Source organism: Barbus barbus, assembly GCF_936440315.1.
Source record: "Barbus barbus genome assembly, chromosome: 41".
Taxonomy (NCBI): domain Eukaryota; kingdom Metazoa; phylum Chordata; class Actinopteri; order Cypriniformes; family Cyprinidae; genus Barbus; species Barbus barbus.
Window position 1 is genome coordinate 22,550,000 of NC_136719.1, and position 67,201 is coordinate 22,617,200.

At 36.8% G+C, this 67,201-nt stretch overlaps 3 protein-coding genes across 3 annotated transcripts; all 3 read right to left on the reverse strand.

Moving 5' to 3' along the window:
* Nucleotides 1-6,283: 6,283 nt before the first annotated feature.
* LOC306860173 (uncharacterized protein) lies at nt 6,284-12,081 on the reverse strand. Its single transcript, XM_079401737.1, has 6 exons — nt 11,604-12,081; nt 10,182-10,417; nt 9,052-9,465; nt 8,875-8,948; nt 7,861-8,728; nt 6,284-7,390 (listed from the first exon to the last, which is right to left on the reverse strand). The coding sequence occupies exons 2-6, from the start codon at nt 10,323-10,325 to the stop codon at nt 7,184-7,186; spliced, it is 1,707 nt and encodes a 568-aa protein (XP_079257863.1). The 5' UTR covers nt 10,326-10,417; nt 11,604-12,081; the 3' UTR covers nt 6,284-7,183.
* A 1,732-nt stretch (nt 12,082-13,813) lies between these two features.
* On the reverse strand, nt 13,814-18,947 carry LOC306860170 (microtubule cross-linking factor 3-like; the record flags this gene model as incomplete). Its single annotated transcript, XM_079401733.1, has 6 exons — nt 13,814-13,924; nt 14,723-15,955; nt 16,486-16,551; nt 16,647-16,805; nt 17,056-17,280; nt 18,279-18,947. The coding sequence occupies 6 exons, from the start codon at nt 18,945-18,947 to the stop codon at nt 13,814-13,816; spliced, it is 2,463 nt and encodes an 820-aa protein (XP_079257859.1).
* Nucleotides 18,948-24,002: 5,055 nt separating this feature from the next.
* On the reverse strand, nt 24,003-35,186 carry LOC306860176 (very long chain fatty acid elongase 4-like). The gene is made up of 7 exons (XM_079401740.1): nt 34,932-35,186; nt 30,957-31,047; nt 30,674-30,861; nt 29,632-29,712; nt 28,794-28,965; nt 26,813-26,940; nt 24,003-25,483 (listed from the first exon to the last, which is right to left on the reverse strand). Exons 2-7 carry the CDS (start codon nt 31,021-31,023, stop codon nt 25,217-25,219), a joined length of 903 nt encoding a protein of 300 aa, XP_079257866.1. The 5' UTR covers nt 31,024-31,047; nt 34,932-35,186; the 3' UTR covers nt 24,003-25,216.
* Between the last annotated feature and the right edge of the window lie 32,015 nt (nt 35,187-67,201).

Here is a 67,201-nt window from a genome sequence, read left to right on the forward strand (position 1 = left end):
TTATGTGCAATGCCATGCAACCCTTGCTTACCTTCTAAAGCTGAGTTCATATGACTATTTTATTGTGAAACTAAATGTTATATGGGTTCAAAACAAGTCAAGCTCTATCGATAGCATGTGAAACTCACTTCAGACCATCCCCCAGATTATATAAACAACATTTTTTGCTCACCAAGGTTGTATGTATTTGATCAAAAATACAAATAAAACGGTAATATTGTGAAATATTAAATATATTTTCTATTTTAATATATTTAAAATGCATTCCTGTGATGAAAGCTGAATTTTCAGCATCATTACTCCAATCTTCAATGTCACATGATCCTTCAGAAATCATTCTAATGTGCAGCATTTATTTTAAAGGGAAATATTTGGAAACAAATGTCACTTTTGCCCCATTTAATGCATCCTTGCTGAATTTTTTTTAAAGCTTAGTTTGTTTTTGTTTTTTCTTTGGAAATGAGTCAAATTTGACGCTACTAATTTCTTGCCCTCTGTTTTTTCATTCAAAGTCAGTGCATTTTCTTTCTCTCAGTTCTCTTCAAAAATAACTTGCCTCCTTCTGGAATGAGTTCTAAATAGGATCAAAGGCAAATGATGAGTTTCACCTGCAATTTGGTACTGATGTTGATATAAATGGTAGCAGCGATTTGCATAAAATATGGAAAGCCACTACTTGTCAATAGCAGAAAGTATTGATAGAAATGGCACCAATTTAACTCTAATTTAGAGAATTTCACATGCAAAATTTTATCTTCTGTAGTAGCATCCTACATGCAACAGATGCTGTCATAAAAGCTTGTTTTGAACCAATTTTTTTTTTTTTTTTACATTTTTAGATCCTTATTAAAAAGTAATGATCATGAATGACTTCAAATGGCATGACTCATTAATGCATTCTAGTTTGGCCCAATATGCAAGGAACATGCAGAACATTGTCAGATAGTAATGGAGATAACTGCCTTCAAGATTCCCTTCCTTACTCCCTAAGTCATGCACAATTGGCCCAGCTAACTGTCCGTCTCTCGTTAGTCTCCCAAATGCTCCCATTCCGGCCTGTCATCCTCTTGTGTCCCACAGACCTCATGTGGAGGTCTCAAAATGGACCGTCTACCCCAAGCTGTCAGTCAAACACAAACTATTTCTATTAGATACAAGGACAGTAGGCCTTTGTGTCTAAGTCTAGTTGTAGTTTGCTCTTGATATACTTCTTAGAACTCGCCTGCCGTGTTTGACACAATTGTGTGTCCATCTTGTATGTGGTCCAATGGTCTGTCCTTTCCACTGTATAAAGACTTGTGGATGAGTATCTCCTTTCAAATGGATGTTTTGGGACCTTTCTCTATTTTAGAAAACGGGACAGATATTCCCATGATTCCTCAAGGCCTGGTATATCAGTCACAAGCAGTTGTCAATATCAACACCTTATGCTAAGTGTGTGGAAGACTCAAAGGTCATGAGGTGTCCATGGTGCTTATCTTTGCAAGTAAGTCATAATCAGTGTTGTCACTTGATCTTTTTCCACCCTCTCTCTGAATCTTAGAATTAAATGGGTGATAATTGCTACTTTTATGCAATTTCTCTTACTACAAAAGCAAGAACAGTACAACAATTTGGTGAACTTATTCCCACATCGAACAGCTTTTTCTTAAGGACAGAAATTATAGTGTCTGTTCTACCTCCTACGTATTAATCAGCCCTGAATGGGCAGACCAAGTGGATGGTCATGTTCTGATGTCACAATGATAAAGAATTCAGATGTTCTTGTAGACAGGTTTTTATGAAATACTTTTTTATGAAATGTAACTATTTTACAATGTGCCGATTTCGTATGAATTTGTATGATGGGAATCATATAAACTACAATTTTTAGAAGAAAATGAGCATGAAAGTTCAACCCTAAACATAACTGTCACTGTGGTGTAAACCGGTCATATGAAAACAAATTTAATTGGCCAGCAATTTGCCAAAACATAAAAGATCTGATTTGGCATGAGATTGCATTTATTGTTGGGGTCATGAACTGCCTTTTTTAAAATTATTATTTTGTACTGTTCTCTGAGGTCCCTGTAATGTTATCAAGATTTTAACATCAAAAAACATAATTTAGAAGTAATAGGTTATATTCTGCCCTGTTTTTGCCCTGTTTTTATGTTTTAATAGGGGTGGCAGATTGTACACTCGGAAGTATTTTGGTTTCTCAGTTCATGACCCCTTAACTTTTTATTTATTTTTTTTTATTTCCTTTAATTGTACTCATTTAATTAAAAAAATAATAATTTCATGATCTTTCACAATAAGACCAAGAAAGTGAATTCAGACATCAAATTAAACTTCATGTTGACTGTTTTTTAATACAAATTAACCACCAATTTGCCAAAACCTGTGTTTTTTTGTTTGTTTTTAATACATGATTAATTTCATGTTTAAATTTACTTTAATTTTACTTTTTTATAGTAGTAGTAGTAGTAGTAATAAAAATAATCATTTTTAAACTGTAAGTGATAATTACTTTTTTTAGTAATATTTTTTGGCATCTCAAAGGTAAAATTTGACTACAAGAATACAAATGAGATTTTGATGATCACAATGAAAATAAATAATGAATTACTGACTTATTAAATGTACCTATTCAGTAAAAATGGTCTTCCATTTTCCTTAACATTAACATGATCTCTCTCTATCACACAGACACACTTTCTGTTTCACTCTCTGTTGTGTCTCTCGATTTTATTGGATGTCTATTTCAGTACTGAGGAGGGATATATGCCTGCTGTGTGTGTGAGTGTGAGCATACAGTATGTGTGTGACCTTAAACTACAGGTCAGAGAGGGGCAGGGTATCAACGTGAGGTGCACACGTGCCCATGCCACAGTCTCGATATGCCCAGCCTGCACTAGCCATTCACTTCATTCTGTCGTTTAGCCCACACACATAAAGCCCTCGACATGTTATTATCAACCATTATAACAATTAATGACCCTCTGGAGCCTTGTGGCTCTAATTGGCATTTGCCAACAGCAACTGTGACTATCATGTGTCTTGGGATTGGGAATTACAACCAGCAGATCTCAGATCAGTTAAAGTAAAATATTTTTGATCTCATAGCATTATTTCTATTCTTATATATACTACATGTTCAATGTTTACGGAATTAAATTTCACTGGGTTTAATGAACTAAATCCATACTTTACATGAATGTCACTGCATTAAATAACAGTTAAACCAAGTATTTGAAATATAGTTGTTTAACAAATTGTGATCATGCACATGACTGACTTCTCCCAGGGATTTTTTCCCTTAGTGAGCTCAAGAGTTTTGCCTCTACACTGGATTGATCAGAGTTTACTACAGTAAAAGCGACAGGTCAGTAATCTGAGGCATGGATCTGGAAATTATTGACTCGGGGTGTTTTTGGTGCTCTACTATGTGCTCTTGACATTCAGTCTTGGGATTGTGTTACATAACAGAGCTCTTTCATGCAAGTATATAATATTTAACCCTGGACCAAATGATTGAGTTTGTGGGCAAAGGAAAGTGCCTTTAATTCCTGGCTAATATGTAGTTTGCTTTTAAGTTGTATAAGTGCTGTTTAAGAGTATGAACAGTCTTGATTCTAATGCTAATGACTTTAAAGGGTGTTATGGGGCAATAGAGTCACCTTACAATATCAGTCGCTGTTTGATTCAAATCAAGTGGAGGTGAGTTGTTGTAAATATTCATAAAATTCTCTTAACATGCTTGCTCCATCTTGATGGAAGATCAAGCAGTTTGGAGAATTGATAGATGAATGCTTATGCCCCTTGTGACAACAGTGAGAACGCAATATGTACTATAAATTGTTTTTCAGGATGCAACAACTTGAAATCAAACTTGCATAGCTAGAAGCATTTGAGTTTGCTAACTTGGGAATATTATGTTTTGGGCCTCTCTTGTATCTAATCATTATTAACTTATGAAAGTATAATACCTCTCTTTCTCTTATGTAATGTGCTGCAGCAGGAGACACATGGCAAAACATCTTAAGTGCTCCTTACTGGTTGTCTTTCATCTCTGACATCACAGGTGTGTTACTGGGCAACTCTTACACGTTCAAGCGGTTCCCCATACACTTCTGCAACAGCAGATGACACTGGCTGAGATGATCTGAGATCAGTGTTCACTTAGAGAGTTTTATATAGCCAAGTTGTCGGAGTTCTGCTGTCCAGGATTAGACTTCAGTAATTCAGCAATTCCAGAGAGACGTATTTATGACGTCATTGAGAATGCCCAGCTGCCCATTTAATCATTTAGGCATTTATCATTCAAGTCATCAATGCTAAAGCATCACTGTTGCTATTACTTCAGTACACAGCTTGCCCCGGAATATCGTAAGGCCTTGGCTCTTTGGTCTGCAAGTAACTAGCCTTAGCAAATGAAGTAATTCCTTTCCATCCACCTTGTAAACACCGTATCATCATAGCTGGGAGTTTTGTTTGGGTAAGCACCACTCACACAAACTTCAGGTTTTCAAGGACCCAAGGGGGGTGGTTAATGGGGTTAAGGCTCAGGGTTGGTAACCAGAAGGCTGCTGGTTTGAATCCCACAAGTGAGCAATGAGCACTCACTATAGGCACTTAACCCCAGGTTACTCCAATAATGAATGAATGAATGATGCATTTATATAGCGCTTTATTGTGTATAGCTGTACACCCAAAGCGCTTTACAATCATGTGGGGGGGTCTCTCCTCAACCACCACCAGTGTGCAGCATCCACTTGGATGATGCGACAGCAGCCACAGTACAACGGCGCCAGTGCGCTCACCACACACCAGCTACAGGTCGAGAGGAGAGAGAGTTATAGAGCCAATCAAGTGGATGGAGATTATTAGGAGGCCATGATAGACAAGGGCCAGTAGAGGGAATTTGACCAGGACACCGGGGTTACATCCCTACTCTTTACGAGAAGTGCCATGGGATTTTTAATGACCACAGAGAGTCAGGACCTCAGTTTAACGTCTCATCCGAAAGACGGTGCTTTTTGACAGTATAGTGTCCCCGTCACTATACCAGGGTGTTAGGACCCACACAGACCACAGGGTGAGCACCCCTGCTGGCCTCACTAACACCTCTTCCAACAGCAACCAAGTTTTCACCGGAGGTCTCCCATCCAGGTACTGACCAGGCTCAACCCTGCTTAGCTTCAGTGGGCAACCGGTCTTGGGCTGCAGGGTGATATGGCTGTGGCGATACATGGATTTAATAATAATAAATCCATGTGGTGTGCTATAAAGACCTCACATGAAAGTTGTAAACATCTATCTATATCTAAATACCTCATTAAGATGCTGTTCCGTGCTTCCAGCGAGGTGTTATAGCGCAGGAAAGCCTTTATTACTCATTTACAGATTCAGAGTGAGACAGAGAGAGAGAGATGCCCCCTGAACATCACACTCCTCCCCCCTCAGCCCTCCACTGACACGTCTAAGATTTCTGGCACCAAAACAACGTCACGCTTCCTATTTCAGGCACAGGTGCAACATTTCAGCAGCGGGTCGAGTAACTGTGAGAACAGGACTGAGAGAGATAGTAAGGCATGGTAAGAGCAGGTTACATTAGGACTCTGAATGAGGAATAGGATGCTTCCTGATAGCTTTTAGTAACGTAGGGCAAGAGCAATGTTAATACTGCTTAACAAGGAGCTAATTAAAGAGAGGCCTTTTTACTATGTTGGCATGAAGCATCTTATACTTTTGCTTTTGTTTTGTTTTTTTAGTGAAAGGAGAAGTGATGTAAGAAATTGTAAAATGTTTTACCCCACTGTTGTCACATTTTCAGGAACCTATACTATACTAAACTATACTTTTATATTTCTGAGGAACTGATAGGATATTATAGGTGGTTGCTAGGTTGTTGCTATGTGGTTAAAAGAGTTATCAATACATTGGTATTTAGTTGCTTACTGGCCAAAATCAAAAGAACCCACTCTTAAAATCTGCATGAACCAGAAGTTGCTGCTCACTTTTAGTATGGTAACGTATTTCCAACTGAAACGGAATATTTAATAGCAGAATATTAATAGAGGGATACTGAACTATTAGCAAACTAACAGTTGAAGGGGCGTGGTTTATGACTGTCTTGGCCCTTGATGACTCCGGTTGATCCATAAGTCAATAGGTTTGTTGTCTGTTTTGTTGTCCACCAGATGAAAATTAGTTTGTCAGATTGCAAAGAAAAGTTAACAGCACAGTGAGCAGAAGTATTAGTGCTAACATTAGCAATCACCATTAAAAACAATACACTAACTCGTCAAAGCACTTGCGTTTATTATCTAGAGGAAAAAAAACACAAAAAGCATCACGTTTTTGTAAGGGTCATTTCACAACAATAAATAAACATTCCAAAAGCATTTCTTCATTATAATATGGTCAAAAGATATACTTTACTTTTCACAGATGTTAAACTTAAAGAATAATTCACTTCATTTGGCTTTTTTTTTTTTTACAAGGCTGGAGAATGCAGACATGTTCCCGCAAAAAGGTGCCATGCACCGAGTAGTTACAGCTCACGTCAGGCGCAGTCAAATAAGGCTTATAAAACAATATTATGAGCCTGTTATGACCTTTTCATGTCAATATTATGAAGCACTAATGCAGTACTGAAATGGACTTTATGACAGAACGTCAAAATGTTTGCACACACCTTTACAGATTATGCATAATAGATAAGGCTCAATAACTCGTTGCCATGTATGTTTAAATACATGTTATGCCTGTTGCATACACGCTTATATGGTTACATAAAAAGCCCTAGATGGCACCGCAAGAACTGCACTGTACACAAAGCACTCGGGAAAATCGAAAAAACTAAATAAAAGTATGCAGAATTTAATGAGAACGACAAAAAAGAAATGAAGAGAAATGGCAATGAAGGGTTCATATAGGCACAGAAGTTCACCAGGTCAAAAAATGTCCACTGAAGTTTCTTTCCAAAGCACTTCAAACAGCACAGAGTTAAATGAAAGCGGTATCCTTTTGGAATTATTTAAGGAAAATACCATAGGCCATCCTAGTGAGCTGCAATAAGGTACTTTGATGTAGTGGTGGGCGTAATATGTACAAAAAAAGTAGATTGTGTTCTACAAAAGGTCAAAGTTTTGTCTTTGCCATTGGGTGAAAATGTCCTTTGAAGGTTGCATCCTGGTCACATGATGACAGTTTCTGTGTGCCGGGAATATGAATTCAAGAATTGTTTGGCTTTCAGGCCAGGGCTTGGTGGGCAGGATGTGTGGGCGATTTTGCTTGGGAGAGTATGCTTAGCCCATCTGGATGGACAACGTTGATTGGCTGGTCGAGCAGGACGAGAAAAATGGCTACTGCTGGGCGCAGGAGATGACTCACGCTTGGAGACCTGGAGAGGAAAAAGTTTTAATGTAAGTATCTTTCTGGATAAATAATCAATACTTGGATTCATTTACTTGTATTTTATGTTCAAATATGTTATGACATTTATTTGACAGGTTAGAAGAAACAGAAAGCAAAGTAGCGTTAAGGGAGAGATGGGAGAATGGGATCGGGAGCACCACAGCTCCTATGCATTAAAAGAAAGATTCCTAATTCTTTGTCCTGGAGAACCACTTTTCTGCAAAATTTAGATCCAATTTTAATTAAATGTGCTTGAATTAACTAATCAAGGTCTTTGGGTTTACCTAAAAACCAGATGTGTTAGAGCACACTTGGAAATAAACTCTTCATGAAAGTGGCTTTCCAGAATCAGGAATGAGGAACACTTGCCAAGACCATGGGCACAATGATTCAGACAAAAATAAATACTGCACTGACATTTTGTATGTGTGATTATCAAATGTGTACCCTCTTCACCTGCTTGTTGTCCAGTTGCTGGGTGAATGTGGCAATCTGGCTTCTGTTGTTCTCTATTTCCATCATTTCCAGAAGTTGCTCCAAGTTGTCATTTCCCAGTCTCATCATGTCAACATCAAGTCCTCTGTGTACCTTACTGAAATTGTGAGATCTTGCTCCCAGAATCCTTTCCACCATCTGGTAGTCAGAAAATAGGTCCTCACTCTGGAAGCCCGCTTTTGGGGATTTAGACAGTGAAGCCACCTTGTGATACCCCGAGTTAAGGTGAGACTCTGTTGGGCTTAAGTTATAGGCCAAGCCATGCTGTTCAAGAACACAACCTGCCTTCCCACTGTCTTTGTCTCCATTGAGGAGCTGTCTAGAAGGACCAGCTGCCCAAGACTCCTGGCTGGGCTCCAGATCTGCTACCATTGCGTCACAGTCTGCAAGGCATTTCTGGACAGGTACACGTGAGGATGCCCATCTGGCATCAGACTTGCTCTGGCAAATGGGAGTGCTGGTGTGCCTCGTAGGTTCAGTGGAGACAACGGTGGTCACAAGACCATCCTCTATCAGGGTTTTCCCCTCGTTCTCCTGCAACATGGCACCAAACTTACGCAATACTGATGGGCTGCCAGATTTCCTGTCGAGCAAGAGGCATTTCCTGTCAGGTTGTTGTAATGACTCAAGGTAATTGGAGCGATGGGTTACAGGAGAAGGATCTCTCTGTCTGATTGCCAGTTTGGAAGCTGAATTTTTAGGGGGAAGGTTGTTTGATGAAACCGGGTCTTTCCAGCTAACGTGGTGGGCTTGGGAGTCATCCCAATTTGATTTCTTGTTATTTTTGTTCTCAGCCTCAATCTCATCCAGAACCACATACGAGGCAGTCCTAATGTAAAAAAACAAATCAACCAAGTAGTCACAAGACGAAATTGGGCAAACACTAAGCGTTGGTCTATAACCAGCAAGAAACAGGCATGATAATAGGACAACAATAGGAATGAGTCTGATAGGTTGAGATCGAAAACGTTTTACCTGTTTGCTGCCGGGCTGGTCTTCGTGCTGTCTTGATAACTGTGCGTAACTGGATATACCTTAGGGTTCTGAATCTAAAAAAGAGGGGCAATTAAGGCATAAAGTGTAAAGACAAATCCTTGAGGTGTAAGAGTCCAGTTTAAGGAGAGATTTATCAATAGTGAAAGAGGTACTCACTCTGTTTGGAACTCCGAAATTCCCTGCGTTCCTTCTAAAATGCGGGCCCGGATGAAGGTATCCATTGAGTATGTCTAGGGTGGCATCTTTCCTTTCAAGATCATGACAACTGGCAGGGTAATGGCTGCCATTGCTCAGGGAATTAAGCATGTAATTGTTGGAGCCATTACAGTATTCACTGGGGTGGTGAAACCCAAAGCTTTGCATAACTGAAGGATCTGCTCTTATTTTACTGCATTGATGAATTGGGAGGCTGTTGTGTGGGTGACCACGGGGTTCATGATAACCATTGGCCTGGTGGCTATACTGGGAGTTGACAAGAAGCAAAGTAATGTCCAGGTTTTTATTGTTTGTGTTGTTGTTGTTTGAGCTGCTCTCGCTGGCTTCTCTTCTTGCTTTGACCTCATTATACAGCTGAAATACAGTCACAATGTTAGAAGCAAACTCAGAATTCATAAAGTATAAAAAAATTTTACCCACCTACATGAAAGCAAATGTTTTAAATCCACAAGTCAGCGAATACATCTGGCATAATGTACTGCATAGACTAGTTATGCAACCTGTGCATAAGTAAACAGCTTAGGGTTTCTTCTTTAGAATGAGAGGGAAGTCAGTGTGAGGAAGGGCTTGCATCCACAAAGGTTAATTAATCTACTAATAACAACATGTTTGGATGGCCAGTTTCAGCATGGATGCATTAACTTCCTGTGTTTCGGTATGAGAGAGCCTATTTGCGAATGTCATAAGTAGCCTGTAACCCCTATCCCTTTGGGTTTAATAAGCTTGTTAACATCTGTTACATTCATGGTGTTGGGGGGAGAAACACCTATTATTATATCCAAGAGATGCAGCCAACTTAGGCAACAGGGGGTCAAGATCCTTTCAGCCAATCACAATTATTGTTCGTGCCCACTATCACAACATCAACAACTCTATGGCTCTAGTACAGGCAGGATAGCAGTGCCGGTGGATCTTTTGGAATGGTTTATAGTCAAATCCAAGCACTATATTTTTGAAGTTCATTTATATTTGTTAATAAGGACCTCTCTCTCTCTAGATATGGAGATGGTTTGATGGATACGGATTCTGCCACACTGACTGGTGTCACCTCAGTTGAAAATTTGTCTCACCTCTTCAATCTTCCTCTGCATGTCCTGTAGCTGGTCTTCCCATTCCTGCATCTCGGAGTCAAAACTGTCAAGCAGGTCAGCTCTGTCTCCACCCCATACACAACTCCCAGGCTCCGGCCCACAGTGCAATTCCAATGCAGCCATTCTTCTGCGTATGTGTGTCTGTGCTCAGAAACCTATGCTGCAATTCCTGAAAGGTCACTGGAGTGACCACATTGGCAACGCCACCAATACCTCTATGAAGACAAAAGAGATATTCATTATTGAGAAATAGCCTATTCATTCTTTACAGTACTCTTAAGTAATCAGAGTATCTTGTAGTAGTTGGTATCTCAAGTAAATTAAGTGACTGTAAAAAATTATAACGTCTACAATGGCTTCCTTTACAGTTTAAGGGTGTTACGAATGTGAACATAAGTGAAGTCTTCCTGATTGTACTGCATTCAAGGAGACGTAAGGAAGGAAACAAAATCTCAGCTATTTGCTCTGGACACCTGCTTTAAAGCTTTGACTCATTTCTATATACATTCCCTGTCCTTCAAACCAGCCCTTAACTGTCAAAATTGTCAGCACGTTCTTTAGACACCAACTTCATTAGACATGCTCAAGTTACCTAAAGGGACTTCAGGGATTCTGAAGTCAGTTTTATAACATACACAGTGTCCCTGGAGTAAACTGATCTCTCCTGATCAAAGGCACAATAGTAAAAAGTAACTGGTCGCCCCTTGCAAAACCTACACCTACAACCAGTCTAGATCTTTGACTACAAGGTTACACTACTTCTTTCGGGTTAGGGATGAGGTCAAAGTTCCAAGCAAGTGTAGAACCTTTTACCCACTTGGATGAGCTCAGAATAGTTGCATCCTTTCCGTGGTAACGTCACTAAGTTTTTCTGTAACGAAGCTTTGATGTACGGCAGGTATTAGGGATGGAATTTTCTTCCGTCAAGGAACATGACACCCAGTTTAACTCACAAAATTTCCAGAATGTACCTCCGTATGACGTTAGAATGGAAGGATATTTATACTCTCTGTAATTGTGTTATAAAACTAAAAAGATATAGTAAGAGCACCTTTTAATGATTGATACACACTTACTCTCTATAGGTAAAAGTAGATGATCACAATAGTAGTAAATTTAAGTGAATTTACTGACAGTTCCGTAATTATTTACATATTAAGTACAAACTGTTTGTTAGTATTCCTTAAGCAAGTATATGTCTTTACATATGTAAATACAGTAATTTACTTTTGTTACTTTATTTTTAGTGTAAAATGTGACCAGTGAGGCTAAAAAGGTTCTTAAAATTATATATCCAACATTTTCATTACAGTTGTAAGTAGTAACAATTTAATACGTTAAAAAGGTTTAAAAATGGAGGTTTATGTTCTGTACTTGTCTACAAGCTTTCTTAATACTTACCGGTTAAATCTTATTATTGGCTCCTCCAGTTACTCCCTCTCATGAGTTTTTGATGAATTGAAACAGACGCTCCAGAATATGAGTAGAGTACGAGTAACCTGTTCAAGTACAGGTTTGTTGCTTAAATCAAGATCACGCTCGTTTCAGTACCGCCACCCCTTTGACAGCTCCTGTACTCAAACAGGACGTAACTGTGCAAAGACCTTGAAGGCTCGCTTCCAACGGCGTGACGTAAAAATCCTGCGTATTGGATCTTAAATGTTTCCTCTGTCCGGTACTACGGTCCTGTCCGAAGCTCAGGGGTAAACAACTGTAGTCCTGAGGGGGCCCCGGGGCTTTATAGTGACTCGAAGTATTTACCCCTGCGACGTCAGACCTGCCAGGTGTCTGGTGTCATAATGTCAGATTTATTCCGGCATTTGTGGTCTCCGTGCAAGAGACTGTCGTCACCGACATTCTAAGTTAAAATTACAAAGGCAGAGGGAGAGTGTTTACATGGCTATTTTAAAATGCCCAGTTCTACCCCACCTCTGTGAAACTGTCTTGTTGCTAGTCTGCTTTTAGGACTTGGCAGATTGTGGTCTTGTGACTCCTATTTCAGTTGTGTTTTAGACTTCTACTAATGCCCACAGGCAACTGGGCTATTTGTGACTCTCAAAACACTCTGTTAATTTTATTTTTGAGATACCATTGGACAGAATTAGCAGATACTAAGTGTGCTGTCCACGGTTCTTAATGGGCGCCTCACGCTTGTATTTATTTGACACATGTGGCTGTTGAACAATAAGCAGCCAGCCGACAGTTCAGCCCTAATATTGGCCGCTGACTTAAATAGTTTCCAGGCACAATAATGGAGAACAAGGAAAACAACAAAGCAAAAGCCTCTGAGAATGGAGACACAGTAAAACTGGCAAATTTGAATACAGAGTTGTATCTTTGATGGTTTTTGCTAATGAGTTTACTTTCAGCTGGCAGGAAATTGAGAAGAAATGACTTCCAATTCCCAAAAAGAGACTTACTCTAGAAAAAAAAAAGATGTGGTGTTGTTTTCCAAGTGTAATTTTCTTGTCAATCACCTAGACCCATCTACACCAAAACAAAACAAATGTATTTGTGCTCCAAATAAATTGTGAACCCAACACTTCCACAGATCTTGTTTTTGCAATTATTTTAATCTATTTACAGCTTAAATTAATTATTTTACTCAGGAATTACTGCCGACAACTTGAAGCCTCAGGTGCTTCAACTGAGACTAAAACTGGAGATGCCAACGAGCTAAATAAACTCATAAAGAAAACAAGCTCTGATTTCCAAATTGCTGATCCATGATATGCTTGCAGGAATGAGAAGCATGTTCAGCAGTAGACCGATCCTGCTCTGGTGCAACAGAGTGTGCAGCAGAAGGTAATTTGTGCATACTGTCATCGTGTACACAGGCACTTTATGTGAACTTAGACCCCCATTCACCCACCCCATCGAAGCCACAGCTGTTTTTTAGCATATCACAAATCTTTTTGTGTAATTTCTTCAGATTATTGTGCAATCAATCAATCTATGCAAAACAGTTGTTCTTGTCGCACATTTATGGATGATTCCTGACATCTCCAGTCAAATATAAAGCCTGTTAGTTATTCTCCATCCATACACGCGTATGCATATTCTTTCTGGCCTCTCTGAGTACACAGTTATATACCATATTCTTACTCACCATTGCATGCTTCTGATAGGAAATCATTCCAGCTGATGAACAATATCATAGAGTGCAGGGGCAGGCATTCTGGGTAATGTTGTAACGTGTCCCTTGGTAGTAAACTACAGTTCCATATTTCATTGCATGCCTTTGGTGGCAAAGCAGGCGTCAGTGTGCCTGATAGCCATAGTCCTCAATGAAATAAATGTCTTCTGGATAATGTAGTTTTCCAGTGGCTCAGTGTTTTGCTATGATGTATGATAGTCTTTATTTGCAAAAAAAAAAAACTCTTGTCTTGATGGTGTACCTTCCAATGGCAGCCATATATGTGCGATTTGGATAAAACATTCTCCAGCTTTTCGGAAATTAAGGTTTTGCAGACTTCTGTGCTTAAACGTGCTGTCTGTGCTTGGAAAGTGACCATCCTGTGATTCTTCAACCATGGTGAACATACACAACATTGACAAACAAACAAACAAAACAAAGGGCGAGACTATGCTAATGAATGGAAGAATGGTGATCACAGTACAAAAAAGAGGGTAAAAAGAAATACAAGTTTAAAAATGGTGGCATAGGAGAGCGAGGAGAACAACACTAGAATGAGGATGAATAAAATGATGGGCTGAAACATCTGGGTGAATAACCAACAGGATTAACGAACATGCATTAAAAAACAGGGGTGCGTGGGAAGACAGAATCAGAGAGAAAGAGAGAAAGGTTAAGATATTATAGCCATTAACATTTTCTGTTTGCATAGTTTAAAAATCTTGGCAAATATAAAATATGCTGTATTTTGTTAAATGTTAAAAGCCGTCAGGAGATGAATTATGTAGTGCTTTCTTGTTCTTCCCTATTAAACTCATTCCCTTTAAAGGAATAGTTCACCTCAGAATGGACATTTCTGTAATTCCCTGTGATTCTCTTTCTTTACATGGAATTTAAATAAAAGTGTGACTTTGCACTATTCGGCTTCTGTAACCACACAATACCTTTGCTTGATGCACAGACCAAAATATAAATTATTATTCACTGAATTGTACCAATTCTGCTGCAGTAGTATTATAATTATTTATACACTATTCTAGTACTTATTAGAATTTTGAATTAGCATTTATTTTTATATTTTCAGTTTTCATTTTAATTTGATGTGCTATTTAATTGTATGTGCTATTGTCATGTTTATTAGCTTAGGTGTGGCTAAGAGGCTTTAGAAAACTTAGAATAGAGTCCATTGTATGGACTACTTATATGGTGCTTTTTTTGCTCTTTTAGGAACTTGAAAGCCACTGGTCACTGTTCCACAGAAAAGAAAGAGAATCAAGGGTGAGTAAATAACAGAAATTAGATTTTTGGGTGAACTATTCTTTTACGGTGTGTCAAACATTCTTGTTGTGCTTCACATAGACACACAGACTCTTGCCAGACTCACAGATAATGGCTCTTCTGAATCTCTTTCCTCAGGTTTTGGGACTTCAAGTCGGTCTATAAACCCCTGAAGCTCCTTCCTGAAGGCTTTCATTTGAGCGTTGATGCGGTAGAGTAGCTCATGCTCCCTGATCCGCCCACCATCGTCATCATCTTCCATACGACCAAAAAGATCCCCGTTAGCTACGAACACCCGTGCCTCGGCAATGATGGTACTGGTGTCAGCTATGAGGCGGTCAATTGTTCGCCCCAATCGCTCCGCTTCGGCACGGATGTCAATCATCTGTTGCCTGTCCCGTATGGAGCGTGAGAGGAGCCGGGCAGATTCAGGAGAATAAAGAGAACGAGTTGGCGTGAGGCACCGAGCATTGCGAACTTCCTCCGAGTCGCTTTCACCTCCGACAGGACCTTCACGTTTGCGATGGGGAGGAAGGCGAGAGGAAGCCGAGTCATCATCACTACCTCTACGCCCTCCGATTCCAGGACCGCTGTCGCTCTCTGCGTCACTGTCCCGTGGCGTGATGGCTAGGTGAGATGCTAGATCATACCGTTGCATGTTGGAAAGCAGCACACGGTTCTCATACTGCAGCTGCATCACTTTCCCACTCAGTTCATTGATCTGTTTCCTCGCTGCCTTCAGCTCCTCCTGCAAGGCCTCGACTTTGGAGCTATCTCCCGTTCCATTGGCAGCAGCCGTTGCATTACCACCCGAGGTGTGCCTTGTACCCTCTTTAAAGCGCAGTTTGTTCAGCTCACATGTCACTCTCTTATTATGTTCCTCTACATCAGCCAGGTTCCTCCTTAGAAGTTCTGCCTCGTCCTCCACCAACTGCAGTTGCTGCCTAAGCTCTGACAGCTCCGACCCCTGTTCCCGCCCCATTCCTCCTTCTGCTCCAGACAAGCCCCCATTAGATGACTCTTCCCCTCGAAGATCATCCAACTCTGCCCTCAAGCCACGGTTCTCCACCTCTAATTCGACTATTTTACGTCCCAGAATGTTGGCCTCTTCTTCCACCAAACGCAAGCGGAGTTTAAGCTCGGATTCCCTTGTAGTGGGAGGGCCACCAGCTTCACCCTTTGGATGAGGGCTATCCAGATCCCCATAGAAGGAACGATACTTCTGAAGCTCTTGTTCCAAACGGTCCTTTTCCTTGTCAATCTTGGCCATTTTCTTTCTCATTAAGGTAGCCTCCTCTTTAATGAAGGCCAGCTGGCATTTCAGGTCCTCATTGTCCTCCTGTGGACAAAAGTGTTGCATTAAATTCCTGGCACATTAGCAAGAATTTTGGCATGTTTTCGTGGAGAAAAAGACCCATTCTCAGTGGTTTTACAATGTAAATGAGGTGTCATTCATACAAGTCACGTTTAAACCAAACGTTTAAACCAAACCAAACTTTCTGTTGGTGGACAAGACTTAATTGTGTGACCAACTTAAGCATGAGAAAATTTAGTCACATTTGCATGAAAAAATGGCATGTATTTCTTTTGAAATGACTGGATTTTGCCTGTGAAATTTTCGTTCTTCTTTTGGAGGCAAAAAGAAGTTCGAAGAGGCTGAGCGACGGTATACTGTTTTCGAACACCCCCGTGCTGCTGGAGGCGTGGTGTAGATTAATGTAAACGTGTTGCGACGTTCGCACGTATGCCCTAAACACAACAACGATGCAAAGATGGTGTATCTAGGTCTTTTATTAAACTAGATAAATTATTACACGTTTTTATATTCATTTGACCCCATACCAGTTCATGTAAATGTTTTATGCTTACCTCTGTAGGAGTCTGAGTCTTCCTCTCAGGCTTTTGTGCATCTTTGCTTCCTCTTCGTTTCTGAGACTGGACACAACCAATTTATATGAACGCTACGCTATAAAGATGTATAGTATTCAGAATTATTTAGATTCTGTAGTGATTTGTGTTTGCATTCATACCTCTTTGGCTTTGTCCAGCTCATTTTGGAGAGCCTGTTTTGTGACTTCCACCTCAATTAGTTTCTGTCTTAATCGCTCATTTTCTTCTTCTGTCTTTGTTCTTTTCTCCTCCACGTTCTCCAGCTCATGGTGGAGTCTTACAGACACATCCTTGGCAACCTGTCAGAATGCGGTGGTGTGGCTTAGTGGTTAAAGATCAGCTGATTCACAAAGTATCACTATGCTCTTGAGAAAAACACTTAACCTTAGGTTGCACCAGGGACACTGTCTTGGTAATAAGTGCAATGTTGCTTTGGATAGAAGCATCAGCTAAATGACAAGTTAGTAATTAGATATAAATGGTGCAAGTACTTGGGGATGGGTAATTAATCATAGACCTTCTCTGCTTTCCTTCAGCATTGGTACTTGCCTTCAAATCTTGCTCTAAGCTCCTCAGGAGGTCCTCGTCAATTTCTCCGGTTTGTGCATAGCGAAGTCGTTTGCGTTCAGCCTTGCGGAGTCTATATTGAAGGATGCGACAGTTCTTATTTGCGCGCTCGAGTTCGCGCCGCATATCTTGTAACTGACAAGTGTCCTCCTCATAAAAGGTGTCACGCATCTCCTCCATCTCTGTCCGCATCTCTTCAATCTCATTCTGTGAAAACCAGAGTTTGCACATTAATAAAGAAATTGAGAGAAACCCTAATTTTCCATCTTTCTATATATGCAAATTAGATCTCAGCATTTACATTATTTGAATAAACTGCACAAATGACATGCTTAATGAGTCCTTGGCAAACTGTTACTTGAACATGCTAATTAGTGATGGTGTATTTTGCATATACCAAGGCTGTTTTCATAACTGTAGTTTGCTTTGTTCTGAAACCGGGGGTGAATTGTTACAGTTTTGCAGTTCTCTCATGGTTCTGTTCACTTTCTGAAGACAACATTTTTAAAATCGTTCAGAATTTGCTAACACAAGTCACTTGAGTAAATGGACCCATCATTGGTCATAATGTTTATGTGCTGTTTATGTTCAAGGTTCATGATCAGTGTTATTTCAAGATGGATGAATAAAATCTCTGCAGGCGTATTGCTTTTATTTATATTTTTTGTTAATCACCGATATTTTAATTTATCAGGTTGAGTGGGAACCAAGATTGTGTTTGGATATTGCCATACACTTGTTGAGCAGAGGAGTCATTAAAAGGGATTTTTAGAGGAAGAGACATGTTTTGATTATGATTTGACATGCTGACCCACAGAATTTAGGTATACTCATTAATATCTTATGCATTATTTATCAATTTTGCTAATGCTTATCAACATATGTATTGCTTATCAATTTAATATGGAAAACTACATTTGTGCAATTATGCTTTTGCATTGTGCATAGTCCAAGAATTGTGTATTGTGCACATTCTTTTCCCAATTTATGTACTTGTCATGTATGTGTTGATTGTGTCTGGCACCTCTGAAACAATTAATGCAAACTATCTATCTATCTATCTATCTATCTATCTATCTATCTATCTATCTATCTATCTATCATCTTTTCATCCATCCATCCACCCTCCCAGCAATTCCATTCATCCATCTTTTTTTAACATGATGCATTTCATCGTCATAATTTCTCAAGCATAGCAAACAAACCCTAAGGTCTTCGTTTTCATCCTCCAGTCTCTGGATCTCGTCCTGCAGGGCTTCATTCTGCTGTGTCACGGGCTCGTCGGCCCCGCTCGCGGCCTGTGCGGCCGGTACCGGTCCCGGTTGCGTCTCGCCTGATGCTTTGCGCTGCATCCTGCTGCTTTTCTTCAAGCGCTTGTTGATGTGATACTGGATGAGTTCTGAATGCAGACAGCCCCCGCCCCAGAAGGCCGGCCCGCAGCACACGTACTCTCCTCCCGCGGCGACCTCACTCTGCCTCTCTCTCCCCCTCACACCTCCACCGGAAGAGCCGCCGGCCTGCTCCGAACACGAGTCTCTGTGGACGCACGATAAACGCAGCGCGCGGCTCGTGTCCGGTGATGGAGCGCGATCAATCCGCTCCTCGGTTTCCCAAACCACCTCAGCTTCAGCACCACGAACAGCTGCCGCGCCTCGCACCCTCCCGACACGCGCTCCTTGAGCCGCCTGCTCTCCCTCGCGTCCTTTAATGCCTTTTCCAACGAGCTTCGACGCGGCGGATGATGAGGAGCGGCTGCCGCTGGGTTTTGAGGCCGGTTTGGCGGGGGTTTGTCCGGGAGATGGTCGCCTCCTCCCTTCGGTAGTGTCCGCTGATGGTGGAAAATCCGCAGCGCCACTTGCGGCAGAACTCATCATGTCATGCAACAGAACTCCAACAACACTTTAACGAATTGTATGCAATTTTATAAGAGGGGAAAAAGGAAATACTGGATTAAACTGTATTGCTATTGTGCAAAGTACAAGTACAGACAATTATATACAATCGAAGGGTTCGGATGTAAAAGCCTATAGATAGCGCCGTCTGAAATTTGTTCAGCTATTTAACTTAAATGGCAATAAAAAGAACCTATTCATTGTCATTAAAGTGAAATTACAGAACCTGATAAAAATGCTCATTTTAGAAGAAAATTTCAAGCGGCACGCATCTGAACTCTTCAATTATTTTCATATATAATTTATGCATTTATTTAAAAACAATCAGTATTCAAACGAATTAAAGATCAGCAATTTTCTGAGAAAAATGTGAATTTGTATCGTTTAAAGAATGATGATGAATATGGAACATTAATTTTAGACATAAGTAGCTGCATGTGTTTGTCAGTAAAGTGTATTGACAGGCTACAGTATCTTCCTTCACAGTAGCTACTAAAATGTTTTGAGCATTTTCCTGTTTTTGCAAGGTTATAGCCTGTCCAAATAAACATATATTATCATGAATGCTTCTTGGAGCAGTCCTAATTTGAGTTATTCTTCAAGAACATTAAATATCGCGATGTTTTCTTACCTGTTTATGAACTGTGCTCATTTATTTCCTGTGTCAGCTCAAGGGTACCAGGCACTGCTTAGGCACGCGAGACACAGACGTTTAATATTCATGAGGTGACGTAATGAACAGATCTAAGGAAGTGTGTTTAAATACTCGAAGTACCATAACAATGTTCTTAAAGTGCTATATATATATATATATATATATTTTTTTTTTTTTTTTACAGGTCTGTGTATACAGTCGTGTTCCCTTTAAAACCTGAGAGGGAGGAAGACTGAATGCTGCTGAAGTTTGCTGCTTCACAGATAAGCTGGTGGAAATGCAGAATCATTCCTCCACACACTATTATCAGAGGTGTAAAATACTTGAGTAATTTTACTTGATTACTTAAGTATTATTTTGGGGGATTTTTACTTTATTCACGTACAATTTAAACTGACTACTTGTACTTTTACTTGATTACATTTCTGAAGAAAAAACTGTACTTTTTACTCCTTACTATTTTATTACAACTTAAAAAGTGCATTACATTTTTATTTTATCTTATGCACATTAAATATGGTAAATGGAAGCTCAAACGTGCATGCTTGATGAGAACCAATGATTATTGTTTTCACGCATCAAACACACATTTCTACTTCAGTTATGACTTTCATCAGGTAAATGTCTGGCTACAAAAGTTCACCATCAAATCTGAGGAAGCATATTGAGGTAGCAAAGCTGCGTTTCCCCCCAAAAAGGGTTTATTCATTATTCTTTCTGTTTTGATAGGGCCATTAGCTGTGTAATATATTAGCTGAATGCACAAGATTGAGTGCAAATAAAATCAGTGATGAAAATTGAAATATAATTAATATTTTTGTGGGAATTATTATTTTTTTAATTAAATGTTACAAATCTCCAAAAAAGTGTTTAAATGAACATTGCATATTTACTTAATTGTAATTCATGTTTAGTGACGTTCTTACCAGGTAGTGGATAAGTTGTATTAATAATATTGAGTAGGAATTTGGACTCTATAATTACATGATTTGCTCTATAATTACATGATTTAAAATATTTGTAATTTCCATTGTTTCACTTAAGAAGACACTGATTCATTAACAGTGGTTGTATGAGTTGCTGTCATATGCACTTTGTGTAGTTTTTGAAGTGTCATTTTTGGACGTCCCGAACTTGATATACGAAAAAAGATTTAGTTTGTGTTCATCTGATAAATGAAAGTCATATATATATATAAAATTTAACTAACTGCATGATTTTTACTGTACCACCAATAACCTACTCCTAAATATAATGTAGAAACTTAAATCTGTTTGTGCACCCAACAGTCCATTAGTCAGACTACACTAGAAAATATTTTATGTACCTCTGCAGTGAATCTTGTGAACTTTATCATTATTATTGCAAATGTGATTACACTATAATCTTAGGACACTACAAATATATTTAGATCATGCACACTTTTTTTAAGTTAGTTTTCTACTTTCTCAGTTTTTCAGGGCTAGTTTAGTTAACTAGAACCAGAGTCTTAACGCCTCTGACTAGAACTAAAATCAAAAACCAAATGTTGTTACTTGAAATGACATTTGAGTGAAATAAAATAAAACTCAAACTCAGTTTATTTCAGCAAGGCAACATTTTCATTTAGTTTAACATGATGTATTAAAATAACTAAAAATGAATACAAAGCACATTTAAACATTTAAAAAATATAAAATATAATGTTCGTGTTCAAAAATATAAAAATGTTTTTTTATCAAATCTATTAAAAAATATAGTATTTCAGTGAAACTAAAATAACAGTCTTGGTCTGTATTTAAACTTGGTCTTTCAAATAATAAAAACCATCACTTTGATAAGATGCTCTAAATTATACGAAATTGTAACCATAGATGTTATAATGAATCACAAAGTGTATCTCAGGTCAGTCTGTAATACTGCCTGTGAACACTAGAGTGCTCTGTCTGTGTACTACAACTGGAAATAATCTGATTAATAGAAGAAATTACTTATCCTATTACATCAAAATAAGATATGGAGGTCTCAGCTGAGTTATTTAGATGTTAATTATCCAATATCTATCCATCCTTCTGCATGCTATTTAGTTCCTGCAACTCAAAAGTTTCTCCTATGAATAGTAGACGATTCAGATTTAGTACACCATTTAAAAGTACAACAGTGTTGAATTTGCATTATTCTGTACAAACACAGCCCATGATAGGTGGCTTTTTGTATGGATACAGAGAATAGCTAATTATCTCAGGGAGAGTTTAGGGAATATATTATCAGAGGAGCAGGTTGAGAGAAAGGTGAAACCACTTTCTGTTAATAGGGCCAGTGGAAATCTCTGGCCTGTTTACAATCCTCTTACTGACGAACATCCTTGATCAGACACAGGGAGAGAGAGAGAGAAATTGTAGAATGGGTTTGGAGAGCAAGAGTTTGAATATGGTAGCTAGTATGAGTAAACAATTTTCTTTAAAGGTACTAGATTAACTAGTATAGTTTAGTCTAAGTAACATAGTTTCAGTTTGGCTATGCCATGTCAAAATAAGAATCACTTACTCACAGTACCTTACCAGAATTTACACATTTTTATTTTTTTTTAAGTTTCGGAATCAAACAGTTTAGACCGTCCTATTAAAGTTAACAGTTAAAATAATACAGCAATAATGCTTTAGATCAAAGACTGCACATTATGCTAACATATGAAAAATCTTTATGACCACATCTGTGGCTTTTTACACTTTTAAATATTAAATTACGTAGCTAATAAAAAAAAAGTGTAATATAATTTGATTGGTTTGTTTGTAGCTGGACAAAAAATATCATTTTAAGGATATAGGCCACAAAGGCCTTAGCACTTTATACAAATGAGACATTTTAAAGAGTAAAAGGTATGATGGTTTGTCCTTGGAAATGTCATTAAGAGAGCTAGTTTTCGATTTTACTAGTCAAATATAAAATTTCCAAAAACATTACATTTTCTCCATTTAGAGCCTTAACTTTTCTTTCTTGCATAATGGACATTTATTTTCTTATTTGGCATACTATATAAAACATTTCTCGCTTATTGTGGATATTGCTATTGTCATGTGCAAAGTCATATTTATTGCATCCATGTGGTCTATTTAATAGTTTTATTTTGATACCAGTGTAAGTTTCCCCCACTGTGACCTGAATAACACTACAAACTCTCACGTGGATATAAGCTCTTTTACATTGAAAGCCAATTTACAGCCTGATTAGTCCAGATCTATCTGCCCAACCCCCCTGGGAGCTCCATTGCGGACGGAGGACACATAATTAAAGGTCCAGAAAGGAGAAAGATGGAGGCAGAAGGTCTGTGAACTGCTGAAATAAGTGGTCAGACATATTACTGTCATCCTTTTCTCATATTAAAGTCCATTATGAACTATGTCATGGATGGTTGCTAGAGAAGAGCTAAGGTGTTGTGTTTAGGGTGTCGCTATGTGATTGCTAGGTGTTCTGGGTGGTTTCTTATTGGCTGAAGTAATTCCAATCACTTAGAAAGAGGACAGAGCATCTTTCCTAAAAACTGCTGGATTTGAGGTGTCATTGATGCCTGTAGCAAAAGTCTAAAGACCAAAGAACAATAACTATATTAGCATCCACACAAACTCACAATAACATCTGTTGATCAGGAGCATGCGCTGCAGTTTTGTCGCCTGTTCTTCAAAATACTTCAGTTCATTAATATTGGAATGATTCTGATTGGCTGTCAATGTTTTTATTGGTTTTTATTTGGTTTGATTTTTATCAGCTGGAAAAAACTTCATTCTGAAATCAAATGATATTGTTAGTCTGTGTCATTATCATTATAGAATTAAAGTAATTATTATAACATTACAGTTATCGTTATAGTTATCATCCTTGCTGTCAGTCACCATAATATTTCAATTTAAGTATGAAGTACAGTTGCAGTATGAAAACCCATTTCCTCCATGGAAAAATAAAAAAATTAAAATTAAATTGCAATTTTATCTTGCAATCTTGATTTTGGGATTTTTTTTTTTTTTGAGGAGGGGGGGGAATCAAAATTGTGAGATAAACTCAGAATTGTGCGATTCAAACTCACAATTGCAAGAAAAAAAAACTGAATTAAAAAGTCATGGCAGAAACACACACAAAAAAAAAAAAGAAGCGTGAGCTATAAACACAGAATTCAGGGAAAAAGTTAGAATTGTTGTGATGCAAACTTGTAATTGCAAAAAATTCTGAGTTGTCTCACAATTCTGACATTTTTCCTCAGAATTGACTTTTTTATATTGTTTTATTCCATGGCCGAAACAGGCTTTTGCAGTAATGCTTGAATTAGCAAAGCAAAAGAAAAAAGAGAGAAAGTAATTTGTAACTAATTAGCAAATTCATACATGAAAGAGTGAGGGAAGACATAAAATGAGGTTGACATCCTGTTTATTTAATTCAGTTCTGTATAAACGGAGAGTTGTTAACTAGAGGAACGTTGACATTTGTAAGAATCTGTTGTACACAATGTACAGATCACAAACACAGCTTCCTGTGTGAATTTAAGAGTGTCATACAGAAAATATATCGCCGTTTTCAAACATCTTTTGCCTACCTTCTTTTTTTTCCAATCGTACTGTAATATAACTTGCAAAAACATAATAAAAAGCTACATGCACAAAGCAATCGATTGGAGTACACATACCTGAACAGACATTAAGGACACGTGTGTGTGTGTGTGTGTGTGTGTGTGTGTGTGTGTGTGTGTCTAATTTTACATGTGGAACTACCTGAGCATAAAGCCTCATGGCTCACCATCATTACTGCACGCAAATCTCAGGAACTTGTTTTGCACAGGAAATTAAATGAGAATAATGACATTATCTAATGCAAGAGTATAAACCCACCAAATGTACACAGATTTTCTTTGGTAGAACTGTGTTGCCATTTCAGTAATCGCCTATTTATAATATTGTTCACCTGAGCCCTTATACACCACTGTTTCACTACAAATCAAACAGACAATAATAATAGCTATACAAAATAGAAAGGGATTATCCTCACGTTTTACGGAAGTGATTCAGACTTGCATCTTGAATGACTCTTTCTCCATATCATTTGTTGTTAAAGGGCTCAGTCTCTCAGGATTTAACAGTGTGAAGAAAGCTGGCTGCCATCGAGACCAGAGGAAGGATGTGAAGCGTCCAGCTGAACCATTTACGTAAGAATCTTTCATCAGCTGTTTATACTAAATGAAAACATTCAAGAGAATTAGCGTTCTGTTTATGTGAAAAAGCATGTGATTTTGTGGGAGGAAAAAAAAATGTTCAGAACTGACTATTCCCCCCAAATGATAACTAAACGCCTCAAAGTAGTTTGCTATTTCCATCCGGTAAACCAAATTGGACATTGTGTATTATAAAACTTTCACAAGTAGCCTAAACAACTCGAAGGAGATGATTGAGGAAGTGATGTCACACAGGATTGGTTGCGTTGGAAATGTCCCTAGTTTGAAATACAATCAGCAAAGTTAACAAAAAAAAGACCAATTTTGTTTTCACAATTACCAAACAGTCTGTAGCAGTTGAGACATGGGTATTTTTGAAGCCCATGAGACCCAGTGTTTCACTTCCTGTCTTGTTTCTTTTTAATCATGCTTTCCTTTTCCTTTCTTCTGTTCCTTTCCATTTTCCGTGACCTCCGATGTCTTGCTGGTGCCATTGGAGATGCCGTTCACAGCAGGTTTGGCTGACTTGAGGCGTGGCAGGCGGCGGTATGTCTGGTAGTAGAAATTGGCAAACAGGATGATGAACGTAACGGCGTAGCCAATCAGAGCCCACTGCATCCAGGCCGGGAATGGGCAGCCCGTGTAGAGAGAATGAGTGGCGTGGCCAATGGTGACGTGGAACTGGATCTAAAAACACAAGCAAAGCGGTTTGTAGCAGAAATCCACAACTTCTTTGATTGCTTAAAGTAGTCTAGAAGAATTTAAAGATCAGATAACGTCACAAAATGACAATTTTGCTCACAAAGATGCTGTTTTACCTACACTCTAAAACATGAGTATAGGTAAACTGGATTGGGTTACTGCCCAGAAGGTTGGGTTAAAAATTGAACCCAACTGTTGGTTAAAAACAACCCAGCATGTGTTCTGCCAAATATTTACCCAGCACTGGGTTGTATTTAGAGTGTACCTCAATAGTTTAAACGCAATCATTCACTGTATTCAGACGATTGTAATTATTTGGCCAAGATTCTGCAAGATCTGCTTTAAATCAACATATTGATTCTTAATCATTTTCAGAAATATGCTAAAGATGTAACTGTACCTGGATGTACTATAAACACTGTAGTGGACTTTTGACAAATATACACCATATTGTACATTGCACATGAATGATTAATTGTGTTATTATAAATAATAGTAATAATAATAAATAAGTAATTATAACTGATTATTGCATTCTTTGATCGTTACATGGAAATTTCAAAGTCCCAGTACATTTTTAAATCCCTACTCAGCTTTAATACCTTATTAAACTAGATTTACTTTTATTGAAAATTTAATCAGTTTTGTATGAAATTGTTTCCGCCATTAGATTTAAAATATATATATATATGTAAAGGTAATTGTGACTCTATCTATATAATGATTTGTTTTCTCAGAATTGCTAAATATAAACTCAAATGCGAGATATAAACTAGCAATTCTGAGAAACGAGTCATAATTGCAAAGTATAAACTCAAAATACTGTATGAGATATAATGTGAGATATAACCTCGCAATTGCAAGAAAAAAGTTGTGAAAAAGTCACAATTACCTCTTCATTTTTTATCCCATGTTGGGAAAAAAAGTCAGAATGGCGACATCAACTTAGAATTAAATTTTGAATTGCGAGGAAAAAAGTCCGAATTAATTTTACCATTCAGTTTATATCTTGAGATAAAAAGTCGCAATTACCTTTTATATATATATATATATTTTTTTTTAATCCATGGTGGAAACAATAACAAAAAAAAGCAGAATTGCAAGAAACAAATATCAAATTGTGAGATATAAACTCAGAATTGCAAGGCACACAATGTCAGAATTGTGAGAAAAAGTTGCAATAACTTTTTAATTTATTTTCCATGACAGAAACAGGCTTCCATAGAATTGTGTACCTTGAGCTAAGTGAACAAATAAGCAACCCATATCAGTTTGGTAGATTTATAAGAGGGATGAGGAGTGGGGTTTTTTTACCATCTGAATAATAGTGAGGTATTTCTTCCACCACAGGTACTTCTGGATCTTTGGTCCGAACGCTGCCAGCCCATAGTAGCCGTACATCAGCACATGAATGCCGGAATTAATCGTAGCGCCAAAGAAAGCTGTGAAGAGGGAAGGAGATTTAATTGGATGTAATATCAATAAATATGTTGGTCCAACAAAATATTGATTCAGGTCTAGGATTGTTATGATCAATGGCACTGTTTCATGGAAATTAATTTTCTTGTATAAACAGTCACATTCATGTGGAAATTTTTCAAAAGACACAGAAATCCCTTTCGCTCGAGTTTCGTGAATGAAGCAAATTGCTTCAACATGCCATTCGGTTCAAGCTTTATTGCTTAAGTGAACACTATTAAACATCAAGCACTGAATATGAAATGTTCTGGATGTGTCACCAACATTTGTTGAGACACAAGATTACAACATCCAGTCATCTCAAAGCAGTACTCCACCCATTTCAAATCATTATCCTTTGTTCACCCTTTCCTCCTCATTAACCTTCTGACCATCTGTATACCCTTCCAAACCCATTCCACATCCCCCTAAGCTCTCCTAACCTTTCCTCCCCTTTCCTCAAATCTTCCCATCTTCTTATGTTTTTGGGTCTTTTCTTGTTCAAGCCTCAAAATGTACAATTATAAAGTGGAGAAGTTCTTGACAATGGTTCACAACCTTTATCATTTCAGATGATCCACCTTGCTGGTCTACAACGTAATTTCCTCACACTGATGTTAATGCAACACACAGTATGAGCAAAACGAGAAATGCACATAAAATTCATAAAATGTGACCCTGTGGACCACAAACCAGTCTTAAGTCGCTGGGGTATATTTGTAGCAATAGCCAAAAATACATTGTGTCGGTCAAAATTATCCATTTTTCTTTTATGCCAAAAATCATTAGAACATTAAGCAAAGATCATGTTCCATGAAGATATTTTGTAAATGTCCTATCGTAAATATATTAAAACTTAATTTTCGATTATTAATATGCATTGCTAAGGACTTAATTTGGGCAACTTTAAAGGCAATTTTCTCAATATTTGGATTTTTTTTTGCACCCTCAGATTCCAGATTTTCAAATAGTTGTATCTCAGCCAAATATTGTCCTGTTTATTTTATCCTAACAAACTATACATCAATGGAAAGCTTATTTATTCAGCTTTCAGATGATGTATGACTCTAAATTTCGAAATATTGACCCTTATGACTGGTTTTGTGGTCCAGGGTCACAAATGTATACCTAGATTGCAAATTAAAGGGATAGTTCACTCAAACGTGAAAACTGTCGTCATTTTCTCACACTTAAATTATTCCAAACCTGTTCGAGTTTCTTTCTTCTGTTAAACACAAAACAAGATATTTTGAAAAATGTTGGTAACCAAACAGTTGTTGGTTCCTATTGACTTGACAAACCATGTAAAGGGACCAGAAAACCACTTTCAAATGATGACAGAATTTTCATTTTTGGGTGAAATACCCCTTTAAATAGCTTTGGATAAAAGCATGAAAAACATACAAAACATGATGTCCAAATGATATATGGTTCATAAAGGGACTTTATAATGTCTTTGGTCTATTGTAAAATATATTTTGGCCTCATTCTAGGTTTAGGCTTAATATAGGCTAATAAGGCTGATGATAATCGGGGATACTTTTTAAGCAATGCTGCTTGGCCACTTTCCTACTGAGAATGGGTAACAAATTTCTATCTGGATACTTTAGATCGGTCATGGGTCCCATGTCTGACCCGGTTGCCCACTGACGGCAACATTTACTAAAGTTCCCAGGTAACATTGCTCAAAAAGTTGCCTTAAGTTATCATTAGGACTTCAGGCTTTGGCGTTTGGTCTAGTCTATAATGATCACAAGTGGCTTAATTTGACAACAATAGAAGTAATTTAGGTCTGCTAAATCAATGTGTGTGTGTGTGTGTGTGTGTGTGTACTCACACTGTCCGCCAGGAACCCACTTGATGCCGATCCACCACAGGATGAACATTGTGCAGTGGTGATAGACGTGCAGGAAGCTGACCTGATTAAACTTCTTCCTCATGATGAAGAACACTGTGTCCAGAAACTCCACCCCCTTAGAGATGTAGTACCACCATAGCGCTGACGCTATCTGCAGAAACACCACCGATACCAGTGACGATACACATTTCTACCTGTCTGTCTGTCATTCGATCTATCATCCTATTGTTTCTGTCATTTTATCTTGTTTGTTTATTTGTTTCTTTCTTCCTTTCTTTCACAGTGCTGGATTGGTAACCAAATTGTTACGGTGTGTGATCTGTCAACTCCCATAACCACTGAAGCCTTGATAATCTAAGCTTTGCTGAAGTCACTTTAGACAAGCTATACAATTATTCATTGCAGTTAATGTGCCATTTAGGTATATTTGCAGCAAGAGCCATCAGAATGGAGGCGTGGCCTACAGGTGGGGAGACTCCTGACTTCATCTCTGTCCTCACGTCACCAGGGAAACCAATCTTGCCAATGAAGGTGACAATGCATGCCAAGACAACAGCATGAGGAAACTCTAACCGACGTCAGTGAAAGCGAATCCAGGGATTCTGCATTCCGGCCTCCTGATTACAGTTAAGCCTCGCTCTCACAGAGCTCTACTCAACTTTCTCCCTGTTCCTTACAGCTGTGCTACAAGATCATGGCTTCAGTCTGGAGTTTTTGATTGTTAGTCTGTGTATAATTGGCTTTATATAAAAACAATAGCAGTCTATGGTGTGTCTTTTAAGTAAACATGTTTAAGGGAGGACAGTGCATTTCTTACCCTGACTTCATTAACATCATTGGAGTAGTTCACGGGCTGGCAGAGGTAGCTGTATCCGGCCGCTCTGGAGCCCAGGAGCAGCTAGAGGCAAAAACACATTGTTCATTATTATTATTATGATTAAGTGCTCACGGAAAGGTTAATGGTCACAAAAGGTTAATATGCTTTGGGAAAACATATTCTGCACATTATGTCCCTTCATAGCATTTTTTTGTTTGTTATGCATGCAAGAGTTCGACTTGCGAAACAAGCAACAGACTGTCTGTGTAAGAAGTCAAATATGTCACAATTTTTTATTGAACCAGTGATCATGTGCCAAAAGTCTGTGACCTGTCTTTGGTCTGTCTGTGGTACAATATTGCATATGTAGGGCTGAAGTCAATGCTATTTTGCTTATTTTTTTTTTTCACACAGTGAGGTTATGAATAAATAAATAACCTGATTATGCTAAAATAAAATGGCATAATATGAATATCAGGCAGGATTGTTCCATTAATGGAAAGTTGACAAGTCCTCCAGTTAATTATTATTATTTTATATTATATTTTGAACAATATTTTTTTTATCAAATAAATATTATTTTAAATATTTTAGTGTGTATACAGACACATTTTTCATGCAAAACCTTATACTGTTATTTTTATATTTATTATTTTATATTGTTATTTTGAACAGTAATTTATCATTCTTTTTAACAAATAAATAATTTGAAATATTTGTAAATTATATCTTATTCTTAAAACAAGACAACAATAAAATTATTTAATTAAAAAGAACATAACTGAAAATATTTTCTAAAAATGCACAAATATAATTTCCCTTTTGCAAGTACATTTATCTTGTTTTAGGGATGCTTAAATATCTGTATACAGAAGAATCAGGGGAAAAAGCACAGAGGGATTTTTTTTTTTTTTTTGCAGTATATATTTACACATACATACACATGTACCATGATACTTCCTTGTAACAATTCTTGTTGAGGCCAATATAAATGTGATTGTTCCTACTAGATTCAAATGGATTGACAAGGAGATCAGCAGACCTCTTTGTAGATGTAGAAGTTAAGCAGCACCATGCTGAAGTTGTACACAATGAGGGTTTTTCTGAGCTGAAAAGGCTCCCGGTTCTGCATGTAAAGGGGTCCGACCCAGAGGAAGAGCAGGTAGAGAACACTGATCCCCAGGGTGGGGAGCGGAGATGACATCATCGGCCATTCCTCCACACGCTTATCTGAGATTTAAACACACAAAACCAAATTCGACTCAGAATATTTAGCTGTTTGATTTCATAAAAATATAAAAAAACATATGCAAAAAGATTCTCACCTGCTATGGTAAGGCTCCATTTATAAAACTCTACAGAGTCATTCATAAAGTGAATGACTGTCTCCATGGCTCTAGTTCTAAGATGATTATCCTGTGAAGGAAACAGAATAGAAGCATTTTTAAAGTGCTCGTTTTAGTCTTTCCCTTGCACAATATGAAAACAATTCCTTTAGGACAGTCGGTCTGACAATTCCTTATATCATTTCACAAGACTGTAAATATTAGATTTTGATTGCTCATCACATTGTGTCACATAAATGTGCTGTAATAAGATTCTGTTACACAATAACTGAGCTAAAATATATTATATCCCAATTGGAACATCATTGAAAGTGACAGCACCCTTAGGGCAATTTTTCGAGAAAAAACAATGGTTAGTTATAGACGTTCACCAACTATACGAAATAAGGTAGTACGCATCTTCCTGCCCCTGAAAAGATAACTTGGCTGGGCTCTTTAGCAGGAAATTTTAGATGTGGGCGGTGCAAACATTGTGATAATATGGTGAGATCTAATAGTTTTACTGATGTATCCTCTGGGAAAATATATCCAATTAAGTCCTTTATCAATTGCAATTCCTCATATGTAGTCTATAGGCTAGAATGCAAGTGTGGACATTTCTATGTAGCTCAAACAAAGAGAAAATTGCGTTTAAGAGTGGCTGAACACAAATATGCTATTCGTGTAAAAAACATGTTGTATCCAATGGCGAGGCATTACAATGAGGTGGGTCATGTCACTGAGAGTTCCCTGAAAGTGATTGGAATTGAATCTATCCCTTGTTCTATGAGAGGTGGAAATAGACAGAAACAGCTTCTACAACGAGAGACTTTTTGGATTCACACGCTCCAGGCGACTAAGTCCCCAGGAGTTAATGAAGTATTGAAGCACCATTGATGTATAATTTTATTCCTATACTGTTGTATGTGTGTGGGGTTGGGTTTTTTTTTCCTTTTTTTTTTGTGCACTAAGAAGCTAGTCTTGGCTACACCCACATATTAACCGGCTGTCTTTGATGATTCACTAATTAACACCAGTTTAAGAATACCTGTTTGAGCAACTGATGTGTGTCCTGAAGAAGGCTGGGTTTTTTTTTGTAGATCTACTTTGAACCATTTTGTAATGCTATAAATGCTTTTTATCTTACCACGTGAGTGCCTTGGAAGTATTTTGTCTACATAAACTGAGCTAAAATGTAGGATATAGGTAACAGCATGCCAAAAATGTCATTTTGTGTTGTTTTCCAGATTTATTGCGCCAAAAGGCGGACCCAGAAACAAAGTGACAGATGTGTGCTTGTGTTACTGAGTGTCACTATTTTAAATCAGCAACTAAACCGCATTCCACACCTGAGTGCCAGGTAAGCAGAATTAATATAAGTCACAGTCCACCAGTGTCATTACATAATCAGCTCGTCTTCCACAGACCTGCTGACGCCCGTGCATTATTTAGCAAGCCTATCGTTTTGCATTGAGACAAACGGAAGGAAAACAGGACAGCTGTATACAGTCGCAAATTTAACACACAAGCAAAAGGGTAAAATTCACAAGCAAAGCAGGGAGAGAATAAGCTTTACTAAAAATACTTGGGGTTACGTCAGCTTAAACTTGATTGAAATCTTTAAGAGCTTTGTGGAAGAAAATAGTCATTCAAATGAAGCAAAGTATGCTTATGCATGTATGTAGTGTTCAAAAAGAAAATTTGCACACTTCAAAAAGTCTCCGTATCATTGCATTAGAACATCAAATCAAGTGTCTTTATCTGTGCTGAAATGCTGCAGGATATTATTCTCCTCAGGTTTTTCCATCAGAAGCTGCTGGTATTTTGGTGATTAAGTGGATCTTTAAGGTCAGTTTTCCTCCAGTTTAGACTTCTGTCCTAGCAAAGTAACCACAGATGTAATGTATTCATCACAAATGGACTATATGAGGCACTAAACACAAACAAACACAGTCACACTACGCCTTCGCATGTCTTCATTTTCAGCTAGTTGTCACAATGTTTTTGTCTCAATAACTATAAGCTTTTGAGTACACTTGCACAAATATGTGTGCTCAATGTTTGTTTATAGTGAAAAACTCTTAAATTGGGATTTTTTTTAAATGTCTGTCTTCCGAACTAAAATTCCATCATAATTTTGTTAAATCTAATAGGTTTACATAATAAAAAAGCACTAAAATGCATTCCGATAAGAGTTCACTATAATGAAGGCAGATTTTAGCACTGTGTTCTCAGGACAAGAGTATATTTCAGGTTGATTCAGGTCATCACATTTACACTGAGGCAAGTTGTCACATGTTTCATGCTGCTGCTGTTGTTTTTTTTAAACAATTTATTAATTGCAATTTCTTTTAACCAAAACGTTGGTTTGGTATTTTCACGTTTTTGCATTTCCTACTTGTTTCAACAGCTAAAAGGTTAATAATTAGCTGTTTAATAGCAGTTTGTACCCCATATAGTGTGACAACATGCCCCACTATTGTGTATTGTTTTTCTGGACGGTAACATTGGAAATGTATAATAGATTTTTTTTTTTTTTATCCTGAGACTAAGGTTTGTGCATATAGCATTTGACAAATAAACCCCACATAGAAAAATATCACTAGCCCTGGTTTACTCAATACACTTTCAGAAAAAAGGTATAAAAGCGGTCACCTTTTAAAAGGTATGCATGTGTACCTTATTTACCCCTAAACGCTGCATATATGTACATATCAGTACTTTAACTGTCCCAGTGACCGATTTTGTCCCTTATTTTTTCTAAGGTATGTTGTTTAACAAGCTACTTTGTTACTGGTAGTACGTACTACTACTGCTGCTTGTTTTCTTTAATCTTAATACCTAACTTAGTTTGATATTTTGTATCTAATGCAATGACGTTCAGATCATTTAAAGTTTAGATCAAGTCTGCAAATATGTGTTGAGGCCACTTAACATGCAAGGATGGCATAAATGATTCTGCACTATAAAACGGAAGAGCTGTAGCTGTTAAAATAAACATGTCGGCATGCAGTGCAAAGTTCCTGTGCATCCCCCGCTGAAGACAAAAGCCTCTGTGCGCGTGTGTCAGCAGGTTTCACCAGCATTTGTCAGTCGGACTTTAATTCCTTTTGATCTACGAGCTTAAAGTGTAAGTACAAATGCCCATCGACCCACATCTGAGGCCGCATGCTCTCAGAGGGATGATCGCCATGAAGGTTATCACCACCAGATGCTCCAACTACAAGCGACCGAGGTCTAAAACTTTCCAAGAAACGAAGAAAACCATAAGATGCAACTGTGCATCTGTACCAAACAGTCAATTGTTATGAGCAAACAAACTGAGCATATATGAAATTAGACATGAGCAAGAATAAAGGAATATGCACAGAATAAAATCAAGGTTCTTTACAGTAATAACCTACTGTGGAAAATCAACTGGTCACTGTCAAATAAATAAGTCATTTTTTATTTGCATGTATGCAACACATTAACATTTAATCAGTTCTTATCCATGATTTTTGTGCTGCTATCACCATGCTCTACTGTTTATTAATATATTATTAATCTGAATGCATTAGGCTAAACCAACCATTTCTGCCAACAATGAGTTTACTTTTGACATTAATGTTTACAGGTTCCTCAGATCAGTACATTGGGTTCTGGGTTCTTTAAAAGCATTAGTACAAGATGGTTTACTAAAGAACTAATAAAAAGCTATTTGTGCATCTTTCAAATATTCGCCTATTATTTATTCCAAGCTCTTAACCCTTTATTTTAAACCTGCAGACAAACTTAAATGCATTCAACAAGTGCTACTGAATGATTCCTTTAGGGAACAGGACTAATCTCCATTAAAGCGATTTAACTGGATCTGACATTTTGCAGTAAACTGTCATTTGCATTGAAATGCACGCACATTCCCAAGCCAAATAGGAGTAGATTGAAGTCTGGTACCGATGCAGAAAAACACACTCTTGACACACGCAGTCTTACCTTGTGAGCGCGTGCCTATGCCGACATCAGGTGCGGTGCAGCCCAGGTAAAATATGAGAGTGAATAAATGTCTGGATTTAAATCTACAGTGTGCGTTTAAACACATCAACCCCGCAGGTTTGGCAATAATAACGCGAAGGCAAACTAAATGTAACTAACGGGACTGGAGCATATGAGGCAAACGCATCTGATCAGAGTGTCTGATACTGACTGGACACCGGTCTGTCCGGCACGGAGCATGCGCAGTCGCGCCATGTGGGGCTCGTGCCGGTGCGCTCGGATAAATCCTTTGTTTATGCGTTAAAACGCAAATCTTATCCAGCGGGTGTCAACACACAAAGCTCTTAGCATACATTTGATCTGTTTGGGGACCCAGCAAAAATATTTCAAATAGACACATACACAAGTTTTAAATGAATACATATTTTTGTTTGATCATTATATTATTTTGTAGCTTATTCAGTTTTTATAAACATAATTTTTATTAACAATTTCAATTATTATTATTGTTGTTGTTATACACGGATACCCTACATATTTTCAACATCATTATAGTGTAACGTTTAATGCAATATTTTAATAAATTACATGTTTTAGTCACATAATTGTTATATTATTTATACTCAGTTTGTATAAACATAATTGTTTTCCTATTTAATAATTTAATATCTAATAAGTATGATATTATTATATTATTTAGGTATTGTGTTATATATTTTTAACATCATTGTACCTTTTCATCCAGGTTTGATATATTATTTTTTACTTTATTTGAATAATGTTTAATAATGTATTATCTATAATCATTAAATTAGGCTATAATTTATTATGATCTAATTATTATATTGAATACATATTTTCCAACATCATTGTAGGTCAATGTTTTAGAAAAATACACATTTTATCCAGGTTTAATCATTACGTTACTTTATTTTGTACTCAATTTGTATAACTGATGTTTATATTGAATATTTTCATATCTAATAATTATAACATGATAAAATATAATATATTATTTAGTTCTGCATCATATTTTATATAGGCATGTAGTCATTTTATTGTTTTATAATTAATTTTTTTTTCATCTGACAGGAATATTCTCTATTTAATTTGTATAAATGTAATTGTTTCCATATTTAATACTTCATATATAATTAATATATTTTTAATTTACATTATAGTAATATATTATGCTCCACATCACATTGTATACATCACACATTGGCATACAATGATTTTCATTAATGTTATATTGTATAATGTAACGTAATGTAATGATAATTTTTCCACTGATAGGCCCTCTCAATTAACTCTCCAAATCGACACATACATGAGGGATAACCTGTTGCTGAGAATATTTTATCCCACTGTGAGAACACAATGCAGACACAAGGTGGCAACAAACCCTAGAAAACAATTTGACAGATGGGGGGGGGGGGGGGGGGTGTAGGCTTTGTAGGTTTTTAGTAGACTGAAATAGTATTTTGCTAAACGTACTCTTTGTTCTATTTGCCTTATTTTACAGTGTAACTGCATGATAATCTAAACATCAAAATATGCTTTTATGCAGACATGTGAATCATTATTGTATGAAAACATCAAAAACAAGATGAATTGTTAAATACTGTGCATTATGCAACAATATGTGTTTCATGTTCTTTTTTTTTCTTTTTTCTTTTTGTCACATGACCTCATCATGTTGCATGTTTATTTCGGTTGTAGAGTCCAACTATGTCGGAAATTAAAAGGTTAATTTTTGTCATTTATGAACCTATTTTTACTGTCCAATCAAAGAATATGGGTCAAGAAATTGCTGGTGAGCGACCGTTGTCCCATTTGTCCTTTTAGATCTCACTAACGCCCCCCGCCACGCGCACTTGATGCAAAAGTCTCTGTATTAGTGTTAATCTTAATTTAAAGTGGCAATGAACTAACTTTTTTATTATTATTTTGAACTGTTTTCTTTGGTCCACTTATAATGTTATCAGGATGTTTACATAAAAAAAAAAAAAAAAAACATGATTTTGAAATAGACTATTTTCTGTCCTGTTTTGACCACCCTCATCAGTACACTCCGTTTGAATAGGCCTGAAGGATTGTTGACTGGAAGTAAACTCCCACTGCTATGACTGGCTAATGGAGGACTGCTGTGATTTAGGTTAAAACACATTAATACTCCAAGGATCTGTAATAACTGCCAAAGCAATAATGATAACATAATAATAGTTACTCACACTTGTGTGGTGCGATATTACTGTAAAATCATATATTTGCACAGCATCGTACTTCAGTTTCAATCTTTCTGAAAATTCTGTGAAGAATTGTGCCTTGTTTGTAAAAGAATCCGTTGTAAAGTGAACAATGGACCAAGTTCTTACTGACGCAGTCTGGGTAAAGTTAATCAAATAAAATGAATCGTTTGATTTCTGCGTAGACCTGCGTTTGTCTCTCATCATTTCCCTATGTTTGTGCGAATTGGTGGGCGGGGTTAAACAGGCAGCAATATAGAAGCAGGCGTTGATCTTCTTCTGCAGAGGCGGTACATTTAGCCACACTATTATGTCATAAAGTGGCACATTCCACAAGCTGTCGTTTTGGCAGATTGGCTTTAATATAAGCAGTTTTTAGATTAACAAGAAAGTTTTGACGTCTGAAACTTACAGAATGTTTTTTATAGCACAAAGACCTCTTATTTATAAAAAGATCAAGAGAATTTAGATTTCTCAGTTCATGACCCCCTTTAAAGGCAAAGTTATAACCGAGGTGTGAAATGAAAATCTGTGTGTGCAGACGTTTAGGTGAGGAGCCTGCAGGGTAAGGGCTAATTGCATGACGGCTCAGCTCTGTGATTGTGTGTTTTAGCAGCTCACAGGTGTTCGGTTAGCAGCGGTTGGTCTGTGATCATTCACAGCGGGCCACGGCGCTGCAGAGCAGATGTTCAGTGCTTGAGAGAAGCAGGAGCAGCAGGAGGTGATGGAGTTCAGGCTCACCTCACACATCATCTCACCTGTGTGTCACGCTGACAACTGAACAACAGCAGTGCAACAAACTGTACAAAACACTCCACAGGTTTGCTTTATTTCATGTACAGTACATTTGTCCTTCATTTTTCTACAGTACAGTTCTTGCTTTCTCACTTACTTTTATATTTTTGTACATTTAATTACAAAATTGGTCAGACGTTTGGGGTCTTTTTGAAAGAAATTAATACTTTTATTCTGCAAGGATGCATTAAATTGATTAAATGTGACAGTAAAGTTAGGGTTTAGGTTTGATTTAGACATTGGTTGGGAGACAACAGCAGACAAACCCCCCCCCTCACACACACACACACACACACACACACAGCATATTCATTAGACAACAATTACATAATTTTGATTATGTAAAACCAACAACTGTTTGATTTCCCAAAATAGAATATAGCAAAATATAACTTAATTAATTTGTGTTTCCTGCTAGCTAAATTTCCCATGCATAAGCAAAAATCTGGCTCTAGACCTCTTTTTTCTTTATTCAGAGCTGATATAGACAATTTGGAAACTATCCAAAGATCTGTTTATTCTTAAGTAGGCTAATCAAAACTACATCTGATGCATCCTGTGTCCTCTTAAGGTGTAAATTTACTTTAGTACAATAAAACCATGGTTAATTTCCTTAAGGAATTTGTACCTGTGTATACTTTCTTTTTTATTAATTTTGTTTTTTATAACTTTCCTGTCTTATTAGTTTGTTTTGTACTGTTTGATAAAAAAAAAAGAAACCAGAAACAAAAATTGCGATATGCGCTGCGAAGTCTGAAAAATTATTCACAAACCATCATTTCAGATCTGGACTTCGAAACACAAATCTTTCAATTTTGCGAAATGATACGCAAACCCACTTGATCCGAATTTCTGGTATGAATCAAAAGATTCACAAACCCGTTCAGAAGTTTTGATCTAGACTAAATCAAATGATTTGAGATGTGCGCTCCGAAGTTCCGACCTAAATCAAATGATCAGCGTTTCGAAGTCTCGATCTGAATTCACGTTGCACGTTGTTGCTCTTTTGTTGGTTTTGATTGCTTCTTATGTCCTCATTTGTAAGTCGCTTTGGATAAAAGCGTCTGCTAAATGACTAAATAAATAAATACATTCGCAAAAAATCATTTCAGTTCGGATATGCGGTACGTGATCCGATTTGTATGGAAGCCCGTTTCTGCCACTGAATAAAAAATAAAAAAGGTTATTGCGACTTTTTTTTCCAAAGAATTGCGAGATATAAAGTCAGAATTTCGGACTATTTTTCCTCACAATTGCGAGTTTATATCTCGCAATTCTGACTTTTTTTCTCGCAATTGCGAGTTTAGGGAAGCGCGGGGTACAAAGTAACGCAGGGTTAGTTGTAACACGTTTTTTTTTAAATATTTCCACACATGCTAGCATAACCAAATTTACAGTATTTACTAGTTACCATATCAACATTATATAGAGAAAAAAGTGCACAAAAATTCAAAATAATAGCAGATTTGTCTCATTTTAAATTAGACAAATCTGCTGTTATTTTAATCTCCAATCTGTTATTTATCAGTTTAGTTGTTGTTGTTTTTTAATATCTCGATAACTAGTAGTATGAAAATTGTTGTTTTTGTTGTTGCTTTGCTTTCAAGAAAAACTTGAGGTAATTTTAGAGATAACTATCTCGCTGAACGTGTCAAAGCATCTGATGTTTTATGACTATTGAAGGCATCACATCCTTGTTTGTTTCACACCTATGGGGTCCTACCTATAATCACAATTTGGTATTTAAATAAGGTTTAGGCGGCACATAGTTATCCACAGAAGACATTCTCCTGTTACAATGGCTGCCGCTGTTCCAAACAGTCCTGAAACATCTAGAAGAATGATGTGTGTAACACCGCCAAGAAGATCTGTTGAAATGAGAGAGGAGCTGACTTTAGCACCAAGTAAAAATCAAGGGAAGAGTCTAACAAAAGGTTCTCAGTAAAGATGCCGATTTTGTGAAACAAGATTTCCCAGTGTCTTATGAACGTGTGGATAGATTTGTGTTTGACAAAGAGTTTCAGATTGTAAAACTCTAAGTTGTGGAATCTTACGAAGAATATACATCCGAATGGGACTATCTGCTTTTGACTGCCATAGACTGGACATACTTCTACAATCAAATTTGGAGAGAATTTAATTTTGGTGGAAAATCTGGTACTTTTTCCAGTGGGAAATTGCCCTATATTGGTAAATAAACACAGCAAGGATGCTGAAACAAACTTTTTGTCTCAAAGCAGCGACGAGTCTGACTCTTAGTATGATAGTGACTGGCCTATTCAAGAGGACAACCCCTTCAAATGTTGCAAAACGAGTCTATATTGTGAGTGACGTACCTGTACACACCATGTTCTCGACAAGCTGTTTAACTTTAATTTAATTTATTTTAAGCATTGCTGAATGATAAGTATGTTTAATCCTAACGACGCGCATCAATATTGTTTTACCAGAACCATGTGTTATAGCAAACCTCTATGGCAAATAATCTATTGCGCAATTATATTGTAATTTATTGAGTCCTTGCTTCTGTTTCCATGTTACTACCTCTGTGTTCCTTGCTGTATGTTTAATTGTTTAATAAACAGCTATTGGATTACATTTTCCCTTGCCTCTAAGACTCTTTTATTCAAATTGTGTCATATGTTTAAAAGGTATAAGCATATTTTGAAACACATTAAAAATATCGTTGATGAATGTATTGTTCATCACATTTTTAATTTATTTGAAATATTTTTATATGGAATTGTCACTAAAGGTCTTTAACTGTACTTAGCATCTTAACATTATCTTTGGTATAGAAGTTAAAGTATATCCAGCGTGAAATTAATGTTATGGATCATGGATCTTATTATGAACAATACATTTTTGACCCTCTAACCTTTAATCATAATATCTTCTTGTGAAAACGACAGACTTCTCTCTCGTGACATATGCACGGCTTCTCCAGTCATCTTGCAGTGATATCAGTATAGATTTCTATTCATATCCCCAGTCACCGTAGCCACCCGATCTGGTCCGTATCCAGCCCAGATGGTCACTGCAGTCACCAGATCCAGTTCGCATCCAGATCAGATGGTGGATCAGCACCCGGAGATGACCTCTACAGCCCTGAACGTCAGCGGAGACCAGGACACCGAGATGAGCGCCAGTGACAGATCCCCAGTGAGGACCCCGCCACTTAGACAGCCACCGGGAAAGACCACTGGAACCAGTTGAGCCCTTACAATCTGATTTGCTGCAGTTGGAATTGAACTGCTGGTTCGTTTGGCCAGAGGAGAACTGGCCCCCCGACTGAGCCTGGTTTCTCCCAAGGTTTTTTTTCTTCATTCTGTCACCGATGGAGTTTTGGTTCCTTGCCGCTGTCGCCTCTGGCTTGTTTAGTTGGGGACACTTCATTTCCAGCGATATCGTCAACCTGATTGCAAAGACACTATTTAAACTGAACTGCGCTGGATGATGACATCACTGAATTCAATAATGAAATGCCTTTAACTGAAAATTTAATGACTTTTTTTAATCTTTTCATTTTACATTATTGACGCACTATTTTCCTTTTTTTGATATTGTGCAGTTGATTTGAGACAATTTACATTGTTAAAAGCGCTATATAAATAAAGGTGACTTGACTTGACTATTCTAACTCAGGGTCATTTTATATCAGTGAAACATTTAAATAAAGTTAACTGTGTGAACACATATTGCTGATTATTGTCGTTTTTAAATTTAAGTTAACAATGGTTGTGGTCACAGTTTCATGCAACGAGCCTTCATTGATTGTATAGCTTAAATACTAATTTTGCATCGGTTACAAAAGTGTCAGGCACGAAGCTTATATGTATTTTTAAATAATTACGATAGGGTTTGGGTAGTTGGGTGCATTTAAGCGGTGAAAACTTGTGATGGACGAGAGTGCTACTCAAACAGGCCTCTGTTTAAATTTGTTTACCCGCAGTTTCACCATTCTTATCTTATTTTCCCACCTAATTGTAATTGTTAAGCCTTACGCTTATGGCGTTATATGCTTTGTTTCCTAGTTTTTTGCTGTCATGTTAGCGGTCCTCTTTGTTCACATAAGTCAGTATTCCTGTGAATATGGTTGATTTAATAAAATATTACTTTAAACCTCATCTTCATTCAAGACATTTACATTATATTATTATATTATCCTAGTTTTTATATACACGGTGGTACCGTTTTGAAATAATTTAAGATGGTTTCTTATTAATTATGTTCCGTCTACACTCAAACATTCTATTGTCTACCAGTTTTCTTTTTATTAAATTGATAGCAAAAAAATCAATAAATAAAACTTACTATCTGTACCGCGTTAGACTATCCAGGACTCATCACAGCCCTCAACACTTTCCTCATTTGTAAGTCGCTTCGGATAAAAGTGTCTGCTAAATCGTTACATTTAAATGTTTTAAATAAAGACAGTTTTATGAACCCAGAGAATAGAATAACGAGTTAAGTGAGTCAGCCTTTGTTCAACAATATATTGTTGAATATACATTCACACATTGTAGTGAAGAAAATTATCAAATTGCCATTACGAAAAAATCAGTAGTAATGGCATTGCAGGTGATCTAGCCAGAAATGAAAATCTTTGCAGACCAACATGTTTTGCTCTAATATAAAATCAATGAGCGAAGCAACAATTTGTCATAGAATCACAATTTTTGGATGCCAGCAACAAACATAGATCTGTTACAGACGTACATAGACAGAGAACCTCGTTAATGTCCATCTCATCCTCACATTCAGACATCACATCCAGAATTTGTCTGCCAATTACAAAGCCTGGCTCTCTGCTGGTGATAAACATGCTCGTCAAATCAGGCCATGGATATTTCAGGCTTCTTACAATTTTCATTTCGTTCTTGAGCTTTGTTTCACGTTTGGTATCTCCTGTAAAATCGTGATTTGGATTGCACGCCGCCCCGATAATCTTACGCATCATTTGTCCTCTGTAATGTAGTTTAAACATGGGGTCTATGACGTCTTTTACAAAACACGTTTTTCCCGCGGCGCAGTCGCATTCCAGCTGCTCATCCGCAGCAGCGCCAGAACTCCAGTCACGCTCCATCAGCTCTTTCAGCTTTTGTCAGATGACTTTCAGAATTCAATTCTTTCCAAGACATAAACTTTGTCTCCTAATTGATATAGAATGTTGTCGCCGTTTCCTAGAATCTGGATTGACTGGTTTAATCCACGACGGTCCAGTGGAATTTCAGTTTCCGGGTTATGCTTCAGATCCGCCGAAGCATTATTAGTAGAAAAATTGCAGAGTGCGTCAGGCTCAGACAAATTGTATTCTTTAAGCTGATTTTGTCGGTCCATGTAGATAACGTTCAACTTTTGATCAACAAGATCTTGCAGTAGCTCCGACGTCTGCACTGTCAAATGTGGTATTGTTCGCAGCGCCGCAACTGTAGAGTTTATCAGGCCAGCCATTGTTGGCTTTAGTGATTGGATCCACCCTCACCCCCGTTGCGTGGTGTACAGGGTGGGTTTGTCATCAGGAAGCCATAAACATTGGTCACGCCTAAGATAAGTTTCACTCAAACCAGTTATGAACCAGCTCCTCTCTCATTTCAACAGATCTTCTTGGCGGTGTTACACACATCATTCTTCTAGATGTTTCAGGACTGTTTGGAACAGCGGCAGCCATTGTAACAGGAGAATGCAGAATGTCTTCTGCGGATAACTATGTGCCGCCTAAACCTTATTTAAATACCAAATTGTCAATATAGGTAGGACCCCATATGTGTGAAACAAATGAGGATGTGACGCCTTCAATAGTCATAAAACATCAGATGCTGAAGTATATTCTGAAGTATAGATAGACAGCGTGCCTTGCTTTAGTGACACACAATGTGTTTACCCTATTAAACATGTTTAAAACTTGTGGTTGTAATTATTTTACAGAGAAGTATCGAAGATACTCTCGCCCCTACTTCTCAGTTAGGCCCAAACATTAGATAGGGTGGATGGTAGGGGTGTGAATAAATTGCTTGGCTCTTTGTCTTCAGTTTTTAACAATAGCCTATCAGCTTGTACTGACTCTATATTGCCGTGTCAGGATGGACACATCTGAATGTTTTAGAAAGACCCAAGCTTAAAACCTTTTCAGAAGGATATAAACAGTGTGATGGGTAATGGTCTTCGTGAATGCTTTGATTTTTTGTCTTAGCCATTATGATTTAGCCCATAGATCAGGTAGACACGTGTTTGGAGGTTTTCAACCTAAAACAAAGTACATCCCCAAACATGACATCTTTTTTCTGCCACCACTGGAAGGTAGACGTACATTAGCATAAGAGACATTAACATACAGTCTATAGATCAGACAATGGTGAGGTGTCGTCATAAACACTGTTGTACAGACCCAGAAAGTCAGATGAAGAAAGGATGATTTTAGACTAGACATTTTTAGACTAGTTAGGACGTTCATGTGAAAAGTTTAGATACTGACTAATTTCTCAATACATGTTTGATACTATCAGTCAGGATAATGCATTGAAATCCAAATAAACAACAACACAGCCCCCAGATAGTAGGGCTAATTTGACACCTGGGGTCATAAATCATAAAAAAAATATACTCTGAACATGAAGTGGATTTACACAATTCTTGCAGTTGCGACTTTATATCACGCAATTCTGATTTATATCTCTAAAAAGTCTATAAAATATAGCTATAAAAAAGTCAGAATTGTGAGATAAAAAGTCGCAATAACCTCTTTTTTTTATTATTCAGTGGCGGAAACGGGCTTCCATAGATTTGAGCGTTTTGAAACAGTAAATAATTCACTCAGTTGAATCGCTTTGTCTGTTCTTCCACTTTTTGCCTTTATACGACACAGACAGTAGTAGACTACACTGTAAAAAAAAAAAAAAAATTTGAACCAACTTAAAATTTTAAGGCAACCCTTCAGCAGATTTTTGAGTTTTCTCAACTTGTTGTTTTAAGTTTATACAACAAAAAGTTGAGAATCTCCTACAAAATTAAGTTGAGAGAACTCAAAAATCTGGTGAAGCTGGTTGCCTTAATTTTAAGTTGGCTCAACTTTTCTTTTTTTTTTCTTTTTCTTTTTTTACAGTGTACTACTGGCTTAACTCACTAGTTTTTAACATTAACTGAAATAAGCGAAAAAGTATGATATTTACAAATAAAATATCCATATTTCCATTCTGAAGATGTCGTCATTCTGATGTTGAAACATCCAATGCAAATCTACAAACATATTCAGGTGAAGTAACCGGTTTACTGTTAACTAGTGAAACACATTAATATGACGAGCTGCATCTCAAAATATTTGTTAGATAGAGTCATTGTGTATTATGATCGAGTTTGTAGCTCAATGTATATGCTAAATAGCTTGACCTCTGCAGTTCAGCTGGTGAAAGTTCAAATCAGCTGAAAGCATTCAGTCATCTCATACCATTGAAGTGAATGTTAAATTTATCAGTATATAGCTATTGTAATAAATATTTGAGAAATGATTGTTGTATCTGATTGTATTAGTGATAGTCAATGTAAAAAAGAGCAAATGGGAGAAGCAGATGAGCACAAAACAATACATTTATGATGTTACCAAAGATTTCTACTTCAAATAAATGTGGTTCTGTTGAACTCTGTTCATCAAAGAGTTATGAAACTAAATATTTCATGGTTTCCACAAAAATATTAAGCAATATTAAACTCTTTTCAGCCTTGATAAAAGTAAGACATGTTTCTTGAGTAGCAAATCAGCCTGTGATGATATCTGAAGGATCACGTGACACTGGAAACTTGGGTAATGATGCTGAAAATTCAGCAATGCATTACTAAGTTACATTTTAAAATATATTCAAATAGAATTAATCAGTTAAACAGAAATAAACTGTTATTTTAAGCTGTAATAATAGTTCACAGTATTGGTGTTTTTACTCTATTTTTGATCAAATAAATGCAGCCTTGGTTAGCATAAATGACAAAAACATTTAAAAATGTTAAACATTAAAAAAACACCCTCACTTCTTTCTTTCTTTCTTTCTTTCTCAGATGCATTCAGTTAAGTCAATGAAGCCGTTTTTCACTTTATGTCTGTATTGAGATTTCTAGGAAATAAATTCAACATCTGTGCTTTCTGAGTCATCTGCAACTATTGCTCACTTACATTGGGGTAGAAATGCATTCCAAGTAATAAATTCATGAATAAAGACAGCATGTGTGTCATGTACAGCAGTGGAAACAAACAGCATGTTTATTGCAAATGACATGATTAAATATATATGTTTAGCAAAAATACAGTAACATTTTGAAAAAGCCAATTTTGAGAATTTTAAATAGTTTCCATGTTTGAATTTATTACAAATGTAATTTATTCCTGTGATTTGTAAAGCTGAATGTTTTTTAGCAGCCATTACTCCAAAAAATAATGTTCAGATATTCCTCCGAATATTTCCTCCGAATGACCTGGATACACATGCATACAAAAATACACACCTGCAAGTTATTTTGAAGTGACTATTACATGTGAAATGTTCCTATTTTGTAACTTCATCCAGACACACACATGTCCAGACAGTAAAGCGGGTATAGAGTCTTTCCTGAATGTGAGTTGAGGTCCGTTTGTCTGCTGTCTGGTTCTCATTCACAAACTGATTTCATTTTGTGTCGCTAAGGGCTTTTCCCTCTCCATTTTATAAAGCTTAACTGAGATCATCCAAACAAACCAAAGGATTCTCACATTTCAGCTCATGGGAGTTTAATGTGTGTCTGTTGTTTTAAAGTGAGATGAAAAAGAGAGAAGGACTGTTTTGATTATACAGAGCAGAGGTGATGAGTCTCCTGAAAGCAATGCTGATTTGTTTAGTATGTGCACTCCATTAAATAGAAGCTGTTCTGTTTGTATCCTGCTCCAGAATCAAACGCTCAAGGGCTGCGGGTCACGACTGACACATGGAAATGGAAAGAACTCCTGGATGGCACAAGGGAGGAAAAGGAACACAGAGTGAGCGATAATGAGAGTTTCATTGTGAGCGAGAACAGGTGATGTAGCACACTGGCTCTTTCACACACACACACACACACACACACACACACACACACACACACACACACACAAACAAACACACCCACACACTCTTTAACTTGGTTGTGTTGTACTTTAAGGAAGTATAAAAAAAAAAAAAAAATAGAATTAGTGTCTTTATTGTAACTATTAAACACAGATTTTGTATGAAATTGATTTTAATAAAAAAATTATAAACTTAAAACTTAAATTTACATTAAAATGAAAAAATAAAATATATATTTTTTTAAAACAAATAAAAAATAAAAGCACATAACAAAATTACAAATGCATAAACTAAAATTTAAATAAAAATATATATAAAAAAATATTCAGAATATGAATAAATTCTGTAATATTTAAATAATACTAAAATATATTTTATCTGGTCAAGTTCAGACATTTAACCTATTAATTAGGCCTTGATTTAGAAAAAAAAAAAAAAATCCACATTGGGGCAAGATAATCATAATAAATAATGCATAACACTTCCTCCAGTAAAAAAAAAAAAAAGTCCATCCTTTTTTGTCCTCTGACATCAAAATCCACCGACATAAAAAAATGTTTTGTACTGTTTTTATTTGTTAACGGTACTTGACCTGTGCAAATTTCTCTCCTGATTCAGAAGAGACGACTTTTTCACTGGAGAAAGTAAAGTAAAGTTATGGTTTATGGACTCTTATGTAGTTCAAAATGTCTTAATGGATTTATTTCTTATTTTAAAAATATACAGCTTTTCAATCCACAATACATTAATTGATGGACTGGAGTCATGTGGATTACTTGTGTAATATTTTTATGTTTTTATTTTTTCTGATGGCACCCATTAACTGCAGAGGATCCACTGGTGAGCAAGTGATGCAATGCTAAATTTCTCCAAATCTATTCCCACGAACAATCAAACTCATCTACATCTTGGATGACCTGAGGGTGAGTAATTTTCATTTCTGGGTGAACAATTAAAAAAAAAAAAAAAGATTAAATATACAGTATGGATACATGAAAATGTACTACATAATAGTAATGTGCGTGTGTGTGTGTGTGTGTGTGTGTGTGTGTGTGTGTGTGTGTGTGTGTGTGACTAATCTGTGCAGTGAGGTTTGGATTGAATGTGTGTTGTGCCTACAAAAGTGATGAAGCCATGTGTGCATGTGAAGTTTAACTCAGTCAAGATGTGAATGGTTTTCATTCTCACACTGTTAGGAAAGTACAGCACGCTGAGAGACGCTGACACATGACAGGATGTATCACTGGTTATCTCATGCTTTATTTTACCTGGGTAAGTGTGAAACTGTGAGTGTCTCGAGAGAAAGAAAGAGAGACATTTCGCATGAACATGAAGCTTTGATAAAAAGGTACTTGCCCAATATAGTTTCTACTGTGCATTGTGTATTTTTAACCAGTGTAGTTTGCAAGTGAATGTTAGTGTGAATGCATGCATGTGTGTTTCTGAAAACCTTCTGATGTGCAACGTTCTGATTGGACAAAGACATTGTGGCTTACAGCACATTGTTATTTCAGCTGGAACGAGAGCTTTTTTTCCTGAGGTTTTTATCGGTTGTAAAAGCACATTAGTGTGTATAAGAGAGCGAATGTGCTGAACATGGGTCAGAAGAAGGGAGCAGCCGGTGTTGCACATATGCAGCAAAACCACTCGAGTCCTTAAATGAACTCAGAAAAGGACACACCCTCAGACACAGGCTGGAACATGTGGACGAGAGACACTCTATTTATCCAGTCTCTGTCTCTCTCGTTTTCTTTTCTCATTTTGCTTCTATCCCTAAACTCAGTTTCTATTGCAGTTGCTTTATTAGCATGAGAAAAAGAAAAATTGCATTTGTGTTGCCAAAGAGTGTTTACAGCTGTGTACAATGAGAAATGGTGCAAAATAAAATGAAAATAAATAGTTAAAAAAGCAGTAGTCCAAATTCAGCAAGCATGTACAGTTACATTAAAACTTAAATATATTAAAAAAGAATGAAGCAGAAACAGAAATAAACAGAAAAGCTAAAATTAAGTGAAATAAGAAGTGTAGAATTTGAAAACAATGTGAAATAAAAACAGTACAAATGCAGCAAACAAGTACAGCAATATAAAAAAATACATTTATTAAAAACAAACAATTTTACCATAAGAAATGAAACAGAAATAAGTAAAATAACAAGGGTGTAAATGGGTAAAGTAAAATGAGAAAATAAAGTAAAATGCTAAACAAAATAGTACAAATGCAGTAAATGCATCATATATTTTTTTATAATTTTCTTTGTTCATTAGTATTACTTAATTCACTAAGAATGTAATCATTAAAGGGATCATAAATACAGCTCAAATAGTAGAGCATGGCGCTAGCAACGCCAAGGTCATGGGTTCGATTCCTGGGGAAAGCAAAAAGCTCATAAAATTTAAAAAAATTGTAACTTGAATGCAATAAAAGCATCTGCTAAATGCATAAATGTAAATATGTTAAAATAAGAAAGTCCAAATGCAGTAAAAAAAAGAATAAAAAAATAAATCTGAATATAAGGAATGGAACAGAAGAAATGAAATACATTCAAATAAATTAAATAACACATCAAATTAAATAACTACGGAGCCCCTTAGAGCTCATGGTGGTGGAAAGATTTCGGGGTGGGAGGAAAAAATATTTTTCAAATCTTTTGCGTTCTCTCACAAAACTTTTGCGTTCCCTCGCAAAACTTTGCGTTCTCTCGCAAAGATATTTGCGTTCCCTTGCAAAACTTTGCGTTCTCTCGCAAAGCAAACATCTTTGCGAGGCAACACAAAAGTTTTGCGAGAGAACGCAAAGTTTTGAAAGAGAAGGCAAAGTTTTGCGAGAGAACGCAAAGTTTTGCGAGGGAACGCAAAAGTTTTGCGAGAGAACGCAAAGTTTTGCGAGAGAAGGAGAACGCAAAGTTTTGCGAGAGAACGCAAAGTTTTGAAAGAGAAGGCAAAGTTTTGCGAGAGAACGCAAAGTTTTGCGAGGGAACGCAAAGTTTTGCGAGGGAACGCAGAGTTTTGCGAGAGAACGCAAAGTTTTGCGAGGGAACGCAGAGTTTTGCGAGGGAACACAAAGTTTTGCGAGAGAACGCAAAGTTTTGAAAGAGAACGCAAAGTTTTGCGAGAGAACTCCTCCCACCCAAAAATGTTTTCACCCACCCCGAAATCTTTCCACCACCATGAGCTCTAAGGGGCTCCGTAAATAACAGTGTTCAAATGGAGTAAACTAAAATGAGAAAATAAATAAAAAAATAACATAATATGCTACAAATATGTAACAATTAATTTAATTCATTTTAACATAATGCTTCTCCTTGAATTTAAGTGTCTCTTTCTCTCTATTATTTGACTTTGTTCTGAATATGTTGTTCTTCCCAGTATGTATTCCAGTCTGTGGCGGTCACATGTTGCCTGGCAGACAGCCCAACTTCGCCCTCATCTTCGTAACTCATTCTCAGAAACTAATTATTGTATTCATGAAAATAAGACCTGGCTGTAAAGGTCGTTGCCGTGCTGACAGGCGAGGCTGCATAATCTAGAAGAGGCGTGTTGACCTTTTTGTTTCGTGTAAAGTGATCCAGCATGAAATAAGCACCGCCATCCAGCGTGTATTGAGTTATCTTTCGATCATGGCCCAGTTTATCAAGCGTCTGGCTAATCAGTCTAATGCGTCCTGAGGGAGAGTCGGACTCATGTTGTTATGGAACAAACATACACGAACTGTCCGTCCCGACACCGTATGAACCGTTAAATCATACCGCAGTCCCCTGATCCTTCCGTGAATCGTCTTCTGTCAAAATAAGCAAACGGCCTTTTAAAACATAATGCGCTTGGTTCCCCTAGGATTTGCCACAATGTTTTTTGGGGTTTTTTTCAGTCAGGGCCGTAAACACCTGGTTAACCGCTCTCATTAAAGTCGAAATGATTGCGATGACCAATCAAATCAAAGAAACCGACTGTGAATTCCAGTGCAACGCTTCAGTTGTTTAACGGTAGCTAAATATTTGATGTTTGACAACTGTTTTACAATAGAAATGTTAAACAACCAGCAGTAATTTCGTGATGCAACTGATACTGAAATTAAAGCTTTTGTATGTAATACTAAAGCATAAAAATAAATGTTTGCAGATATATTTAGGAGTTTGCAAACTTGTTTCTTTTGGTCTGTGTGATTCCGTGTCCACTGCCAGTTTACCCAATAGTAGGCCTATTTTGACACCCCGGGTTGCCAGTTGGTGCAAACACAGCATATTGCAGCCATGGAAGCCAGCAAACGATCTGGGTCTGAGATTGCAGATTCTACCTGAACTAAAAAGCCTCGGCATCCATTTAAAAAGCTCTATGGTTAGATGAATATTAAAATGCAGATAAATCAGCTAATCAAGGCTCGTTGTGTAACACTGATGGTTGTGCTCGTTCCCTGCATTTCGCAACCCTCTGTAAGAATTGAGTCTGAGTAGGAGGGGGTGGGAGAACCATAGATGCAATAAAAAAAAAAAATTATAAAAACTTTTCTTTTCTTAAGCTTACTACTAGGTTGCATCGTGCATTAAAAAAATGGTGCAGTGCAATCTTATACTACACATACGGGAAGCAATGCCTTTTTGGCATCAGTTATGTTGACCTTTTTTTATCTTGATGCAGAAAAAAAAAATCCTAATGTAATGGTGGCCTGCATGGTAAAAACAGAGCCGAAAAGAGGCTCTTTATGTAAAGGGCACCTTGTAAAATCCGTTTATGGTTGCTTGTAATAAATTTATTGTTCTGTTCTGGACATAATGTTTTGTGTATGTGGTAGACGCTCTCAAACTGAGTTTTGTTGAGCCAGATCGAACAGTAAAATTAATTTTGCATTGTGTGTAAAAGCTCTGGAAGAAACCGGGTGTTTTTCTCTCAAGCGCTCAGATGGTGTGTCCTTTTTCCCATAATGTACTCCAGTGGCTAGCGGACTTCCAGGGTAAAACTGGAGCCAATCAGACCTGCCAGCATCCTTTGCCCAGAGACTAATATTTTGTTGGGACGGTCCACTACTCGAGCCTTGTGGACTGTCGTGGCTGGAGGGTCACTACTGGAAAATTTTATCTTCTTTGTATAGTTAAAAAAAGCAAAAATAATGGTGCATTGAGTCCAGATGATTGAAAGAGATAAAATACCACCAAAAAAATCGTCTAAAGTGGTCTGCTAGTCGTAGTTGGTCTCCCTGCATGATTGTTCAGCAGGTTTGGCAAGCTAACAAGTGACCAAGCCATCAAAAACCCAACCTGAAACCAGCCTGAAGTTCAAAATACTGCCTTAGTTTTACACAAACAAACCAGCTGCCAAGTAAGTTTGGTGTATTTCTCTTTTTGCAGAATTTGCTGCATGGAGACACAACCTGAGGTTAGACAGACAGACAGACAGACAGACAGACAGACAGACAGACAGACAGACAGATAGATAGATAGATAGATAGATAGATAGATAGATAGATAGATAGATAGATAGATAGATAGATAGATAGATAGATAGATAGATAGATAGATAATGCATTAATTCACCTTATAATTCATTGTACAATCTCATGAATAATTGTAACCACAGTTACAAGAAATATTAGTATTGTAATTTTCCAGTTGCTTTGTAAACTAAAATTGTTATTATAATTATACTTCTATTTTTTACGTTTTAATTTTTGCATAGTACAGTTTCACAAAATGTCTGTTGTTTCATTATTGTTTTAATTTTGTACAGTTGTTCTGTAAATACTCTATTTTTATTCTACGGTGAAAGGTGAATATTTCTAATTTTGTTTAATTTTTTTATGTAGTAATAATAATAAATATAATTACAAAAAATTCCCTCAGATATAATGCAAATCGTTCAGCCCTTAGTTGGCAGGTTAGGTTAGGCTGAGTTGGGTTAGGTTAGGTTACTCTGACTTGTGTCTCATTAGCATTTAAGATGGGAGGGGTTTAGTTGCTTAGGGGGCGGAGTCGTGTATTATGACATGTTGGCTGACGGACGGGCCAGCTATCAGCCCCGCTAGTATTCTAGAGGCTGTAATCCACTGAACTCTGTCATTCTGTGTTAGAGGTAAGCTTCCCAAAGCCATGCGCCAGTAATCCTGTGCACTCGCCCATAGCTCCCCTCACATACAGGGTCAATGTCCACGTCAGTGCGGATCACATTAGCGCCCGCTCATTGCCATGGCAGTGCCAACAGGTGCTTTTAATGATGGGGCAACACAGGAGGGTTTTTATTGCCATGGTAACAAGCAAAGAAAGGAAAAAAAGAACTCTTGACTTTGTCAAATGACACGAGAAAATGTGTCTGTGCATTGCAAAGACAAAGCGTTCTGAGAGATGATTTGTCCGTATGACACAAGCCAACAAATCCATTATGGCAGCGGATGTTTATGCCAAATTGAATCACCCACAAATTTGTTTATAAAGTCGCTTAAATTAATCCGGATATATTAACCAAGCAGCATTTAAGAAAATTAATTAGTAGCTGTTAATTCCTCATTACTTTCTGTCATACAACTTACACGGTAAGCATAAAGACTAATGACATCTTCATTAAAATGCTTCATAATTATTCAATTTCTTACACTGATTATAGTTATATAGAAGCTCCTGGAATTAAAGGTTTCTGCCCTTTTTGTGATTTGTAGCACATTTTCCACAAAGTCAAAGCCTGTGCAAGCAGCGCTTCAGCCAAAACAACCGAAAGGAAGGGGGGGGAATCATAATTCTTACAGCCACAGAGTAAAAAGCCATGCTGAACAATATCCATGGCCTCAATATTCTGACACTGAACTGGAAATAAAACAGCAAAACTCATTTTGTGAGGACTGTTTGGTCTTGATGCTGAAAATGGACTGTCATGTGAGCTGAATTATACACACACTTAAAGAAGGAGATTCTTCTGATGCAGAGATGTGGAGCGGCACACAAACCCATAGCAGAATATTACAGTAAATATAATGTTTATTTGTTACAAAGATTATAGGCCTGTCACCCAAAAGTTGAATTGGACTCTAAATCACAGCCTTAAATTCAAGAGGTGTGAATTTAATGTATTGAACTTGAAGTGACAAGGTGTCAATTGTGTAAATGGTTAATTATTTACATGGGAAGGACAGTAATCACCAGTCAAAATGATATGATTGTCATATCAACATCTGATGTATCTGTGAAACTACCAATCATGGAGCATTAAGTTATGATGGTGAAGCACTTTTCCATCCCTCGTAGGTCTTTATTTTGCTTTACGCACTGAGACTAAATATGCTTGTCAGTATTTTTTAGTTCCTAATATGATTATCTCCTGTGTATCGACATATTGTCTGATGTGCAGCACCTGGAAATCACAGAAACGGGTACGTGGCTTGACTCTTTTGTGGATTTTGACACCATTCTGTCTCTTTGCTGTGGTTAGAAACAATCAGCAGTTTAATAACAATTGCTGGTCGGTATATTTACATATATTTGAATGCAAGCATGCAAGTTAGTGAGTCATATTATATAAGAGGAATCTGGATTTGTCTGTTCAATGTGGTGTCCCAACAAACTGAACGTCATCTAACTTAAAACACGCATCCTTCCAAATATCATATCACATCATATTCATGGTTTCTGCATGATTTGATTCTGGGTTTACACAATACACTTACTGCAAATGCAAACACAGGGCATGAACACTTCTTGTTAGACTGGCCAATTAAATTATACGCTGAATAAAATATAGGGAAACATGAAAGCACAAATAATGTGACGCCAGACATGATTTTGAGTGTGTTTGTGCATGCAAGTATATACAGTCACCGGCCACTTTATTAGGTACTCAATTGCTTGGTAACACAAATAGCTAATTAGCCAATCACATGGCAGCAACTCAATGCATTTAGGCATCTAGATGTGGTGAAGACGACTCGCTGAAGTTCAAACCGAGCATCAGAATGGGGAAGAAAGGGGATTTAAGTGACTTTGAACGTGGAATGTTTACAGCGGGTTTACAGAGAATGGCCCGAAAAAGAAAATATCCAGTGAGAGGCAGTTGTGTGGACGAAAATGCCTTGTTGATGTCAGAGGTCAGAGGAGAATGGGCAGACTCGTTAGAGATGATAGAAAGGCAACAGTAACTCAAATAACCACTTTTTACAACCAAGGTATGCAGAAGACCATCTCTGAACGCACAACACATCGAACCCTGAAGCAGATGGGCTACAGCAGCAGAAGACCACACCGGGTGCCGCTTCTGTCAGCTAAGAACAGGAAACGGAGGCTACAATTCGCACAGGCTCACCAAAATTGGACAATAGAAGATTGGAAAAACGTTGCCTGGTCTGATGAGTCTCGATTTCTGCTGCGACATTTAGATGGTAGGGTCAGAATTTGGCATAAAGAACATGAAAGCATGGATCCATCCTGCCTTGTCTCAGCGGTTCAGGCTGGTGGTGGTGGTGTAATGGTGTGGAGGATATTTTCTTGGCACACATTAGTCCCCTTAGTACCAATTGAGCATTGTTTAAACGCCACAGCTTACCTGAGTATTGTTGCTGACCATGTCCATCCCTTTATGACTACAGTGTACCCATCTTCTGGTGGCTACTTCCAGCAGGATAATGCACCATGTAACAAAGCTCAAATCATCTCAGACTGGTTTCTTGAACTTGACGATGAGCTCACTTTACTCAAATGGCCTCCACAGTCACCAGATCTCAATCCAATAGAGCACCTTTGGGATGTGGTGGAATGAGAGATTCGCATCATGGATGTGCAGCTGACAAATGTATGCCACGAAGAACTAAGGCAGTTCTGAAGGCAAAAGGGGGTCCAACCCGGTACTAGCAAGGTGTAGCTAATAAAGTGGCCAGTGAGTGTATATGAAACACAGATGGAAATATGGCTTTAGCAGTGTTTTCCACATGCACCACCAACATGTCTCTCTGTGGTTTTATTTGGCTTTATTTAGGAGTAAAGCATTGATTATCTTCAGACACTGCCACATGGTTAGATGTTTAATAAATGCTACACTTAACAAGTTTGGTGTCTTTTTTTTTTTTTTACATTTTTGAAATAAGTCTTTTATGCTCACCAAGGCTGAATTTAAGCAAAAATACGGTAAGAACATTAATATTATAAAATATTATTACAATTTAAAAACTTTTTTCTATGTGACTATATTGTAAAATGTAATTTATTCCTGTGATGCGAACCTGAATTTTCAGCATCATTACTCCAGTCTTCAGTGTCACATGATCCTTCAGAAATCATTCTAATATACTGATTTGCTGCTCAAAAAACATTATTACCAATGTTAAAAACAATATCAGTGTGGTGCTTAATATTTTTGTGGACACTGATACAGTTTTATTTTTAGGATTATTTGATGAATAACCAGTTCAAAATAACAACGTTGATTTGAAATAGATATATTTTGTAACATTATAAATGCAGTCACTTTTGATCAGTTTCATTTAAAATTCATCAAAAAATATATTTCATAAAAGTATGCATTTAATTCAAAACAAATCATACTGAACAATAGTGTACACACTTGCACAACATACACTTTGGCTGGATTTGAGTTTTCAGGTCTTGCCGTATCATTTTATTCAGCGGGTAATTCATCTGGCCGGCCTGGACTTTGAGTTCACGCTCTGTATTTTGAGTTACAATTTGTATTTGATGTGATATGTTGTTTAATAGTATATTTGATGTAGCAGGCTACATCCAGATGGAATAATTTCCTTCACTGAAGTTCAGATTGGTCAGACTCCATGTTGAACAGTCAAATCCAGAACCTGTCATAAATTCCTCTCATAAATTATGACTCAGTAACTCACATGCCTGCATGAAAACATTCTTTGAAGCACAAACACACTCTACAGCATGGACAGATTGACGGTAAATCAAATGGTTCTCATCCTTCTACATTTTCATGATTTTGTCTGGACGGAGTGTGACACAATCCAGTTTGAAAAAGTAAACTTTATAAAATAAAGATGGATTGACAGTGATGTTAATTGGCCCAGTATTTATTTATTTTTATTTTGTAGCCATTTTTATAGGACTGTAGAGTGTATACAGGAAAGTGAGGCTGGCCAATCGAGATATGACCTAGGTCAGACTTAAACCTGGGTCCCTGTAAAACAACAGCTCTTATTTGTCCTGAACACAACTGAGAGACTCATTTGCAACTATTACATAAGGTTCAAACGCTCACTGATGCTCCAGAAGGAAAAACCATGCATTAAGAACTTTTGTACAGAATGAAGATGAGTACATTTTTCTTGTTTTGCCTAAATATATTTTTTAAATTTAGTACTGCCCTTCGGAAGCTACAGAAGATACTTACATGTTTTCCAAAATGTGTTTTTTACCGACATAGTGATGTAGTTACAGCATCTGCCAGCAGAAGCTAACTTCTGCAGCTAACCAGCCAAACCTTGACCTCCTGCTCTGATCTTAAGCCTTTTTCTCCTAGGCTTTTCCAGACCGGAGCCAATGATTCCCACTCTGGTCTCCAGCTCTTTTTCTCTCTGTAATCTGCTCCTTCTGCTCATCCTGTACGTGAGTAAACACCTTTGGTCTGCAGAGCAGTTGTGTCCCACTTTGCAAACACACTAATACAATCCAGTCTACTTTTCTTTTGTCCCATCCTTCAGAAAGGGAATGTCTTTGATGTGAGTAAGTCATTCCTTGTGGTTGTTCGGGACAGGGCTGGGGTCAGCGGGACGGAGCTCTGCTGTCCGTTTGCACTCAGCAGTGTTGATTATGGTTTTTGATTTACAGCTGTTGTGAGGGATCATTGTGTTCTTTAGTCTTCCTGATTTCAGGTTTGCAACAGTCACTTATACTTACAATCAAATACAGGGAGGAAAACACCCAGTGCAATCTGATATGTGACTCAAATGCATCTGTGTGATTTTATACTGCAAGTATGGGAGCAATGACATTTAAAAGACTAAATCATTGAACCATTGTGTATGTGTCTGCACACTATATATATGTATCTATATTTAGAATTATATATATATATATATATATATATATATATATATATATATATATATACAGTATACACACACACACATTATACTTACTATGTTTATTATTATATAAATAATAATAAAAAATTTGAATCAAATGAATAAAAATAGATTGTATGTAAACTGTATATGCCATATTTGTATAATGTAAATTAATGTATTTCTAAATTATAAAATTGCATTCATGCTTTAGCATGATTATGCTAGTCTACCAGCTAAATTAGTAGCAGGCTAACTAGCCAGGACCAAAGTGGAATTTCAGCAGGGTTTGTATCTTTTGGCCTGTATTTTTTGTACTTTCTCTCATGAAAATAATAGTATGTTTTGGCTGTACTGTATCCAGTAAATGAAATATAAAGAAGATTGCAGATTTAATTTCATAAATAGATTAAGAAGATTAAGGCAGCAACTCATTCCTCTGTCTGCCATGACAGCTGTTTGTGTTTGCATCATTTTTTCACCTGTCTACATATGAATAATTTAGTCACACATTATCTGCAGTGCAAACATGGAGAATAAAAGCAATGGTATGTTTATACATGCGTGATGGTGGTTTCATAATCACATTAAGCAATCACTACCTCGCTGCAGAAGCTGTCAGTATGTCATTGCAGCAGCCAGCTCCATTACTGCTAAGAGACCACAGTGCGTGTCTTGGTGCAAGTTGACTTTGTTTTCTACAGGTTTCAGAGGCGTATTGTGTGTTTGAGTTCTCTGAAGACCCATTGAAGGCTGGTTTAATGTTACGCTGTTGGCCCAAAGACAGTTTCATGCCTCCGTTTCTAAAGTGATTATGAAAATACAGTGAATTCAATACTGATATTGAGCTCCACTCAATTCCCTTCAACATTTCCTTTTATTTTTTGTTTCCACTGCAGTGGTCGAGGATGTCAAGGCTCTCATAATGTTACATGCTAGGATATGTACAGGTGTCCCAGTTTACATATAATGTAAGTTTTTAATATAAAAGTCGTCACCTTTATTTATATAGCACTTTTAACAATACAGATTGTGTAAAAGCAACTTTACAATATCAAAATAGGACAATAGTGTCAATAAAGTAAAATGACGAGATTAAACAGTAATACTGTACTGTAAATGGAGTTTTCCATAATGATTTTTTAACAGGTGTTTTACCTGTACTTTGATTTTTTCCCACTGTTATTCAGCAGCCAAAGAAACATTAAATTGACTTTCCACAGTAATATTAAGCAGCAAAAACTCAACATTATTCATGTGACGTTGAAGACTGGTGTAATGGCTGCTGAAAAATCAGCTTTCATTTATTTTAAATTGTAATAATATTTCATCATATTACTGTTTATTGTATTGTAATCAAATAAATGCAGCCTTGGTGAGCATAAGAGAATTCTTTCAAAAATCCTAAATACTTGAAAAATCCTAAATATTCCTGACTGGCAGTGTATATGTCTCAAATAATTTTTTGGCCCACCCAAAAAATTATTTTTTTGTTAATGTAAGATAAGTGGTCTGCCACTAGAAACACTGTCTGTCTGAATTCACGTTATTTTCTCAATTTATCTCTGAAAGTATTTGATTTTACACCATAATAATAAAGGTAAAAATTCTGTTTTGACTCTAAAAATAGGTAGAAAAATGTATTCATTCAGAATGCCTGACTAATTTGGAATGACTAAAGACGATTTTTGTGTTCAGATGATGTAGCTACGGTATCTGCCAGCAGGGCTTAATGAGGCCACATATATCCAGCCAAACCTTGACCCCACTGGGAATCATGTTTTATAATGATCTGGCTCTGACAAGAAGAGTAGAGAGACCGAGTCAATGATTGACTTGACTGCTTGTATCCAGACACTAATTGAGATTGATGATATTTGGGAAGTGGTTTGGAGTTCTTATTACTCACGTCATGCTCCAGACTCTTACTCATTGAAAGATGTTTAGAGTTCTTCTGCCCACCTCTTCCAAACGCCTACAGTAGATGTTGGTGGGCCCATTGTGACAGTCATATTTTATCTGTTAGATGTCGCCGTTCTTGAGTTGATTTTCCATCAGTGAGTGAATTTGGTCCATGTTTAGTGGTGTTGTACTGGTTGGGATTTTGTTTTGCTAGCATGACCATGCAAACCATATCCCATATGAAAACCACTGCAGTTGAAGTATTTTTGAAGGGCATAGATGTCTAGTTGTGTTCGATTATGCTCTGCTAAATGTTTGAGAATGACCTGGATATTGGAAAACATGCACAGATCTAATTTTTTTCTTTGTTACAAGACCAGCTGAAAGGCAGTGTAGCTTATATTAGTGAACTATTACTGTTTGTGCTTATGTTCTGGTTAAAATGTTAAAAACATAGTCATAACTAATTGCGCTAGCCAAAGTGACCGTCTTTATTAATACATGTTCCTGATCTTATTGTGAGTGATTTTTCAGTGCATGTTATATGCAGTAGAAATGTTTTTCTTATATTTTGTTTTCAGAATTTATTCTGATAATCTGTCAATTCCTGTCAGATAGTACAAGTACAAGAACACATTGCACTTTTTATTTTTTTTAGTTTAATGTCTGCTTTTGTTTGGAAATACATTGCATTACAGTACGGTCACATTTCAGCATATTTTTTGCAGGAAAAAGGGTCCATTTTAAGTTGTCAATAGTGCAGCAAAGTTATGATAAATTACTTGTTTAAATGCCTGTGTCTAGTGGTTATTATTTATATACTATTATAGTGTCAAGTTCCGTGAGTGATTTTCCCTTGACCTATTTTTCCTGTGTTGCCTTATGTCATTCTGTTCACCTGTGTCTGGTTAATTATCTCGTTGGTCTCTGCTTAAATGAACGGAGACCAATAGGATAATTAACCAGACACAGGTGAACAGAATGACATAATCAGGAGAACAGTTCTCCTGAGTTCCTTTGTGCTGTATTTTCTTGAGTTGATATGTTTGTGGTTGTTCGTTCTCCTGGTGATTCTCCTGTCAATTGAATTTAAATTGGAATTAAATTATTGGATTACTCCTGCTTCGTGTGCTTCTCTACAGCCACAAACCATCATATATAGTATTTATTTAATATTTTGCATTAGCTTTATTTTTTTTCTGTTTTAATTCTAGTTTGAGTTTTAGTAATTTTACGTGCTCATGTCATTTTTAATATTATATATCTTTTATATTTCTGAATGACTTTTTTCTGGCAGTGTTATTTTAATATGATTCAAATACTATTTATTAATGAAATTGAATTAGCTTTTATATTTTCACGTTTAGTTTTAGTTATTTTACGTGCTTGTCATTTTTTTTATTATTATTATTATTTTATATATATTTCTATTTGTGAGCATTTCATGTGCATGTTACAAATAAATATTCCGTCTCTGACAAGAAACGCTGAATATTTATTTGTCTAGCACAGTTAGAAATCCATTGCATTAAGCTGAAGTGACATTAGCTTAATTTCAGTGGCAAAAGGTCCATTTTATATTGTCAGTAGTGTAGCTCACACAGAAATGACTTGCAAACCAAACCGTTTTCTGTTAGTCAACACAAACAATCTGCATTACTATCTTGAAACCATTGCAAAACAGGTGCAGGAAAATTTTACCCCTCACACAAAACTCACAATCGCTTGGATGTATATTCAATTGTCAGGATTTTGCCTGCAAAACGTTTGCTGGACAACAGTAAATATGACCACATATTTTACAGAAATAAAATGGGTTAGTGAAATTATCTTAATTACTCATCAGTTAGTGATGTGCAAGTGCAATGAATTGTAATGTATTTGATTAATTAATTAGCATATCATATACAGTCGTGGTCAGAATTATTGGCACCTTTGGTAAATATGATCAAAGAAGGCTGTGAAAATTAATCTGCATTGTTAATCTGTTTGATCTTTTATTTAAAAATCACAGAAATCCAACCCTTCATTGGATAATAAGAATTTAAAATGGGGGGAAATATCATTATGAAATAAATGTTTTTCTCTAATAAACATTGGCCACAATTAACGGCACCCTTTTATTCAATACTTTTTGAAACCTCCATTTGCCAGTTTAACAGCTCTAAATGTTCTCCTATAATGCCTGATGAGGTTAGAGAACACCTGACAAGAGATCAGAGACCATTCCTTCATCCAGAATCACTCCAGACCCTTTAGATTCACAGCTCCATGACGGTGCTTCTTCTCTTCAGTTCACCTCACTCATTTTCTACAGGGTTCAGGTCAGAGGACTGGAATGGCCATAGCAGAAGCATGGTTTTGTGCTTAGTGACCCATTTTTGTGGTGTTTTTGAGGTTTGTGTTTGGATTATTGTACGGTTGGAAGATCCAAACATGACTCATAAGATTTCTAACAGAGTCAGTCACTTATTGATTTTTTTTATCTGTTGGTATTTGATAGAATCCATGATGCCATGTGTCTAAACAAGATGCCCAGGACCTCCAGCAGAAATATAGGCCCACAACATTAAAAATACAGCAGTATATTTCATTGTACACATGGGGTACTTTTTTTTTTTTTTTTTTTTTTTTCACCAAACCCATCTTGAGTGTTTGCTGCAAAAAAGCTAATTTTTTAGTTTTATCTGACCATAGAAGCCAGTCCCATTTGAAGTTCCAGTCCTGTCTGATAACTGAATATGCTAGAGTTTGTTTTTGGATGAGCTAGGAGAATTTTTCTTGAAACCCTCCCAAACAACATGTGGTGATGTAGGTGCTGTTTGACAAGTTTTCTGACCCCAAGACTATTTTCTGCAATACTCCAGCTGTGGTCCTTGGAGAGTCTTTAGCCACTCAAACTCTCCTTCTCACCGTGCATTAGGACGATATAGACACGCATCCTCTTCCAGGCAGTTTCGTAACATTTTATGTTGACTGGAAATTCTTAATTATTGCCCTGATGGTGGAAATGGGAATTTTCACTGCTCTAGCACTTTTCTTGAAGCCACTTCACTAATTTGTGAAGCTCAATTATCTTTTGCTGCACATCAGAAATATATTCTTTGGTTTTCCTCATTGTGATGGATGATTAAGGGAATTTGTTATTATTTGAAACAGGAAGCCATGGCTGGATAATTTCATGTTCATAATCACCCTGAAGTGCTCAGAATTGTGAATATGAATGGGAATATACTTCAGAGATATTTTACTCATAAGAATTTGTAGGGGTACCAATGAAATGAAAGGTTAGATTTTCGTGATTTTTTTAAATAAAAGATCAAAATGCAGATTTATTTTCAGAGCCTTCTTTGATCATATTTACCAAGGGTGCCAATAATTCTGACCATGACTGTAATTAATTTTCTCAAAATATCTTAACTTTTTTTTTTTTTTTTAATTGCTAGTGTAATCTAATCTAGTGATAGGAAAAATGGGTAAGTATGAAAAATATTTATTTGCAAAATAAGAAGGACCGAGACCGAGACATGGTGCAGCGATCGCTGGAGGTTCTGCTAATGGGCCCCTAAAATATGTTCAAGGACATAAAGCTGTCTCTTGCTCAATTACTCCAACCACTAACAAGGACCCTGTGCGCCGTCCCTATTGCCTCCACCATGAGTCACTAGCTTCTCTCATGTGGTGCGTCAGCCCTCGACTCTTTCACTTCGCTTCACTCTTTGGTCTAAGCGTGTTTCGCTGATGAGCGGAGACTAGTTTGATCTTTTATGCAGACTTCTGAGATGCTTTGGAATGGAGATCTTGCTTTGAGAAACCAGTAAAGGCTTATGTCTGTGTAGTTGCTGTAAGCACACGTCTTGGGTGTTTTGTTCCTGACATTGTCTGCATGGCCTCCCATCATTTAAGGTCCATAGTGCAATTTTTGGAGTTAGGATGCACAGCTTTTTGTTGGTTCACTGGTAAACAAAGCCATGTTTTCTAATTCCCAGACTGTTTTTATCACTTTCGAGGAAGGACTTAGTCACTGGAGGTTTTTGTAATTATAATGGAATCTTTGGAGGATGTTAAAAAGGCAGCTCCACTCAAAAATGAACATTCTGTAATTTCCCACCATCATGTCATTGTAAATCTGCATGAATTAATTTTTTTGTGTTAAACACCAAACACAAGATATTCATGTTTGGGGTGGATTATCCCTTTAAGGGTTTTAAACACTTGTTCACATTTGAATTTATGCATTTAGCAGATGCTTTTAATCAAAGAAATTTACAATAGAAGCACACAAGCAATTCACATTTAGAAGATACTGAATGTTGAATATAACATTGGATTTACTCATCTCTAAACCCTGCAAAAAAGAAAGAACATGCAGGGTTATTAAAATAAAGCTAAATAAACATTTTTGTTACTTGAAATAAAATAAACATTAACTGACGTAAAGTATATAAGTAAAGTGTTTTTTTTGTTTTGTTTTGTTGTTTTATTATAACCTTGTTTTATTTCAGCTATAGGCCACATTTCTCATTTTCATTTAATTTAACTTTTTAAATTTAAAACTGAAAAAATAATAAACACTATACAAATATATTTAAAGAAAACGGTAACAAATGACAATAAAATAACACACAATAAAATGACTAAACCTTTAACTAAATAAAATGGAAAATTGGAAAATGTCTATAATATCTGAGGAAAGTTATCAGTATTTATATAATTACTGAAATCCTTTGCTTATGGAAGATCAGATCTGAGCAATTGAACTTTTGAGCCAGTCACTTGAGACAAATGTCATGTGATTAATAACTCTGTAGGTGCAGAAAAATTGTCAAAATATGTCAGTGGCAAATCATCTAATATAATGAAATATGTTATATTTATGTTGTATTTATCTGTTGCTTGAAGAAAAAAAAGATAAATGTTAAATGGCTATTTTGAATTTCTGTTCCTTGTGGTGTTATTTAGAATTATTTATATATTATTATATTTTAGTATTTATTTTGGATTAGCTTTAATTGTACTTGTAGTTACTTTGTAGTATTTTTTTGGTGTGCTTATGTCATTTTTATTTTTATTTTTTAATTTTCTATTTAGTTGTTGTTGTTGAATCAGTTTTATTTGTATTCATTTCAGTGTTTAAACTAATTTGCAAGGCTACATTTCTCATTTTTGTTTTCTATCTAATATTTTATTTTATTTCAGCTTTATTTGAATTATTTCAGTTTTAGCGAGCAACACCGGTTCAAAGAATAAGATGCAGTGTGGCCCTTATGTTATGCCAGTAGTATAAGTCAGTCTACATAAGACTAGAGATGCTGGTGCTCAAATTAACTACATATTGAATCTGTTCAAGACTGGATATAACAAACCATACAGTTTACAGCTGCAGATGGCTAAATATGACTCATATAAAAACTCATTATATTAAGCCTGGTTGTTTTATTTCAATAGCCTTTCAGTCGGTTCAAACTTGGTTTTGCAAAACAGCAGTCCAGCCCTGTTGTCGCCAAAGAGGAAATTTACCAGACGGATTATATTCAGACTTCTAACATGACATGACTCCAGTAAATGGGTCCTCTGGAGAAGGGCTGCATTCTTTCATTTGATGCTTCATCATTTATATGCGAGTATTTTTTGATATGTAAATATTTAAGTGATCGTGGTTCCAGTCAATCCAGGTCATAATCCTAAAGCCTTTGCTTCGCCGTCCACTTGTGATTAAAGCTAGAATAGTTAGAATTAAAGCAGTTTGAAATCAATAACACATTATTTGCATCTGTTTGTACACATTTTGCATGCTACACTGAGATAAATTTGGCATAGAAACAATTTTCACTCAGAAATTGCTAGTAAATTTCACAAATAACTACAAGGAAACAGCTAATTGAACATGAAATTGTGAAGTAAAAAAACTGAAATAGTATTTTCTTGTAAAACACTCCAGTAAACCTTAGTTACTGCTTCGACAAAAAAAAAAAAAAAACGTATAGTTGCTCAATAAAACACAAATAAAGTTATCTCACTGTTCTGGGAGAATTTTGTCAAGACTGGAATTTGGCAAAACTATTCTTAGCTTGGCTGATTTCCCAGGTCTGTGTCGTCTCTACATGAATCTTGAACTATTTTGGCTTGATTTGATCAGACCCTTCAACTTTATAAATACCCTTTCTTGGCTAAAAGACAACGATGGCAGAAGGGAACATGGATCTTGTTTTGTCTGTCTCTGACAAAAATCTCCCATCTTTTCCTTCCTCTTTCCTGTTTCTTATCCCTCCCTCTATCTCTCTCTTTTCTCATCCTCCCTTTGTTCTCCTCGCTGCAGCGATCGTTGTCTGTGTCCACATTGTTTAATTTGGATGTAATTTGCCCGTTGGCTCTGTGGTAATGGATTCAACACTGTAACATCTCATAAGCTTTGATGAAAGTCTTTTTTTTAGTATGAAACAAAGCAAGAGATTGTTCAGGCTTAATCTTTTGTTGAACATACTCATTAATGTGAGTCCTTTAATGTGTTCCCCACAGCAGAGAAAGATTCCTTCCTACAGCACAACAGTAGCTATAGCACATTGTCCACCGCTTGCCTGCACGTGCCCTTCAGCTTCCTGAGTCAAGTCGATTAGACATTAAAAAAAAATATGTTTTATGCAGTATATATACAGTATATGCATTTATATATTTTTTCTGTAGCACCAGTGGCAATTCTGGCTCACTTGTTACCCACTACAAAAATATGAAGTGCATGATGCCTCTGTCCTTGTTTGACCTTAAACAGCCTGCTCTTGTAGCATAACATCCACGAGATCACATTCTTGTTTCATCTCTTTTAGAAACGTCTGGATTCACATTCATGCAGACATTTATGGCCTTTTGGCATATGGATCTGCTTTGGTAAAACACTCAACACAACCTGCATTGTATGAGAAACATACGAATTACGGGACAAGCCATTAAATCCAGTAAAATCAAAAGCATTCAGTTTACCCCTTTATAGAATATCCTCAGTGCAGAGATCAGATGAATGCAGTGTTATGGTCTAAATTCCCATGTTAGTGATGCCGTCTAAGCAGATAAAGCCGCTTGCCTGTGCTAAACGTGTGTCTGAGCTTTTGAAGGCCAAGGTTGCGGTTAGAGCTCAAAATGCACGGTATGCACGAAGTTGTCATGCTTAAATGTGGCGCAGCTGTGAATGGAGCTACTTTTCGGTTACCCAACATTAATACACTGGTCAGCATTGGCACAGTCTGTGAGTGGCAGTCTG

Bases quoted from the DNA above. Each gene is read 5' to 3' on its own strand.
- LOC306860176 (XM_079401740.1), bottom strand. From the start codon at position 31,023: ATGGAGACAGTCATTCACTTTATGAATGACTCTGTAGAGTTTTATAAA. The intron at 28,966-29,631 runs GTAAGAAATGCA...GTGTTTCTGCAG, and splicing joins ATGATGTTAATGAAGTCAGG to ATAGCGTCAGCGCTATGGTG. The intron at 26,941-28,793 runs GTGAGTACACAC...CCCTCTTCACAG, and splicing joins GTGGGTTCCTGGCGGACAGT to CTTTCTTTGGCGCTACGATT.
- LOC306860173 (XM_079401737.1), bottom strand. From the start codon at position 10,325: ATGGCTGCATTGGAATTGCACTGTGGGCCGGAGCCTGGGAGTTGTGTA. The intron at 9,466-10,181 runs GTGAGACAAATT...ACTGTATTTCAG, and splicing joins TGCAGAGGAAGATTGAAGAG to CTGTATAATGAGGTCAAAGC. The intron at 8,949-9,051 runs GTGAGTACCTCT...CCTCTTTTTTAG, and splicing joins ATTTCGGAGTTCCAAACAGA to ATTCAGAACCCTAAGGTATA.